The 72,089-nt window shown below is 33.6% G+C and overlaps 4 protein-coding genes, 1 long non-coding RNA gene and 1 pseudogene across 9 annotated transcripts; 3 read left to right on the top strand and 3 right to left on the bottom strand.

Annotated features, from left to right (window-relative positions):
* Nucleotides 1–19,295: 19,295 nt before the first annotated feature.
* LOC129308801 (uncharacterized) lies at nt 19,296–29,817 on the top strand. Of its 3 annotated transcripts, none has more exons than XM_054950183.1 (5): nt 19,296–19,485; nt 19,599–19,684; nt 24,066–24,804; nt 29,121–29,241; nt 29,360–29,817. In XM_054950183.1, the coding sequence occupies exons 3-4, from the start codon at nt 24,205–24,207 to the stop codon at nt 29,208–29,210; spliced, it is 690 nt and encodes a 229-aa protein (XP_054806158.1). In that variant the 5' UTR covers nt 19,296–19,485; nt 19,599–19,684; nt 24,066–24,204; the 3' UTR covers nt 29,211–29,241; nt 29,360–29,817. The 3 variants fall into 3 exon arrangements, with proteins under 3 accessions (XP_054806158.1, XP_054806157.1, XP_054806156.1); XM_054950181.1 differs by lacking the exon at nt 19,296–19,485 and adding an exon at nt 23,186–23,460 and having other exon boundaries at nt 19,584–19,684; XM_054950182.1 differs by lacking the exon at nt 19,296–19,485 and having other exon boundaries at nt 19,575–19,684.
* Nucleotides 29,818–31,129: 1,312 nt separating this feature from the next.
* Nucleotides 31,130–37,040, top strand: LOC129308799 (eukaryotic translation initiation factor 3 subunit C-like). Of its 2 annotated transcripts, XM_054950180.1 has the most exons (5): nt 31,130–31,311; nt 31,679–31,799; nt 32,975–33,042; nt 33,156–34,943; nt 35,807–37,040. In XM_054950180.1, exons 3-5 carry the CDS (start codon nt 33,019–33,021, stop codon nt 36,791–36,793), a joined length of 2,799 nt encoding a protein of 932 aa, XP_054806155.1. In that variant the 5' UTR covers nt 31,130–31,311; nt 31,679–31,799; nt 32,975–33,018; the 3' UTR covers nt 36,794–37,040. The 2 variants fall into 2 exon arrangements, with proteins under 2 accessions (XP_054806155.1, XP_054806154.1); XM_054950179.1 differs by lacking the exon at nt 31,679–31,799 and having other exon boundaries at nt 31,131–31,311.
* Nucleotides 37,041–46,086: 9,046 nt separating this feature from the next.
* On the top strand, nt 46,087–48,901 carry LOC129309574 (uncharacterized). The gene is made up of 3 exons (XR_008592931.1): nt 46,087–46,448; nt 47,548–47,616; nt 48,705–48,901. It is a non-coding gene; the product is annotated as an uncharacterized LOC129309574 (long non-coding RNA).
* A 3,330-nt stretch (nt 48,902–52,231) lies between these two features.
* On the bottom strand, nt 52,232–54,288 carry LOC129309132 (probable xyloglucan 6-xylosyltransferase 5). Its single transcript, XM_054950529.1, has one exon. The coding sequence runs from the start codon at nt 53,877–53,879 to the stop codon at nt 52,515–52,517; it is 1,365 nt and encodes a 454-aa protein (XP_054806504.1). The 5' UTR covers nt 53,880–54,288; the 3' UTR covers nt 52,232–52,514.
* Nucleotides 54,289–54,659: 371 nt separating this feature from the next.
* Nucleotides 54,660–57,701, bottom strand: LOC129309130 (pentatricopeptide repeat-containing protein At5g61370, mitochondrial). Of its 2 annotated transcripts, none has more exons than XM_054950527.1 (3): nt 57,535–57,701; nt 57,220–57,265; nt 54,660–56,292 (listed from the first exon to the last, which is right to left on the bottom strand). In XM_054950527.1, the coding sequence occupies exon 3, from the start codon at nt 56,256–56,258 to the stop codon at nt 54,759–54,761; it is 1,500 nt and encodes a 499-aa protein (XP_054806502.1). In that variant the 5' UTR covers nt 56,259–56,292; nt 57,220–57,265; nt 57,535–57,701; the 3' UTR covers nt 54,660–54,758. The 2 variants fall into 2 exon arrangements, with proteins under 2 accessions (XP_054806502.1, XP_054806503.1); XM_054950528.1 differs by having other exon boundaries at nt 54,660–56,144; nt 57,535–57,700.
* Nucleotides 57,702–65,866: 8,165 nt separating this feature from the next.
* Nucleotides 65,867–70,109, bottom strand: LOC129308071 (two-component response regulator-like APRR1; annotated as a pseudogene).
* Between the last annotated feature and the right edge of the window lie 1,980 nt (nt 70,110–72,089).

Raw genomic sequence — 72,089 nt, 5'->3', positions numbered from 1 at the left:
ATTGATGTTGAAGGTCTCAACAACAACACTAAACCTATTCCACTTGCAACAATCTCGACCTCAACCTTAATCTCAACCCATTTTTCCTATGATGGCAAAATAGTGGAGAAGATTGAAGAAGAACTCATGTCTTGTATAACATCCTAAAAAATTAAAATAACTTAATGAAATTAATTAAAAATTAAGATAATTAATTTAGGTTCTAATTTGATGACCATTAGGTCTATTGGCCTTATATGGGAGTTAATTTTGGACACTACGTGTAATTGGGCCACTTTAAGCCCCATTTAATGGGATTAAATTATGGTTTTCAAATTGCATTATTATTGCCATGGATAGTGCCATTAGTCATGGCGGATGTGACAAATTTTAAAACTAAGTTTTGTGTATCAAACAAGTAGAAGAAGAGAGGGATTGAGAGAGTTTGAAGGGAGGTGACCACTCCTTTGCTAGGGCTTAACTTACACGAGTGTTGGAGGCCTTATAAGGTTGCTAAACCCTTAGGTAAATCTTCCGTTTCCTCTTCCTACATTTTCATGGCAGTTCTTGGGTATGAGAGTTTCTATCTAAATTCTTAGATATGAATTTTTCAAGCACATTGGTATCGATGATTGAGAATTATATAGCTATGATTAGTTGAATTTTATGATTGAGTTATAACATGTGCTTGAGTAAATGCTTGGTATTATGATAAGCATGAGCATATAATTATGGCATGAGATTAAGTATTGGTTATGTATCGTTGACTTGATAGCATGCGATTGATTATAAGATAAGCAAGTTTATATTTATGACATGTTATTAGATAACATGAGTATATTGCATGATCATGGATAATTGAGAGTTCACCCTAATGCGTAAAAGTAATATGAAAATTCCACATGGTGTAGCCTCCACTGAAATTTACATACGGTGGTTGGTATATTTGATTAAAGTGCATTTATGTCGATTATTCCTTAGGAATGGCAAATGTGAGCATGATACCTTGGATCATCAATTTCCTATAGGGAACAGTAGGATCGGGCAACTATGATACCCTGGTAATTTAAGAATGGGGAATCCATATTTTGATAGTGGGGAGCAGGTACCTTTGGTCAAGTAATCCTTCACACTTGGAGAGCCGAATTAATCTAGTCATATGGGTTAGTCCTAAGTGATTTGGTAGTTCATGGATTCACTAATAAAATATAAGGAGACGAACAATGATATAATGCATGTGATCTTGCATAACTATCATCACTGAATCATATGCGATGTGAATAATGTTTAATAGTATTAATATTATATTATCTATTGAGCATAAATAAAATGTTAAATGTGAATCTTTGTCTTACGTGCTTGTATTTGACACATTTTTTATACTTGATTTTATGTGCTTTGACTATTGATTTTGTATAATCTTATTTCCTTTGTTTAATACTTTTTCAGGAGATGTTAAGATTAAGGCTAAGGGGAAACATCAAAGATTAGAGATGCATAGCCTCATAAATAAAGTTTTTAATTATTTAGTTTGTATATTTGAATATTTATTATTGTCAACATTAGAAGTTGTTGAGTTTAACTATTTATCATTTGCATGAGCTCATGGTAAACTTAGGCAATTTTTGGTTAAGGCCTCCATGTGGTTTATGTGAATGAGACACTTATGCAAATGTGTGAATTTGAGTGTTAATTAACTTTAAGATTATGTTGAGTGGATAAGTATAACATCCTAAATTTTAATCTTTAGGTAATAAATTAATTACATGTAATTTTGAAAATTCAAGGCATAAAAATAATTTCAAGGCATAGAAAATTATTTAACATTTATTTAGGATTAGAAATTTAGAAATTAAATAGAATAACATAAAAAGAAGAATTTATCAAAAGATAAGATAAATTTTTAGAATTTAATAAAAATGCACGATGACAATAATAACATTTAAAATAATGAAATGAGAATATATATATATATATATATATATATGTATGTATGTATGTATGTATGTATGTGTATGTATATACTTACAAATATATATATATATGTCATCAAAGTGAAGGAAATATTGAAAATAAGTACTTCCTCCAAATCACAACAGAAAACATCTTCTAAAAACTTTGTCCGATCTAAAATGTAGAACATTAAAGAATTTTTATATTTATTTTTTCAGTTATACCTCTATTTTATTATTCTCATGCTAAGTTTTTTCAATCTTTATACTAAGTAACTGAACTTGACAATACAGCTACAAGCTAGATTTGCGTACACAAGTAAAGAACTTGGTGACAACGTAGTGGGGTTGCATGGTTAAAAGGAAATGGGCCTCCAATCCAAGCACCCCTCTTTATGGGTAAAGAAAATCAACCATAATGCGGCTGTTGATATTTCTTTTTGTGGGATGCCTTGAGAATTAATAGTCTTGAGAAAATCAACTATAACACGGGTCGTTGGCAGCTAGTTCATGCCATCATCCACTTTATCGACCAGATCTTTAATACTCTTTTTAAAAAACATACATTGAAATTTTAATTGTTATTATCAAAGTTCTTATACATGTTATTTAATAAAAAAATGTTAAAAATTTAAGGTTACTATTAATATTGTTCATAAATCTTAAATTAGTTAATTATAACTTATATTATAATATAGGGGGAATATATATTTATTCACCCACACATATATTTCATTTGTGATATTACACATAGACACCCAAAAAAAAAAAAAATTAGACAGAGTGAGCAGCAAAGCTCACTCCCATTCCAAGTAAACCATCCTAGAAAATCCTCACACGCACACACTAACTTTATAATAGAGAGCGACGCAGAAGCATATTAAAGGTAAGGGAGCGCGTGACTGAGTGCGAGAGTTTTTAGAATTCATACTAGGAAAAATGATAGGGAGAACCCATTAATTTAAATTAGGTCTAAAGTGTTAAATTTTAAAAATTTATAGGTTTAATTTTTAATTTTATAACTTAGTTATGATGAATTAACAACCTGTATTTTAAATTTTAACAAAAAAAATAAATTTATTTATTCTTTAATCATACTAAAATTTAAAAAATAAATTACAAATTTATCATCACAAAGTTACAAAATTGAGAGAAAAACTTACAAATTTTTGAATTGTGGCACTTAAAACTTAATTTAAATTAATTGATACTCTCAAAACTTATATGTCTTTTTTCCTTTATAATAAGATATTACAAGGATGGTTGAGGCTTTTCTAAGAGTAACTTAGAAAAATTTAGTGATGGAGACAATATTTATACCAAATATAAATATTAGTGTCTTTTTTAAAACTATAATTTTAAATAATAATTAAAGTAATTTATAAATAGATTATATGAGAAATTTAAAAATATATCTTATTTCATTTACATTATAAATTTATTTTTATTATAAATAAAAGAGTAAATAATATTTTTAAATATGTATGCTCGGTAGTTTTAAAAAGAACGTGGGGCAATTGATTTTTTATGAGGGCAATTACAATTTTAAATAGGGGGTAAGCATAATTTTAACAAACAGGTAAATAAAATTTGCAATTTTGCAAATTATATGGGGCAAATTGCCCCCTCTTTCCCTAACGTGGGTATGTCCCTGCTTTTTAAGATCGACTCTTATTGAGAGTTTTTATTATTTAGATTTATTGTGTGATTACTTATAAGCTAAAGGATAATAGGTAACTTGAAATTTTTTTGTGCGTGTGCAAACTAACTATATTTAGTATTGTAATTCATGCATGTATGCTTGTGTATAATTTTGTCTAATTAAGCTTGATACAAGCATATAAATTTTGTGATAAACTCTCAAGAAACTATAAAAGGAAATGATTGTGGAATTCACTAAGTTATTTTATTCCTATCAATCATCCTTATAATTTAATGTCATAATTCACAAGCTACCTGGTGTCCTTTAAAGCCTGCATGTATTGTGATGCTTACATAAGCATGACATGCACTAGTGGTGGGTTGAGGAGTTGACAACGACGACAATATATATATATATATATATATATGATTGTAACCACATGGTTTATCTCTATTTTGCACATAATGGTTGGCCTATTTAAAGCCTGGTCCTTAAGACTTATTTGGCTATGTTTGTAAAAAGGGAATGTGAAACAATGACACCTTCTGATTAGATTTTTTAAGGAGGGGAGCTATAGTCCCGGGCTTAGGCTCTATATCTTTAGCTAGGTATATCTCAAATTTTGGAGATACTTTGGCCAATCCAGCGTGTAGGTTAGATTGTGGATAAGCTTATGGTTCTGTTTAGTGGTATAAGGTTAAATGGAATAATAAAGGGGTTACTTATCTTGTACATGATCATATATTGCATATAATTATTATAAATGATGGGCTGTAATTTGCTATGCTCATAATTAAATAATGATGATGAAATTATATGTATACATATATTATCGTTTATATGTAGTTGATAATTTGTACATATATGGTAAAACTCTAGAAGTGCTCACCCCTATCTTTAATATTTTTTAGGTAAACCTGACAGAAAAAAGGGAAGTATCTGGAAGCTTAAGGCTTCACTTGAGTAGGGCTTGAGTCCTATTTTAGTTTGTAAAATAATCAACTGATAGTTTGGGACTTATTTGTCATTTAGGATTGATGTGTTAAATTGTTTATTATTTATTAATGATTAATTTATTTGGAGTGAATATTTTGTTGAGAAGAAAATATTTGAATATTTGTTATCGGATGTGACACGTTAAGCCTATACATACTTTATGAAAAAATAAATATTAACTTAAAACTTTTATAATCTTGATAGCATTTTTTTAATTAGTTTAATTTTTTTTTATCAAGGTTGGTTTTTAAGTATCTATTTATTAGATGAATTTTTTTTAATAATCATGGTAGCTCTTTGAAATTTAGATTAACTCTTTTCTATTAGTTGCCTTTTAAAAATAAATTTGAGAATTGATTTTAAAATTTTATACTATGAAAATTATTTTTATTAGTTTAAATCTTCTTATCACTACAGTATTTAGTTAAGTTTTTAATTAGTAAATTTAGAACATTACATTTTGATATCAGAACTTAGTTATCCTTGGTTGTGATTAAGTTGCATCATGCATTAGAATACTAGCAACACATTATTCATAAATTAGTTTCCCTTGTGCTGTTTGGATGGTAACTTTTAGATAATTGCTCGTCAGACTAATTTTTATAAATAACTTATAACTTTTGGGGGTTGGAGATGGTGAATGCATGAAGTCCAAAATTATAGATTATAATTTGTAGGTGTAGCTCAAAAGCTAGCATTTCAAATATTATAATTTCGTTAGGATTAATAGTATATAGATGAAGTTGAGAATTTAACCAAAACTGTAGAAAGAAAATGAAGGTTATATAATAACCATAGGATTTATGCGAATAACTATGGTAGTATGATAAGAAGTTCTAACAAATTAGAAGCAAAATATGTCTTTTTAGGGTATGGGCAGGAATAGTCTGAGAGGTATATGTCATGATTGGATATTTCACATGAATTTTGATAATAACTTAGAAATTGATAGACCACCATCGAGTGACGTGACATTAGAAACTTTTGTTGCCCATAAAAAAAGAGCATTAATTGTGACATTGTGATGATAATAGCTATAACTAGTAGGGCATGAAAAAGCAAGAACGTATTAGTTATATTGGGAAGAATATAGTGATAGGAGTGAGAGATTGGAAGTGATTCACCGTAGGGAATTTGAAGAAAAAAAAAGAATTAAAAAATGATTATTTCGGGCTAATTAACTTTATAAATGTATACAAATTATACAAATGAATAATGTTTTATTTTTTCTCCCAGCCTTTTAGTAAGAAATTTCTGTTTTTTTTTAAATTAATTGTAACATGACATTTATAAGAAAATTATTTCAAAGGATATCTCTTTTGAGGCATATATGGATATATATATATATATACACTCCCTCTGTTTAAAAATGTAAATCATTTTTAATCAAATCTCATCCTTAATAAAGTAGTTATTTACTTTCAAACTAACCCTATCTTTCCATATTCACTCTTATTAAATACCTTATAATAAATATAAAGTCATTATTAATAGGGATACTTTTGAAAAAAAGACAATAATTATACATTAAAAAACTAAAAATGTCTTAAATTTTTGAACATTTAACTCTTTAAAAAATGTCTTATATTTTTAAACGGAGAGAGTATAATATTTTTATGGATCAATGGTCTTTTCTTAAAGATAGATGAAAGTGGCCGATTTAAAATTCATTGTATAAATGGTTGCGAATTTTTTTTTCCAATCTAAAATGTTATTATATACCAATTTATTTGGGATTTCTATTGAAAAAAAAAAAATTCAAACGTTTTCCTTTAGTTATTGAAAGAAAATTTTTTAAGTATTTCTATTATTTTTGAAAACTTTTAACGCTACAACGATATTATATATATATATATATATAATCATTACATATCTTATGAAATGTACAAGTTGTTGCAAGAACGATAACAAAGGGTATTAGATATCAAAGTCTAACAATAACATTTGGATCTAGGATAGAATATAAATGCTGTTGGAGTACTTGGGGTGCGAGTTGTGGTTATGCGCATAAGTTTGTATTGGTTATGCCCAGAATTTGAAACTAATTAGCTAGATTGAAATGAAATTTGATAGATATTGTTAAATGCGATAGCAAATGTATTATTTATCAATGGTGTTGTTATATGGAAACCTTTAGGTGGCTGACAAATTTGAAGACAATTAAAATAATGTATAGATTTATTGATTGATCTAGTAAATATGATAGTCTAGAGGAAGAAAAATTATAAAACTGATCGAATGACTATCTTTAGGATCAATAGAAATAAAACATGAAGACAAAACTTGTGTTTTCTTTTTTGCTAGAAAAAAAAAAACTTGTGTTAAGCAATGATCTTTGTCATGATTTTGAAATATGAACATAATTTTTTTTTGAGGTCTTTTTGTAATTTTTGAAATCTATTTTTTTTAGTGAATAGTTTTTTATCTTATAAATTATATTGTTACAAATAGAGTCTTACATAAATAAGTATTTTCGCATGCACATTCAGTGCCTGTTTAAATTAAATGAATAATCGGTTCTAAACCCACAAAGCCATGATTTTGTATAAAAAACCCAGACACCCACTTTTTCTATTAGTCAATTTTGGACTCTGAACTCGGTTCCTAAAGAAGCTGACTAAATCTACTTTTGTGTATCAATTATATCTATTAGTGCATTAATTATGTATCAGAAATTTGAACGTAATTCAAATATACCCCCGTTTGTGACTTCTCATTCTTGAAGTGAATAACCTCCATATTTTTATTCTCAGATGAATGCGTGCCAATATAGTCCTCTGTTGACAATTGCTATTTGTTTAATCTGACCAAGAAGTGATATTTTCCTATCTGTAAATGCTTGTATACATTTCCCCACTATGAGACCAACAAATATTTTTATTATATCATACCCAAAAAAAATATTTTTATTATATATTGGGAGATTCGTTTTTATATATTTCCCCTCTTAATATGTCAATCGATCACTGGTTTTAATTTCATGATTAAATTATCAATATTACAATATAATGCAATTTAAATATTAAATGAATAATTATTATATATTTGTTTTTTTAAATATATCACAAAAATTTAATAATATTATATGTAAATTTATTAATATTTACACTATAAAACTCATGCCCTTTATGGTAATTTACTCATCTGAAATTAAGTCTAATTTAAATCATCAAACATATTTGATTTCATCAAAATCAATTTCAGAATATAATGTCTGAACATATGATATAATCAATTATAATTAAAATAAATTATATTAATTATTTTTTCAAATCAGTTATATCCAATTAAAATCCAGATGAACACTTAATGTTTCACACGTTGTATGGACTTGAGTTATTATTGAAGAATTATTTGATGATTTGGTCAAGTTTTTTTTTACAAATAAAACAAAATAAAATATTTATCTAGGAAGTGAATTTTTTAAAAATAAATAGTTTGTGAAAATGATGTTTCTTGGTAGTTACAAAATAAGAAAAAGATTTTTGAACTGCAAGTTTCTAACTAGAAAGGATTTTGAACTTGATGTTTTTGTTCTTAGCGGAATTTAAAATTTTGAGTAATTTTTTATATTTTCTTTCCATGATACTTTCATGAATGTTTTCGCAACAAGAGTACCGGAAGGGGGAAAAATTTTGCCAAAGGATTTTGATGGAAAAAACATTTTGTGCATAAAGGAATTTTTGAAAGTCATGGGACTTACAAATTTTTGACTGGTTTAAAAAGAATGAGAAGATTAAGATAAGATGTTGTTTTGACAATTAATGTTGATAGTCATACAGGAAATTTTATGATACTGAGGTTTATTAACAACAAAAATATTGGTGTGTCATGAATTAATGTATAGATAATGTTTCTTTTTAAATTGAGGTTTATATTGGAACTTTATGGGTTATGAACAAGATATTTCAATTCTAACAATCTTTTGAAAATGTGTCTATTAATTTTTATCAAATGTCATCTAATCAGACAAGATAGTAGTTTAAAGGTGAATGGTCAGATCGGGATTGAACCGATTATGATTAATTTGATATTTTTTAAATAATACACAAATAAAAATAATAAAATAGTTTTTTTGGTAACCATAAAATTAATATATTAAATAAAATATATTTATCTAAAATAAAGAAAATTTATAAATTATTTGTAATTTATATTTTACTTTTGTTAAAAGCTTGATATTTATTGGATATCATTTTATTTTCTTCATTTTTCTTTATTTAAATAGCATGTATATTTTTACAGGCATATGTTAACATTCAATAACATTAATTTGAGCCTTTTTCCCTAGAAGGTTTTGCGTTGCTCAACAAAAATCTTATCTTCCTCCCTTTGCAAATCTCTTCCTGCCTAGTCATCTATTCCACTATTTCACGTTAACAATATAAGTTTAGTTAGAAAAGATATGGTGTTAAAAAAAGGATGATTAATCTTGATTATGGTATGTACATGTTGAGTTTTGGAATGCCAATGGCTAGAATGGAAGGACACTTGGTTGATGTGGTGGTTTGTGTGACAAGTAAGTTTATAGCCCTAAGTGCCTAGAATTCCCATATGATACAGGATTGAGGTGAGATCAAGGCCATTCACAAAATTACTTATTTATCTATGAGTAGATGTTTGAATCACTTCATTTGAGGGTTTGAATCACTACATTTGAGGGTTTGAGTTAAAAGTTACACATCTTGAAGTTGAAGCCCAAGTGTTATCATTGTTGAGTTGCTATGTCTTGCTGACCTACTGAGTATCAGTTGATATGGATTGTAAGATTGGCCACCACAGATGACTTGGGTATAGTAGGCCATGGCGGATTGAGGTTTTAGTCGCAACAAGTGGTCCTTGTATCATGAGATGCAGCGGTTGTAATGATTGGCTGCGTGAATTGTTCTGTAACAGTAAAAATGACTCTTTTACACTTGTTTAATCTATTTTAATACTCAATTACTTTTTCAAGCTTTCGTAGTCTTGTGTACTTTGATTTCAAATTTTTTAAGAGCCTTATCTTATTATTTTTAACTTGAAATTATCTTGGGATCCTATTTACCCAAGAGGTATTTATAAATGAACTTTAGAGATTTCAAATAGCAAATGTTCACCTTATCTTCCCCAAGTATTTTTGCTTTAATTAATTGAATGGTCTTAATGATTGTGATTAAGTTTTTAAATCTTGATTTTGATGATTATAAAAATAGAAAAAATTTTGTTTTATAGGGTTAAATTAATATCAACTGAGGTAATTAAGGGACATTTAGTGTCATATGCCTTAAAACTTTGCTAAACTTCTTCTAAGTTCCAAATACCCCTATTATTATGCTAATACCTATACTGTGCTTTCATTTTATTTGTTTTGAATGCTCTTGATTTCTTTTGTGGGAAAAGTATTTGACTTTACATAGTGCATTCTAACTTCTTTTTACTTGAAAACTTAATCTTTAAGAAGTTTATCTTATGTGTCGCTCCAAATTTTCTCTTGTTTTTGAACACAGAGTTACTTTATTTTTTGGAGCTTCATCAATACCAATATTATTATCCCTAATATCGGTACTATCTGCCATTTACCTAAAGAACTTGTCTATATTGGTACTGCTTAACTTGATCTCATTTTGTTTTCAATGCTAGTACTACGTTTGCCAATACTAGCACTAATCCTTATCTTATGGGTATTAACCTAGCCTATATCGATATTGAACCCTTTGTCTTCTCATTATCTATTTCGATGCTAATATTTCTAATACCAATACTATACCAAGTATTCATGCCTTAACTGTGCATATCAATGTCGATACTATAAGCATTAATATTGGCATTGACATGAAGAAAGTTGCTCTATTTCTTGTTTAAGTTTTTAAAAGTCTCGATTTTCATTTGTTCCTTGTCCCTTTTAGTTTCCAAGTGTTGTGGTTGTCCCCTTAGCTTTCTAAAACCTATCTAAACACAACCTTATACAAAGATATTTCTCTTATCAAATTCCATATTATTCTTTTACTTGTATTGTTCTTGGCTCTACCAATATTAACCTACTAAATTTTTGTCAGAACAATTAATACATACAATCATTATTTTCCTTACTTGTTGTGAGGGAGGAACTCCCTAAAAAGCATTGTGCAATTATCTCATTTTTAGAAAAGCTTTGAAGAAAAGAAGATGAAAAGTCTAACAGCTAAAGTAAATGTGTCTAACAGACTATTAATGGACCTCAACTATAAAAAGGCACATTTATGAAGATGGTGGTAGACCGGAGAAGAGTTATTACATGATCTTAAGCATTCAATTATATACCTACTCTTTGTGATCGCATTCATTGTTTTGAGCTTTATTGATTGTATATTTACACTTAAAGAGAGTTTTCATTGGAGTTGTTATTTCTTGAACACACTCTATTTATCTTTATTTTTAGACTTGAAACATAGGACTTAAGCTTGGGGAGCTTAAATGGGTTATCACATTTCTCTTACAGCTTAGGGTTAGAGTGATATAGACTTAGAATATGAAATTGTACCAAGACAACCAGGGATTCAAATTAATCTTGGTAGAGTAAGTAAGTAAAATCTCAAGTGTGACTTGAGGACTATATATAAGCTTAAGTGGTTGGATCTGGACCTGAACTGAGATAAATACTCGTGTAAGCTTCTCTTCCCTTTTCTCAATCATGTTTGGTAATATCATTTTAAACTTATCTATTTCTATTTTAATCTCACATTATTTGTTAAAAATTTTATTAAGCTCAGTCCATCCCCCTTAGGTGAACTTTTTTAAGTGTGATTAATGATAAAGGTTATTACATCTTGTAGCTACCTTGGATTTTTGACTTTTGGCAATGAAGAAGAGTTGACAATCCATTGATGCTAAATCTGCAAGCTAATTCTTCCAAATCAAAAACCAATGACTTTTAGGTAGTGTTTGGATTTGAAGATTTGGATTTTAAATTTAGATTTCAAATCCCACATTTCAAATCCATATATTTCAAATTCCTTGTTTGAGTGCTTAAATAATTTTAAATTCTAATATTAAAATTCTTTGTTTGGATTATATAAAATTTCAAATAATCATAATTAAATTCTATTTTTATTTTTTCCTACTTATAAAAAATTATATTTTTACTGTTTTGCATTTAAATTATCAACCAAGATTGACCATCCATCCATATTATCCTAATTATTTTTTTCTATAAAATTTGATCAATAGATAAAAACTAAACTTTAATTCAAAAACTTAATGATTCAACATTAGGAACTTTATTAAAACATTCAAGTGCCAAAATAAAATATTCTCAATACGAAGTAAAGCAGAATGTAGAAAAGCTTGTATAGGGAAAATAAAAAACCCTCTTTGACTAAAAATTAGTTCCAATATAAGAAAAATTTGTATACGATATTCATATCATTATAATAATGTGAATCTAAATTTTTAACTACTCCATCGAGTCTAAAATATACTCCCTGTGATTTTAAATATAGGAAAAAATATCAATTCACACAATTTAAAAAAGTTAATTAATTAAGTATACTAATTTTGTTTGAAATTTAAAAAATTAGACTAAATTATCCTATAATTAAGGAAACAATTTTATTTAGTAAAAATAATATTAATTTTATAGGGATAATTTAAAAAACTATAATAAATACTTCTTGAAATTTATAGTTTTGTTTATAAATAAAAAGATGCACATAGTAATTTCTTTTATATTAAAAAATGGGAGAACATGCTGTTATTTATCAACTAATATTGGCCTACAATTTGAGATGCTTTGTAAAAAGTGAAATGCATTGATTTTTTCCACAAATGTCATTATTAATTATATTGCAGAGAGATATTATATGGACAATAACAATAATTAAGGTAGATAATTTTAATTGAAGGGTTAATCTTGGAAAAATAGTGATAATTTTTTTACTTATTTAATGATAAAAATTAAAAATTATTTTTAACTACTTTTTCTATAATACCTATGAAGATAGTTAAAGTATCCCATATTTTAGACAAAAAGAAGTAATTATTCAAAAGAAGGAAAACAAAAATTGGCAAAAAAAAAAAAACTTCAACTATAATTCAATTCCAATATAAAAAAAAACTTATGTTGTCCTATCAACTCGATATTCATTACACATTTGCATAGCTAAAGTATCTCTATATGTTATCCATTCATGTGTTGCTCAAATATTTCTAATATTCTCCTCATCTCTAATTTCATTCTCAACCTCCAAAAAATTTTCAAAGTCTTCATCCACCTCTCTGAGCAAGTCATCTTCAGACATCTCTTCTCTTACAAAGTTGTGAAGAATAAAACATGCATTTATAATTTTAACTTGAGTTTGCTTATAAAAAAAGCTAGCAGTTCGTAAAATAGCCCATCTCTTCTTCAATAACCCAAAAGCCCTTTCAATGGTATTTCTTACTGACGAGTGTCGAAGATTAAATAACTCTTTATAATTTGTTGGTGTGTTTCTTCTCCATAAATTAAGATGATACCTTGTTCCTCAATATGGTGCTAAAAAGCTTGGACCATTTGCATACCCAGCATCTACTAGATAATACCTATCTACAAAAGTATTTGAAATAATTAGTTTGTATTTTGGACATAAATTTCTCAATCTTAAAGTGATTATTTAGATTAGTGAAATCTTACTAGCTGGAATCTTTAAACCATGATGCCTATGAAGAGCATCACCTAAAACTCGAGAATCAGATACGGATCCCTCCCAACCAGGTAACACATAAGAGAATATCATCTTAGGATCACAAACTGCAAGAACATTAGTGCTCAACTCACCTTTCCTATTTCGATATCTTGCCCAATCTTCAATTGGAACGGTCATTTGAATATGAGTACCATCAAGTGCACCAAGCACACCCTAAAAAAAAAAATCATTACCACACAATTAAAAATTATATGAACTGAATTATAAACTTTTGTTACCTCAAAGAATTTCCACTTGTCATTATCTTGATAATTTGCATCTGAGTTAATCTCTTTGATATAGTATTTGCCTATCTTCATAATAGCCTTGAGAATCACATGAAATTGTCTGCTAATCGTTTCTCCAGAACGTGCAAAAGCTGCCTTAATCCATCTATACTTAATTGCATGAGCAAGAATATGCACAAACAATGCAACAATCTCTTTAATTGTAACATTTCTCGAAGCCATCAACCCTCCTTTAGATTGCAAAATGCCACATAGTTTCTTAAATGTTGCTGGGTTAAGGTGTAATAAATCTATGCTTGTGGTTTCACATTCTAGAATTTGCATCCAAAGAAATCTACGATGAGCATGTTCATTTTCATCCTATGAAATTTCTCGTAATCTATAATTATAGTTATGCAATGTTCCAATAACCATGAGGCCTCAACATAAAACAGAGTTATTAGGCAGCAAAAACCAAGTGAAGAAGGCCTCAATGTAATGTTAAGAGCCGAAGCATGAGGAATTTAGAAAATAGCAGGGATATATCATAAGGCACACCATCTCATCTACTACTAGGCTACTAGCAATCTAAAATAAGAAATAAGTGAAGCTTCAAAAAGAGAATCATTATAAAAAAAATCATTCATTGTTGCTATACTACATTAAAATGGTTTAAAACATGCTGGGGTAAAATCATTTCAATCAAATTTAAATTAACTATGACATAATGCAATGACCCAAAAAACCATCTATTGATCTTATTGTTCCCAAAAGAGAATGCTCTAAGCCTCTAATAAAAATGAGCAAAAGGAAGCTTGTAAGATATGGAAGGATCAAAGTTAAAAGTAAAAACAAAAGCAATGGAAGGCACACAGCAACAATGAAACACATGTCATGGGTCTTCACTTAACTTGATTTATTTACAAGAACTAAACTAGAAGACACAGGTTAAAGATAAATTGTTTTCACAACATGACTAAGAATTAAAGATAAGCATCAAATTTAAAATTCACTGATAACAACACACCAGATTTCTGATGCTAATTTCTAGAGAAAACTTCAAACATGCCCCCCAAAATAGGAAAATCCAAGTTGTCAACCATGAGCAAAAGAGATAAAGTATCAAGCTTGAAATGGCCTCAGTCTATGAACTCAGGACAATGGAAGAAAAAGTCTTGTTGAAGGTTAAGTGCTTGATGTTACTGTCCAAAAAAGTAGGTACACAAGCAGTACAAGAGTACAAGAGAAACAAGAAAAAAAAAGCAGATACATCATCGGAAGCTATCACACTTGTGCACTTCTACATCAACTTTTCTTGACAAAAATAATAGAGAGAAGGAAAGAAACTCTATGTTTTTCTCATTATTCCCTGTAAGATTTTTAGCATCACACATCCTAACATTACATATTCACCTGAACTTACCATGACTGTGAGATCTGTTTCTTGCTTCTTAGAGGAATGTGAGAGAAAAATGTCAAAACTAAAAGAAAATCTAGAGATGATTAGGTAACTGATATCAATTTAGACATAACATTAAAACCTGGGAATTTGTATCTAACATCATCCATTATTTTATTTCTGTCACAACTATCTTCTTTATTCCTATGGTGGACTGCCTAGCCCCTATTTGCATTGCTTCCCTACTTACCTTCTTCCATTTTCCCTCTTTTCCACCTCTACTTATATATATAAATATATATATTGTGCTTGTTGCCTTTCAAGCAGCTTTTACTTTTCAAGTTCTGAACGAAGATCCATGCCTCTTTTATTTTTAATTAACTTCCTTTTGATCCATTTCCTATTGTGTCACACAGAATAATAATTAATAAACGAAAAAACTATATATAAAGCCGCATACAAAGGCCACTAATGAAAAGCATCACCGTGTTGCCAAAATTAATATTAAGAATATTAACACACCATACATGTAAAGCATTATTCGTTGAATATTAGAATAAAAAACACAAATTCATTTAACCCCAGATCAAATAGCGAAAATAACTAGGAGGAGAAATCTCAAATGAGGCAAAAATCTTAGAGCCAATTCACCCAATTGATATAGATATATTCAGCCCAAAAGCATATTTGGGGAATCGGAGACCAAAGAGGGTGGTGATGATGTAAGGATAGATGAAGCAAAGTGAGGCTACAGAGAAGCTTTAAAGATGAGGGAAGCAGAATTCACCTTAGCGAGAGACGAGAATGGAGATAGAAATCAGGAACAACAACATTAAAGACGAGAATGATGAAGCGATGAAATGCCCTTGAGAGTAAGGCAACGATCGTGACGCGAGACCCTGAAGATTTGAAATAACAGGGTTCCAGAGGGTATTTTAAATTATGAAAGAATTGGAATGGTATTTGAATTTGGATTTGGCCCAAATTTAAATCTATAAAATTTTAAGTATCCAAACAATGAATTTGATCCAAATCCAAATCTAAATCCATAGTATCCAAATATAACATTAGTGACCTCAAGTGATTTATCGACTTCACCTTTGATAGCAATTTCGTGATCTCTTATGCCTTCTTCTTCAATTGAAATTTGAATATCAATGGTAGATTTTATCTTCTTCTGCTTTTGTATATTGCATCTGATTTTTAGTTTGTAGATTGTTGATTTTATCTTTATTGCATCTAATTTTATTCTCTTCACAATTGTTTGCTTGGGTTGGATCTTATTTGATTTCATGATTATAATGGTCAGTTCATGGCCATCCATACTTTGAACTGTGTGTAGGAGCAATTTTTTTTAGATGAGCACATTTTAATTTTTTCATATTTTAAATATTAATATTGAATAAAAATTATTTTTTAATTTCATGAAGATACCAAACATATTTTTTAAATTATATATCCATTTTCATTTTCATATCACTTGAAACCATTTCCAACGCATCAAATGAGAAATAAAAGAAGATGTTTCTTAAATTTCTTTTGACAAACACAATTCATATTAGTTATTTATGTTGTTGGATGGATTTTTTATGATATGATTTATGGCCTGTAAATATAATTACTTGTTATATATATAGATATAATTTTTTGAAATTAATAAAAAATTCTATTACAAAATAAAAAAATTAAACAAGAAAGAAAAGGAAAAAAGACAATTAATTAAATTTTTTGCATAGAATCAGTATACCACAATGATCTATAGCCTGTTAAATAAAAATATACCATGTTAATATTAATTAAATCAAATAAAATTTTATATGTTATTATTTTTAATAATTTTATTTTTATTTTTTCTCCTCATCATTATTAATAGAAGAACAAATTTATATTTAATTTAAAGTAAGGTAAATGTGTGCACTGGTCCGTACAACAATTTTACCAAAACTAGTATGCAGAAAGATACTACAACTAGAATACAAAATAGAAGTCATGCGTGCAAGAGTTAGGTATCTATGGCAATATATTTGATTTGATTTAGTTTTGCATGGAGAGCTCATCTATGAAAATTTTATGGAAAGGGGAACCAAGTGAAGAATTTAAGCCATCAAGGTGTGTTCATCAAGGACACCCTATCTCTCCATATATCTTTACCCTGTGTATGGTGAAGCTTAGCCATATGATTGAAGACGAGATTGAGGAAGGAAATTGGAAGCCGATTAGACTAAGTACAAACGGGCCTCCAATATCACACATATTCTTTGCTGATGACCTTTTCCTCTTTGGTGAAGTGAACTCTGATCAGATGGAGGTCATAAATAAATGCTTGGAAACATTTTGTAAGTGGTCAAGATAATTGATGAATAATTGGAAATATGAGATGTGTGTTTCAAAATCTGTTCACTTTTCTAGAGCTATGTTACTAAGTAATCAGCTGGGGGTAAGTCTAATGGGTGATCTGGGAAAATACTTGGGTATACCTCTACTACATAGCAAGGCCAACTACTCACTCTTCAAATCAATTTTGGGAAAAGTCAAGACAAAGCTTTCAGGATGGAAAGGAAAACTCATAACTTTTGCTGGAAGGTCCACTCTCATAAAATCTATCCTTACAATAATTTCGAACTACCATATGCAAACAATGCTCCTTCTAAGGAAATTACTTCAGGAGATTGAAAAAGAGAGCAAATCCTTTTTGTGGGGAAGTCGTGATAGGGAGAAAAAGATTTATCTTGTCTCTTGGGATACGATTAAAAATAAAAAAGACTCAAGAAGTTTAGGAGTTAAGGATCTACAAAGGCAAAATCAAGCTTTTATTCTCAAGCTATGTTGGAACATGGTCACCAATATTGAGGCACTATAAGTGAAAGTCCTACATTCAAATTATAAATGTGGCCAGAATGATGTACCATCAGTAGTCAAAAGAAGAAATTGCTCTGACACTTGAAAAAGCATCGTCAAGGTGTGGGATAAGTTTATTAAGGGGCTTGATCAAAGGTGCCATTCGAGAAAATGTACTAAATTTTGGTATGAGAATTGGTTTGCTACCAATACCCCTCTAATTCAATCTGTGAGAAGTACCAACCCCCTTGTGAATATTGAAGATAATATTGATGATTTCATTATTGCTAGTGGCATGTGGGATATAAACAAAATGGTGACTTGGCTCAATTTCAACACCATTAGTAGAATTACTAGCTCTAGCCCACCAAATGAGTTGAGAGGAAGGAAAAAATTTGTGCGGAAACCATCCATTAATGGATCTTTTAACGTTAAATATGCTTATGACTTTCTTTTTGTAAGTAGAGGTCTTACTAGAGATAATCTCTAGATCAAACTATGGAGATGGTGGATTTCAAAAAAAAAATTAAAAATTTCCTTTGGCTTTTAGGAAAAAACAAATTACACACAACAAAGCTAAGAGAAAAAAGAGGAATAACAACTTTAAGTTCATGTGCATTTGGATGCAATGAATATGAGACCAACATGCATGTTGTTCGTGACTGTAAAATAGCTCGTGAAGCTTGGAGACAAATCATCAAGCCACAATTCTGGAGTAATTTCATGCAACTATAAGGTCTTGACTGGATTAGATGGAACATCAAAACTCTTCAAAAAGGTACCTTAGCATATTACCTTTGCATACTCATGTTGGGAGTTATGGATCATAAGATGCTTAAACCCATTTGGTGATGAGGAGCCTATCATGAAAATAGATGCAAACAAGTACATATGGAAAGCTCTATCTGACATTAGCATGCTGAACAAAATGAATGCACTAACACACCACATAATGACATTGACAAATGGCACCCTCTTAAAAAAGGCTTCATAAGACTTGACGTGGATGGATCTCTTCATGAAACCGGATTAGCTACTTGTAGGGGTCATATGACTGATGCGAATGGCACTTGGGTGAAGGACTTTTGTTGTAAGCTTGAAAATCTACCTTCAACAGTAGCTGAAATAATGGGAATCATTACAAGACTTTAATTATGCTAGGATAAAGGTTTCAGAAAGATAGAAATTTATTTAGACTGTTTGGAAGCAATAAACCTCCTAATTAGAGGCGTGAATGTTGATCATCCTTTTTAGAACTTTATTTCTCATGCTATTAGTTTAATTCATGAGAATTGGATTGTTACTATTAGCTTTGTTTATAGAGATGTGATTAACATTGCTCACCACCTGGTTAGAAAAGTTCATTTTATTGAGGGCTTTTTTTGTATCTTTAATCATTCACCACCTTAGCTGTAAGAGAGTTGATGATGATTGATTTGGCTCTCCCTGTACTTTGCTTGACTTGTTCTTGTTTTTTTCTCTAATTATGAATGAATTCAGTTTTCACAAAAAAAAAAAAAAAGAATACAACATAGAACTGAAATTACACCCAAGGCTAATAACGTCATTGAGCATAATGTCCTTGCAAAAACCTGCTGGTTGGATTTGGATCTTATCAGTACTGTTAAGCCTTCGAAGCTGACCGGGAAGCTTCCTGAAGCAGGAGATTTCCACCGATAAACCTTCCAGATCATGAGCAGATGCGAAGGATGAGAGCCAGAATAGAGCATGCCGAACCACTTCTAAAATCTGAGTTGAGAAACTCGTACTTTCGGTACGGAAGTTCTTTATCACCCTGAGTATTTCCTTATGGAAACAAAAAAAATCAAGACCCATGCATGATTCTTTTTCCTTTTAATCCAGATAGTCCAGCTTCGTTGCATGCAGATGCTTGTTCTTGTGATGATGAGATTGGGATGAGCAGATTCAGAATTTGCCAACATTTCAGATTCTTGGTTGAAGATGATCTTCAGGTTTGTGGACATACCCAGATACTCTTTGATTATTTGTTCCGGTTTAGCCTTGATTCCAGATGAATGATTTGATTCCTCATCTTCCATATTAGACTTAAGAGGAGCAGAATGCTATGAACCCAGTCCACTTTCTTTTCTCGAAACAAAGAAAAAACCTTAAACATTCAGTTTTGAACACCTATCTGTGAAATTTCCTCAGTAGATATTCCCGTACCACCAAACCAAACATTCCTCATGAAATTGCAAGAGCCTCATGAAATTGCAAGAGAAAAAAAGGGATGTTCAAGAGACTCTTCATTATCACATCCAAAGTGATAAAGGGATTCTGAATTCAAATGATGTCTTCTTAAGGTTTCCCCAATCGGCAGGCAATCCTTGATTATTTTCCATCCCACAAGAATGTACTTGAAAGGAAAGTTTAACTGCCCAAGATTCTTTCAGAAAATTCGAGCATTAGCACTGTTTGAATCGATTGAATTTGAGATTAAAGAAAAGCCCTTTTTGGCTGTACAAGTTCCATTAGGAGCCATCCCAAATAAGCTTATCATCTGAATTCAAGTAAGACAAAGGCATTTTCAGGATCTCAGTGCTTGCTTGAGGGACATAGAAAGTGTGAACTAGTTCTTCATTCCATCTAACTGCCAACCAAGGATTGTTAGATTTAATTATAAAGTCAGAGACCTTAGCTGGTTGGTTTTCTCTTGATCCCATACTTCTGTCCCTGGGCCATCAAAGGTGGTTGGAAACATCAATGGTATTTCCATTGCGTACTCTCCACTTTAACTCAGGAAATTATTAATTTGGAGCAATTCCAAATTCCTTTCCATTACCAGGAAGAGTTACAAGGCTTTCTCACAATCTCAGCCTTTGACAAATCAATGTATTCAATCTTCAAAGTCTAAGCAAGCAATGAATCAGGTTTGGCATCTATAAGTCTCCAAACTTGCTTAGCAAGAAGAGATTCATTAACCTGATGTATAGCCTAAGACCCAACCCCCCTTCAGATACTGGAGAGAAAAGCACATTTCTGTTAGCCAGATGCATCCTCTTTTTATCACCATTAAACCCCCAAAAGAAATCAATACAATGAGAGTCAATAATATTGCAATATTTGATAGGGAGTCTGGTGTAGGAAAGCTGATAAATACTAGCAGCAGAGGGGACAGATTTTAATAAAGTTAACCTGGGAGACTGTGAAATAATTCTTCCTTTCTAAGGGTTAATCCTCTTTAAGACAGAATCAGTCATATGTTGATATATGTGATTCTTGTTTCTTTGTGGATCAATCCAAGAACCTAAATATTTCCCCACTCTCTCAGTATAATTTACATTTAAGCTTCTTGCAATGTTAGATTTCTCTTGATCAGTAGTGCTTGGACTAAGAATTAAATTTAATTTTTCAAAATTAATTCGTTGCCCAGACCAAAGCTCATAAGTTTGTAAAACATTCTTTACACACTCTAAACCTTTCTCCGCATACTCAAAGAAGATGATAGAATCATCAGCAGAAAGAAGATGAGATATGGATTTAACATTCTTGCATACCTTAGCACCTTTCCAGAGGCCCTCACGTTCCTTCTTAAGAATCAGGGAAGAGAGCATATTTGCAGAGATGATATAAAGGTAAGGAGATAAGGGGTCTCCTTGCCTTAATCCACTTCTAGTATGAAAAACTTCAGATATTTGCCCATTAAACTGTGTCTAACTGCTGACAGTAAAGATATATTGAGTTATCATTTGAATCCATCTTCTGGGAAATCCCATACGCAATAAGATAGTAGAGATGAAATCCCAAGAAAGCCTATCAAAGGCTTTGGAGAAATCTATCTTGAGAGCAGCCAATTTCTTATTCGTATGTCTTTGGCCATGAATTTGATGAAGAACATCTGCTGCTAAAATTATATTATCTGTAATCAATCTCCCTTTAAGATATGCACTCTGAAATGGAGCAATATAATTCTCAAGAACCTTCTTCAATCTGTTACAAAGGACCTTTGAGACTATCTTATAGGTAACATTACATAAACTTATCAGTCTAAGGTCCTTTAGACTTTGAACTCTATCTCCTTTAGGGATTAAGGTAATTAAGGTCCTGCTCATAGATTTCAGTTAAAAAAACGGACTCCCAAAGGATAAAACCATATCAAACACATCCTTATTCACCAAATCCCAGTGTTTTTGATAAAAAAGAGTGTGAAATCCATTAGATCCAGGGGTGCTGTTCTTTGGAAGTTCAAAAACTGCATTCTTAATTTCATCAGGTGTCAGTGAAGCATCCAATAAAGATCTATCAAAATCAGAAAGTTCTGGAATATCAACGCTTTAAAACTCTGGGATTAAGGAATCAAAGGAAGCAATGTTATTCGCAGTAAGAATGTGCTTAAAATTATCTTAAACCATTTGCAGCAATTCAGATTGATCATCAACCCAAGAACCATCATCTTTTTGCAAAGCTGTGATATAATTCCCCTCATTTTCCTTTTACTTACCATAGTGTGGAAGTACTTTGTGTTTCTCTCACCCTCAATATTCCATTTAATTTTAGCTCGTTGAAGCCAGTAGCTATTCTCCCAATCAAGATAGAATTCCAGTTGATGCCTCTTATCTGCAATTTCTTTCTCAAGAATGGGATCAATTGATTGAGAGGAAGAAATTCTGTTTGTGAGCATCAGCAACTCACTTTCAAGTCTTTTAATCTGAGAAGTGAAATTTCCAATCTGATGTCTACTTCAATTGTATAAGAAGGGAGTGTTATTGAGTTTATTCTGTAAAATGAAGCCTGGGGACCCCTGAAACTCTTGATTCCACTTGTCAAGGATTATAGATTTGCAATCTGAAAACTTGTACCTGAAGTCTTTGAATCTTTTTAGCTTCACTCTCTTATGTTGAGAATGAGTGTAGAAAATTAATGGAGCATGATCTGAAGCAGCCATAGCTAGGGTACAAATATGAGAGGAAGGAAAGGATATCTGCCATTGAGAATTACAGAAGGCTCTATCAATTCGTTCTTTCACATTAGCTTGCCTTTTTTGAAAATTATCCCAAGTGAAAGAGGGGCCATATCAAATAACTTCATGCAATGCAGAATTTTCCACACAAGACACGAATCTGTCCATACCACTTGAACCAGAATTTAAGCTTATCTTATCTTTGGGATCAAATATCTGGTTGAAATCACCAATAATAAGCCAAGGACAATTAACAATACTTGCTTTATGTTCAATCCAGTCCCAAAGGAGATGTCGATTAGATAAGGCAGGGGGCCCATAGACAAAGGATCCATTCATATCATTACTAATTCCAGGAGCTGATACATTAACATGACACACATTGGAATTCATCTCCAAAATAACAAGATTAATAGCACTAGACCAGGTAATAATGGAACCTCCCCCCTTCTAACAGCATCAATACCTTCAAAAAAAGAAAAGCCTAATGCTTCTAGAATGATACTGGCATTTGTTACACTTATTTTAGTTTCTAATAGGTATATCACATCAGGTTTATGGTAGGGGACAATTTGTCTTTTGTCTGGTTCTTTGAACTGCCATGGCTTTTCTAAGGCCACGACAATTCCAGCATAGGAGCTTCATGGCGAACCAGGAAGGTTTGGAGAAGCAGTTTCCTTAGCATTTTCCTGTTCAAATTCTTCACACAAAAGCTAGACGTTCTTCTGGATATGTTCAAGAGAAAAAATTGACATTGCCTTTTGCGGTAGAGAGGATTCAGCAATTTATCATTAGCAAAGATGGTAGTGTTAGAAGCAGATGGAACTGGTGAGTTATTAGGGTTAAATTGTGTATATATATCACAATTCACAGCCATCCATTGATGTTTTTTTTTTTAATTGAAATAGCATTATAATAAATTGTATAATATACTATACCATGATTCCATGCAACAATAGTCACATTGCATATACTTCTTTCTTAGTGAAATACATAAATATTTTCTTTAATCCTATTTATAAGGTATTTAGAGGAGAAATTTTTTGTCATTTTTATAAGGCATCGAATAGACTATTTATTATCCGTTCATATTTTGCCCCTATTTAATATATTGGTTTTATGTTATTTGAATGTGATTCATTAGTGAGGTAAAAAATGTGATTCATTAGCTTTTCACTTTTGCAATTAATATGGGCAAACTTAAAATTTTGCTAATTTTTATGAAGAGTTAATACTTTTTAAGCCTTTTGGTTTCAATAAAAATATTGGAGATGCCTTGTAAATAATATCAAAAGGAATAACTCAGAGATTAAGAATTAAGAAAGTTAGTTTGAATATTGTATATCTATCACAGCCATCCATTTCATGCATTTAAGTTACTGTTTTGTCCTTGTTATAGAAATAAAATTACAATCTTGTCCCATTTGACTTAGAACAAAGAATGTGAACTCAGAGAAAAGACAAGAAGGGTGCAACATTTTTGGGGAAAGGGAAGGGAAAGTTGTAGTCTATAGGTGGAAAGCTCAAAAGCCCCCGAATTAGTTCTCAAGTAGTGGTTGTGGTGGTGTGACAATGGAGGATGACCATCAATGGGATGGTTCAAAGAATTTGGATCAAGCCTTAACCTCAAATCTCCCTTACCCACATCCATCGAAACTCCAGCAAACCCAGCTGCGAGAATGTTCAATGGTGGTTATCAGAGACATTCAGCATCACAATGAATGCTCTGTCTTCCCTCCAGTTAACCACGAAAACTTGCACATTTCTTCTCTATCTCATCAGTGTGACAACATATCGACATTACCTTTGCCGTCCTCAACTATTTCCTCTTCCTTTTCTGGTTTGGACTCTTCATTTTCACCCTCTGATACCGACACTTGGGGCATATCATTACCATTACCGTCTAATTCATTGGTAGAGAAAATTGATGGGTATACTGGGTGGGTGAGAATAAGCTTGAAGACCTTAGTTGGGAAGCTTTTTGCTATGGTTAGTTCGTATCGAAATAATGCTGCCAACAAAAGTGTGATTTGGTCAATTGGGCCAGCGGTTTCTGTTGTGATATTTTCGTGGTGGATGTGCATACGAGTTTGGTGTTGGCTGAAGGAAAGGAAGAGGAGGCGAGAGCAATATGGAAATCACCTAAGGACCATCATTAAAGAGAAAGATGAGGTTTGTTAAGTTTTGATATATCTCTTCTTGCATTTCAAGTATCTGTGGTAATGCTCAAGTTGCATTTATTTGATTTTGAATTTGGATGTTTGTTGTAACACTCTAACCTTACTAACCAAAAACTTAATTATTCATTTCAGCCTAGACTTACTAAAGCCAGCTAGCACGTGAGTCACATTCCGTTACAAATACTCAAATATTTATTTCAATAAAAGTCTCGACACTAAAATTTTATATCAAAATATTTACTTAAAATAAAACAGTTGTGTAATTTCTATGGCCTTATGCCTCAACTATCAGTACTTAATAGTCATCAATACATAATAAACAATCTCAAAAATCAACTCAAATGACAAATGAGTCCTATACCGGCAAATAATTATTCTACAAATTGAAATGGGACTTAAAGCTTACTCAAGCCAAGCCCCGAGCTTCCAGATGCTTCCTTTTTGCTCTGTTAATTATAAGTTTATATAAAATGTTCAAGAGAGGAGTAAGCACTAACCTCTCAGTATCCTAGAGTTCTACCATATATGTACAAACTAACAACTATACACAATTAGCACTATATGCATCTTATTATTTCATCATCATTATTAAATTATGAGCATAGTCATTTATTGGCCATCATTCATAAAAGTTATATACAACAAATCATCATATGCAAGATAGATAGCCCTCTTTATTGCTCCATCAACCTTATGCCACTGATTGGAACCATAAGCTTATCCATGGTTTGGCCCACATGCTGGGCTGATCAAAGCATCTTTGAAGCTTGAGATATATCTAGCAAAATGTACAGAGCTTGAAATCTAAACTATGACTCCCCTTCTTAAAGAACCCAACAAGGAGGTGTCACTGTCCTACATTCCCCCTTTACAAACCTGGTTGAGTAGGTATTGAGGAACGAGGCGCTACATAAGGCTAACCACCGTGTGCAAAGTGGAAGCAAATCACATGGTCACTAATTCATATATACATTAACATCATTATCTTGTCATCAGCCATTCCCAACATTTATATTGGATACAAGCGTCCTTGAAAAGAAATAGAAATGTCTCATTTGATCAACTTAATTTACAAGCATGTTTGAAAGAAATAAACTACTCTTCAATAGTATACAATTTTCATAAAATAAACATTAGTAATCTGTATTTACAAGCATGCTTGAAAAGAAATGCTGACAATAATATATAGCGAAGCTACAAGCATGCTTGACAGGATTCAAGTAACATATAAATTTTTTACAATTAAACTTATGATTATTTGCATTTGTTATCAAACACAAAGCTTGCACACATATGGAAAAATCTCGAGTTACCTGTTCTTCGTGAGCTAACAAGTGGTCCTACAGCAAAAATCTAAACAAATAAAAGTTCTTAGTGAGAGTCTACAGAAATTACATGCAAACAAAAATGTTAAGATACAATTTAAAGTTACTAAATATTACCTTAAAACTAATCTAAAGTGACTCTAAAATTACCCTAGGACCTTAAAGCTATCTTAAAGGACTTTGAAAACTCTCTCCCTCTCTCCCTCTCTTTTCTTTTTAGACCTATGCCCCTTTATAATTTAATTAATTTGTTAGATTAGTCTGAGTTTATGCTAAACTTTAATTATACAAGTTCTTCAAATTAAATCTTTAAGTGTTAATCTAGAACTTTTATTATCTAAAATAGGCATAATGCTGTATGATGCCTTCGGAATAGTATTCTTTGATGAGGGAAGTGTGCAATTATTAAAATGCTATAAAGGAAGCTAACATTATTATAATATATATGTATATAAGGTCAAAGTTACTGTAAAGAAAAGGACGAACAAGGAAGAATGACTATCACATGTGTATATAACGTAGAGGCTAGAGTAGAGAAAAGGACAAACAAGGAGGAATGACTTGATGAACAGTTCCGCGTATTGTATGTATGTGAGCATAGATTTACTATCTACATGTATGAGACACAGGAGGAGGAAAACGAAAGAGAGATGGGAGGAAAGACAAATAGGGATACCTGTGAGAGCTTTTGTGGAACAATAGGTGGCTGTGTCAGAGAAGAGTGAATGAAACTAAATGAATATAGAGGTAGGGTTTTCACTAGGTATATAGGTTTAAACTTGTAATATTTTTTTTTAATTTCTTTTATTATTGTTATTATTTAAATACATATATCTTTGAAGATAATTTTAAGATGATTTGATATATTGCAAAATTTAACAAAATTATCTGACTATTATTATTTTAATTATTTTTTTTAAGTTAGTTTCAAACATTTTTAAATTCAATTACTTTAGTTATTATCTCATATATATATATATATATATATATTTACTGTCTTACTATTTTAAGCTCAATACTTAATCCTATGCCCTTTTTAAAGTGTCTATTGATACTCTAAGACCCAATCATAATTTTAAGACGTTACATTTGTGGAATTTCTTGTTGCAGACAATTATGTGTGATCAACTTCCTAATTCTGTTTGAAATTTTGGGTTTCTGTTGTTGTAGTAGTATTAATGGCGGAATTTGCATGTGGAGAATCCGAAATATCTGTTAGTTACTTAGGTATTGAGCAGTTACTGGGCTAGCATAACTGAATCAGGTAGGGAAAGGGCTATAAATAGTGGTTATCCGTCATGTACTTTGTTTTGACTTTTGGTGGACTCTCTCTAGATTTTTTCCCCTATTCTAGCTCTTATCAGTGGTGATAGTGCTGGCCTTCCTTGGCCATGTTAGAAGCCTCTTAATTGTGGTCAACTCTCAGAGATGGACGATTAGTTGTATGTCTATACAAATGAACAAGTGCTGGTTTAGAAAACTTACTCCGTTGGCTTTTCCTTCAGCAAACTGAACCATCAAGGCCATCAGATTCCTAGGACATGCTGCAAGAAACCATACAACTTTGCCAAATAATGAGAACCATCAAATGTCACTAAGTTGGATGAGTTGATGCGATTGAAGCAGAAGGAAAGTGTGATGGAATATCAAGATGCTTCTGAAAGTTCGATTGTATTTCACTGTTACTCGCTGGACTGAAGGAAGAAATTGCCACTGGGGAACATTTATTGAGCCTTCCACCTTTCTCTATGCCTTGCAATTGGAGTTTCTCAATATAAGAGTTAATGATGGAAAAGGGTGATGGGAATCCTTTTACAAGTGGGAGCTTGGATTCAAAAATCCCCCCCCCCAAAAGAAAAAAAATATTTGCAACTCTGTATGTTGAGGGAGATGATGATACAGTGGGCAAGAACATAACGGGGATTCAACTTGCTGCTCCTCCAGAATTATGTCGTGTCGTGTATAAAATTGTGCAAAAATGAGGATCCAATTCTCACTTCTTAGGCATTGACTCTGTGGTAGATCAGGTCAAGGGTTGTGTTCTTTTCAACTGTGTGCAGGCCAAATGAATGACACCTTTTTTCTTGTGAAAATTTTCCCCCTATCTTCAAACGATTGGGATGATGGACGCTAACTTTTGGTGATTGTGCATCTTCTTATCCACTTTGACATTTCCCTTTTATTATTGTGGATTTAACATTAAAGAAATTGGAAAGAATGAGTTTAGGAGCGGACTGGATTATATAGGCTTGTTGATTTGAATTTGGATTTGCAAAAACCAGTGGCAATGATGAACAAAATTTTGCTCTGATTGCAGAAAATTGGTGCCATCTATTGCTAGACGTGGCTGATTCAGATCAGAATTTTGTTCTCACTTTGACGCTTGTGGTCATGGTTCTGTTTTGAGGGTAGTTCTGATGTGATCCTGAATATGTGGTAGCTAGTTAATGAGGTGGTTAAGTAGCCAGTGGGCTGGCCTAATTGGATCAGGTGGGAAGAGGGTTATACAGTGTTGATATGCTGAGTACCTTTACTTGAGTCCTAATGGAATTTGTCTATGAACCTTCTTTTCCTTTATTTCTTCTCTATTTCATTTCTAGTTCTTATCATTTTCTTGTGTCAGCTTAGCATGTGGATTGAATGGGAATGAGGCTTATGCTTGCTGGCTTAAATAACCCCCATTGCTGCTGTTTGTTTGTTTACCTAATTAATGTATGTTGATTTGGGTAATTTTGTTGGGAACTCTGACCATTTTTCTGAGGCTATACTTTTGAAGTAATAGATACTTTTTTGAGATTCCCAATCTAATTTTTTTTAAATTAGCGAAATCGAAATCTTGAAGCAGATCTAATGGTGAGAAACTCAACCTCTTTAGGTGGAAAAGCACTTAATGGAAGTACCGGTTGTTTTATGGTTGAAAAACATTCTTTTCAGAGGTTTCCTTCTTTGGTATCCCATTAACTTCAAATTCTGATATTTCCAGAGAATCGCTCAACTCTTGGACCGAATTGTGCAAATGAATGAAATACTTGTAGCTCGTCACAAAGCTTTGGGAGCCAAATTGGCAGAATGATTTGCTAATGGTGCGGAATGCGGTACCTATTGTAAGTCACAACCTCATACTCATACACCAGGACTTCAATTCTGACTGACTGCTATACTTGGTCGTTATTCATCTTTAAATCCCATGACTAATACACAGTCTGTGTGTGTCTTTCACAGGTGCCAGTCAGGTTTTAATGTAACATAATTTCATTTTGATCACTCGCAGAGTCTTGCCATAGCAGGGCGATTGACCAGCAGAACAAGCACTAGAATGCAGCATCTCAAGAAGAAAACAAGAAACGCCTGATGTATTAACCGTCATCTCTGGATATACCATTATGCCGTTACAATGGTCAATGGCTGTTTGTCCATTATCCAACTCTTATGGCACAAAATAAGTTACTAGTGCTTTCATTTCTTCCCCTTTTTGGGTGATGGATTTGTACTTTCCTGTTTGTTTTTAGCCTTTTGCGCGTAGGGATGGAAAAATCACGTGCAGACGTTCAGGGCTAAAAATTTCTTGTTTGGTTGTGCAGTTGGTTAACTTGTGAGTTTAACATGGAGGGCTTTCAAAAGGCTCCTTATGGTAGGTCTATATTGGACCTGCATCTCTGAAAAAATTACCTCTTCCTGCATCTGCTGCATATGTCATTCTTTTCACCTTCATGTGAGCGAAATTTGGTCTAAGCGATTTACCGTCATCAATTGGGACTTGGGAGATAGAATCATCTATCATATTTGTGTACAAGAAACAGGAAATTGGTGTCACTGTCAATAGGATTGGTCGTAAGTGGGAAGACTTAAAGGGATTGAGCAGAGGCGATGGCATATATAATTTGTAGGAAACTGCATTGTTTAAAAATCATGATGGCTGAACATGTAGCCCAATTGCCTGAAAGAGGGAAAAGCCAGCATGGATAACTTTGGGCATGGTCGAGCTGGTCCCAAGTTCAGATTAGGCAGGGTTTAGGTAAGAACCTTCACAACCGTGTTGCCCAGCCCTTATAGGTTAGGATTCATTGAAGAGGTGTTTAATTTGCAATTACTTGCTCCCTACGTTAAAAAATATTAGTTATTTTTTAAAGAGTTGGATGTTTAATAATGTAAGAGATTTTTTAATTTTTTAAGGTATGGTCATTGTTTTTTTTTTTAAATACTCTTATTGAGTAAATTATTTTATATTTATTTTAAAGTAAAACATCTTATCAAATATGAGTAAATATAAAAAGATATTAATTTTAAAATAAATAATTACTTTATTGAAAGGTGAGATTTGATTAAAAATATTTTTTATTTTTAAACAAAGAGAGTATAGTTTTGCTCAATTTTAAATTAGGTCTTTATAATTTATTTTATTTTAATTAAATTCTTATAGGTTGACATATTATGGATGTGAAAATTAATAATGAACTAGTAAAGCACTCGTGCAATGCATGAGTCTTATATTATAATTTTTATAAATTAATAATGAATTATTAAATTTTATAAAACAATAATGCTGTTGAAATTTACAAAAAAAATTAATTTAATGCTTTTAGTCAAAATAAAAAAATAATTTAATAAACTGTTTATGTTTTTATTAATTTTTTAATGAAAATTCTGCATATATAATAAATATTTAGAATCCAATCTAATTGTATAAATTTTAAATTATAAAAATTATATAATTAATTTTAATTTTAAAGTTATACAATCATTTAATAAAAATAAAAATTCTCAATTTTTTTAAAAGAAAAAATTTAAAGATTGAAACTTTTAGGGTTTAAAAAATTTAATCATTAAAATTCTAAGAATTTAATTACAATAAAATAAATTATAAAGATTTAATTTAAAATTTAATAAGTACCTGCAGAAGTATTATTTTATTTCATCACCTAAACAACGTCGTTTTGGAAGGCAAGCGATGGATCGGTGACATTGATCTCTAACCTAGCCGCACAGTCACTTCTTCAATTCAATCTTCAATATCTTCAATTCACTTCCTCACCCTCTCTGCGCCTTAATTCGCGTTCGCTCCGTCTTTGTCTTCGAATTGAGTTTACGTGGCTATTGTGTGGTCGTTCGCTGCTGTTCGTCCTCTGGCCTTTATTGTTGCTGTTCGTATCTGCTTCTTTAGAATTGCTCTCGAGGTTTGATTTACACTTCTTCTGTTCGTGTTCGCGTTTGCTTGAACCTTGAATGCCTTTTGCTGTTCTGATTGTGATTGATTTGTGAACACCTTCTCCTGACTCGGTGAATCCTAGTATGTGATTGCAGCTTTATTCATGGTGGAGAAAGAAATTCTTTGAAGTAATGAAAAAGCAAGCTTACTGAATATGATAATTTTGGCACGGCATTGTATTTTCTATTATTACCACCCCTCGACTATATGCAATTATGCATTGTGCAGTAGGGTCTCTCTGATGTGAATTTGTTATTTTGTAGAAAATATCTCTTTATTGTTTTTTTATTATTTACAATCTTGTAATTCCTGTGTTTGTTATATTTATTCTCTAGGAGTTTGAAAGGGAGGATCATAATTCTGCAATAACGCCATCACTTGTTCCGGGAATTATGTTTGTGAAATTGTGACGTTGTGTTCTTCGTGTTTTTTAATGCTGGACAATAGGATTTCCAGGTTTATTTTCTTGTTACTTTTTTAAGGTTCCACTGTTGTTGATAATTTCGGTAAAAATCCCTTCAAAAATAAATTTCAGGGGCTAAACTAGGCATGTCAGCCTGAGTATGCCCGCGCATGCCTGACCCTGCCCTCCCGCCCTGTCCAACCATGGGCATTTTCTGGGCATGGTCGGGCATTGGGATGAATTTTATACCTGAAAGGAGGTTCAGGGTTGGGCAACCAGCAACTTCTCTACATGGCCTGACCTTGTCCATGTACAGCCCTACAGTACCAATAAATGATTTAATCTATTTCAATTTTTTTTGTTACCTCTTGAGAATGATCATGGAACTACTCAACAAGATTATATAATAACAAATAGAGCATATGTTGCTTTGTCAAGAGCAAAGCACATTGAAAGATTGAAAATACTTGCCCATGGGCTTGATTTTTAGTTGTTGTCACATACAAGTAACATTGTTTATAAAGAGGTTTTTGATAATATTCACAATGATTATTAAGATAGGAGATTGTGTTCCTCACAGTGATATTTATGTTGGGCGTGTCCTTATTTTGGACTATTGACTCCATGTTCCAGATGTATAAATTTTTGCAAATTATTTGTGCTTGACTATTGGAATTTATTGTTACTGATAATATTTATTCTAATTTACCTTAACAAAGTAACTTTTAGTGGCCTCCTTCTAAAAAGAACAAAAAATTTAGCGTTTGAGTCTGCTTTGTTAAATTCCTTCCACACGTGTTCCAGTTATTATCCAAAGGAAAGAAATAACAAACATGTAATGGGATACATGTACCATTCACAATTATATATTTTAGAATAAAAGTAATCGATCCTGCGTGGCACTTTAATCCCCGTGCATCGCACGGTGCAGTGCACTAATCATGAAAATTTTATGTTTCCTGGGCTTGATTCTTACATATTCTAATTGTGCATTATCTGACTCCCATCTATTGAGCCAACTTTTTGGGTAACTGAACTTTCATGCCTGTAATAGGGTATCTTGTCTCCAGATACTGGGCGTTATATTTTGAATGGATTGATTTTTAGTTATAGTTATACTTATAAATATGCCAATGTTTCTTTTTTCTGGTGAGCTCTTATTATTATTATTATTATTAATTTATCTGTTTTCTGTATTTAACGGGTAGTGTTTTTATCATCATTGCAGACTCTTGGTTATATTTACTTGCCGTTTGTTGCTCTCAACCAAGGATGGCTTCTAGATTCTGGACACAGGTCATTAAAATTATGTTTCACTGCCCCATTTTTGTTCATTCCTTATCTCCTTTGGAATTGAGCATTTCCACTTTTATTGATACAAGTGCTTTTTTTTTTTTTTACAATGGCAGGGCGGTAGTGACTCTGAGGAGGAGGAGAGTGACTATGATGAAGACGTCGAGAATGTAGCGGGTGAATCTACCAACCAAGCTGTTAAAAGCAGATACTTGCAGGGTAATGCCAGTGATAGTGATGATTCCGATGATCAGAAGCGTGTTGTTAGGTCAGCCAAAGACAAGAGATTTGAAGAAATGTCATCTACAATTGATCAGATGAAGAATGCTATGAAGATTAATGACTGGGTGAGCTTGCAAGAGAGCTTTGATAAAATAAACAAGCAGCTTGAGAAAGTCATGCGCATCGCTGAATCTGAGAAGGTGCCTACTCTTTACATAAAGGCACTTTTGATGTTGGAAGACTTCCTAGCACAGGCTTTGGCAAACAAGGATGCCAAAAAGAAGATGAGTAGTAGTAATGCTAAAGCATTGAACTCAATGAAGCAGAAATTGAAGAAGAATAATAAGCAATATGAGGATTTGATTACTAAATATAGAGAAAATCCTGAGAGTGAGGAGGACAAAGATGAAGAGGAGACTGAGGATGAGGATGAAAGTGAGGAGGAGGTAATTGAGGAGATTGATAACATACAGAAGTCAGATTCTGAAGATGGTAATCAAGATGATGAGAAGGCAGATGCAACTGATGCCCCTTGGGACCAAAAACTTAGCAAGAAAGACAGGCTTATTGATAGGCAGTTTATGAAAGACCCTAGTGAGATCTCATGGGACATGGTCAACAAGAAGTTCAAAGAGGTTGTGGCAGCTAGGGGCAGGAGGGGAACTGGAAGGTTTGAGCAGGTTGAGCAGCTTACCTTCTTAACAAAAGTTGCCAAAACACCGGCACAGAAGCTGGAAATATTTTTCAGTGTTGTTTCCGCTCAATTTGATGTTAATCCTGGTTTAAATGGGCATATGCCTATTAATGTGTGGAAGAAATGCGTGCAGAATATGCTGGTCATTCTTGATATTCTAGTGCAGTATCCAAACATAATTGTTGATGATACAGTGGAGCCTGATGAGAATGAAACTCAGAAGGGCACTGACTACAGTGGACCAATTCGGGTATGGGGCAACTTAGTTTCATTCCTAGAAAGAATTGATGCTGAGTTTTTCAAGAGCTTGCAATGTATTGATCCTCATACTCGTGAGTATGTTGAGAGGCTTAGGGATGAGCCCATGTTTCTGGCTCTTGCTCAGGATGTCCAGGATTATCTTGAAAGGGTTGGAGATTTCAAAGCTTCGTCAAAGGTAGCCCTTAGACGTGCTGAACTCATCTATTACAAACCACAAGAGGTTTATGATGCCATGAGGAAATTGGCTGAATTGGCAGATGACAATAATGGGGAGGTGGATGATGAGTCTAAAGGGTTTGAGGATACAAGGACTCCTACTGCATTTGTTGTTACTCCTGAGCTTGTTCCTCGAAAACCCACCTTCCCAGAGAATAGTAGGATGCTAATGGACTTATTGGTGTCCCTGATATACAAGTATGGGGATGAGCGGACAAAGGCACGTGCTATGCTTTGTGATATATATCACCATGCACTTCTGGATGAGTTCTCAACTGCCCGTGATCTGCTGCTTATGAGCCATTTGCAGGATAGTGTTCAGCATATGGACATATCGACACAGATACTTTTTAACAGGGCCATGTCACAGTTAGGTCTCTGTGCTTTTCGGGTTGGACTGATTTCTGAGGCTCATGGCTGTCTCTCTGAATTATATTCTGGTGGAAGGGTGAAGGAGCTGCTTGCACAAGGTGTCTCACAAAGTCGCTATCATGAGAAGACTCCGGAGCAGGTGTTGAACATACCCATTTTTTAATTTGATTATTTTGTTGCTGTGACTATTGTACATATTTTGACCATGGCGACTAATTATATCTATGCTGATATCTTTTCCTGTTATAGTTTTATAGCTGATAGTATTTGCATATTCTCCCTAGGTTTTTCCTTTTTGTAACTGGTTATTGATTATTCATTTTCTTGTAGTAGTTCTCGTGTCTCTACAGTGTGATGTCTCAGTTGCAATGTTAGTCTGGGTTCAATGCATTAATCGAGAATTTGAGGCTAATAAAGATGCTGACAGATATTTGTGTTTGTGGTTGTTATCGGTTCTATATAAATCTACGTGCCTTCGATTCCAGTCACTTTAGTATTGTAACATTTTTTGGGTTCTGTGGATCTATTTCTTGGGATATAAGTCAATTTTATTGGATTATGTAATGTATATTCCTTATAGACATTTTAAAGGAAGTTGAGCTAGAGGATACTTGAGAACTGTATGGGAACCTGGTTTGTTTTGGGGTCATAGGGTAGATGTCTGTGTGTGGTCATGTTCTGTGCTCATGGTGGAGATGTTTAATGATTGTATACTTCCTTCATTGCTGTATACCATTTTCTACCTGAAAATATGTCATCAGTTCATCCAGGGCGTTCTGTACTTATTAGTTATTACTTTACTAAGACTTTCATTAACATTCATAATATTAAGCTTTTACTATAATAGTGCTGTCATCTGTTACTTATGCTACTGAATGTTCTCTTTACTACTGGCAAAACTATTTTCCTACAACTTCATTTTTTCTGGACTAGCTTTTATTGTTGCATTATGAGAATTGCCATTGAAGAGGCATAGCAGTTAACGTTTTTCCCCTCCTTCAGGAAAGGGTGGAAAGGAGACGCCAGATGCCATATCATATGCACATTAACCTGGATCTCCTGGAGTCAGTGCATCTTATTTGTGCTATGCTTCTGGAAGTTCCTAACATGGCAGCTAATGACCATGATGCAAAGCACAAAGTTATTAGCAAGACTTTCCGTCGCTTGCTTGAGGTTAGCGAGAAGCAAACATTTGCAGGTCCACCTGAAAATGTTAGAGATCATGTTATGGCTGCTACAAGGGCCCTTAGTAAGGGAGACTTTCATAAGAGTTATGATATCATCAAGTCGCTGGATGTCTGGAAATTTGTTAGAAATCATGAAAAGGTTCTAGAAATGCTCAAGGAAAAAATCAAGGCGGAGGCACTAAGGACTTACCTCTTTACGTTCTCTTCATCCTATGATTCTTTGAGTCTTGAGCAGCTCATGAAGATGTTTGACCTCTCTGTTCCTCACACCCATTGCATTGTTAGTAGGATGATGATAAATGAGGAGCTCCATGCAAGCTGGGATCAACCAACTGGCTGCATTATTTTCCAGGATGTGAAGCACTCCAGATTGCAGGCTTTGGCATTCCAGTTTACAGAGAAGTTATCTATTCTTGCGGAGAGTAATGAAAGAGCAATAGAGTCGAGGATAGGTGGTGGTGGATTGGATCTTTCCCTAAGGCGGCGAGATAGTCAGGACTATGCTGCCGCCACAACATCTACTGTTAGTGGTAGGTGGCAAGACTTGTCACTTACTCAGACAAGGCTAGGCAGTAGTGGACGTGTAGGATATAGTATTGGTGGGAGAAGGCCGTTAACATTGAGCCAAAATGGCTATTCAAGGGACCGAATGGGAAGAGGGGCAGGTGGAGGCTATCAGAGCACGAGATATCAAGACTCTGCCTATGGTGGTTCTGGGAGGACAACTCAGGGTTCAGCACTCAGGGGAGTCCAGGTGGATGCATCCACTCGCATGGTCAGCCTTAAAGGAGTTCGTGCCTAAAGTATTAAAGAAGCGCCTTGTACCAGAGTATATGTTTTATGCTGCAGCGTTCGAATTAGCCGGATCCGGATCTTAGAGTTTTGATAATTCTGTTGGCTTTACTGCAATGGAATTTTGATAGCTGAGATTTTTTTTTTTTTACCTTTAATGCTTAATTTGTATTCCTCGGTGAGAAATTCATGTATTAATTTTTATTTGGTTCTTTTCTGCTTGTAATATCTTGTTTTTAATTATAATTTTATGCAAATAGGAATTAATGCCTTCTTTGTCCTTGGATGTCATCCTCAGACTCTCAGACAGCAAGGAAGATGGCAGTTAAAATACAGAAAGAGGAGCCACTCTATTAGTTGGGTGGGGTTCACAATCGATATAACTACAAAACATAATACCTTCATTGGCAGAATCTTTGCTCTTCTAGGCAATCCACGCTAATAGATTCACAATTAAGCATCACTGATAGCGTGGAGCTGCCAATGGCACTTTATGTATGTGTGGGACCAAACGGTGGAGAGGGTTAGGCTGTTGTGTTTACGATGTAGGTATGGGCAGGGGTTGATAGTTTTTGGGTACGCGTGATGTTTCTTTTCTGGTTTTCTGTGTAGTCTTCGTTGTGCTACTTATTTTGTAATCTCAGCCAACATGTTTGAACAGCATATTTTCTTGAGAATATGTTACGCGTCTCTCTTACAACCCAAGTACCCAACACTCTTGGTAGATACTTTTAACATTTATGCAGAAGTACTGAAGTATATTATAATTCATCAACAACAGGAAAGGAACCACGCTGTAAGCAAAGCAGCCAAGTAGTTGCAACAACAATATGGGTGCATTTTATCTGATAAATTCCCCATTTTTGAGGTCTGTATTATCAACTTACATAGTTTTGTTCGTTACTCATTCCATACGGCTTTGCGCTACCCTTTTCCAATTTTGAAGCCTGCATGCTATCTTCGTTGTCTTTAACCTTAAAATGATCACTTTCAACACAGTTGTCTTTAACGTTAATCTCAGCACTCCACTTATCCAATCAACTTTAGCCAATAAATTTGCCTCATTGGAAGTCTGTGAGCTCTGTTCATTGCCCTTTGTTGTGATATTAATATCTTCATTATCTTCTTTCCGGGCAATATTGACTGCACTCTTTTTCATCTTGGCACTGACTTCTAAGGCTCCGAGTTTTGATTCAAAATCTTGAGCCTCAGCTAACTGGCTGTTTGATGATGCCTATAAAAAGAAATTACAAGCCTAATATTGATTATAAGGTGATGGAAATATCTCTTCCATGACCTTGAGTATGTGACAAGCCCAACAAATTTTATGACAACTGAACAGTAAATAATGCTGAAAGCTACGATTGCATGTTTAATTGATGTATAGGCACAAATGTAGCATATCAGCTGCAGGGGAAAAATAAAATCACTTTCTAGAATTCTATTTACGTAGCATCTCCCACAATTGCCTTCACTGAGGATTAACGTATGAAATGCAATTGAGTAGAGCTTAATTGAGGCATAAGTAAAACTTTATCTTTGTTCAGATCGAAATCACAATTCTTACAAGGATATTTTCAAATAACCAAACAAAATGTAGGTTTTCTCGCAGGAACAGTAAAAGGTATGTGTAAGCATAGGCATGTATCAAAATTATTTACATGCTGATAAAGGATTTTGTTTTGCGATAGACTTTCTCAGTGGTGTTTAATACAAGAAAAGAAAGAATTCAAGCAGAATGCTTTCAATTTAACGATAGAGTGGGTCATGAAAATCTTTCAACAAAGACAATTCCTCCAACATACTAATTCAGCTCTTAAAATCTTCTAAAAACACTAAAGATTTTTTTTTAATTAGCCATTCTGAAATTGAAATTTTAATAATGTGCTTGGGTACCAAGTTTTAAGTTGTATCAAGTACAACTACGTCCTGATCATTAATATACCCAAAAACTAACCTGGCGAATTTCCTCCACTCGTTGTTTAAGATCTTTCTCAGATACTTCTTTGTAGACGCTTTGAAGACTGTACAAGAAGTGACTATGAAGATTGTCAGAACAATGTTTATTAGTCATGCTTTGGGCAATTTGCATAGAAAGGACAATTTACAAGCTTCATTAGGCAAACAGTCATGCAGTGTCTATCCATTTCACAATTCTGTTCACATGGAATTATCTTGAAAGGACAAGTTGAATCATGCTTCTCCAGATGACTCGCACAAAATCTGGCATCACATCCCTGATTTTGGCAGATCATAGATCTGAAGAATTGAGAATGCTCTTTAAGAATTTGAGAGGACACATACAAACTATTTGGGAGATTTTTGAGGCCTTTAATTTAGAGAAGCTTGCATTGTTCATCACAGGCATTTTAAGCTTCTTCATATTGTTGAATGCGTCTCCACTCCATGGAATTTCTTTATTTTTGGCCGAGTCTAGAATTATGACTTCGATTGTATCTGTTCCCTTTCCAAATGAAAACAAGGCACACAATAAATGCCTCATTTCAAATATACAAAAATCATTTAAGGCAGGTATTTAACTCCGCCTATATTTATAGCCGATCCCAAGCCCGGATAAAGGAGGAGGGTTGTATTAGGCTATCAACAGCCAATGTAAAACTTTGTTGAATCTATCATGAACATGAACAATAGACGTTATAATGTTAATGCTAGGTCGTTGCCCGTAAGTAACGCGCCGCATGGCTCGAGTACAGTGATAAGTGAGTTAGAGCCGTTGTATCGGCGCCCGGATGTAGTGTTAAATGAGCAAGGGCTACCGCGTCATTCTGGACGCACGCGGCTAAAGAAGTTAGTCCATGAGAGAAAAATTAGATTTGGTACTTGGAATGTTGGGACATTGAATTGTAAATTTGTAGAGGTTGTAGGGGTTATGATTTAAAGAAAAATCAATATCCTTTGCCTGCAAGAAACAAAATGGCGTGGAGAAGAAGTTAAGGATATTCAAGGTTTCAAACTTTGGTATACAGGAAAAGTAAGTGCACGCAATGGAGTAGGCATCATTATAGATAAGGAGTGGAAGAAAAATGTTGTAGAAGTTAGCAGAATTGGAGACAGAATTATTTCCTTAAAAATGATAATTGGACGTGAGACTATTAATATTGTTAGCGCTTATGCGCCGCAAGTCGAGATTTTGGGAGGATCTGGAATGGTTGATTCGACGCATACCACAGAGTGAAAAGATTTTTATTGGAGGAGACTTTAATGGGCATGTCGGGAGGGAAGCTGGTCAGTATGCGAGGGTGCATGGTGGTTTTAGTTTTGGAGAGCTAAACAATGAAGGACAAACTCTTCTTGATTTTTCATTGGCGTATGATTTTAAGATTGCCAACACTTATTTCAAAAAGAGAAATGAGCATCTCATCACTTACAAAAGTGGAGCCTCAAGGTCACAGATTGATTTTCTTTTGGTTAGGAACACAGATAGAAGACTTTGTAAAAATTGCAAGGTGATCCCCGGAGATGCTGTAACGACACAACATAGGGTCCTAGTCCTTGATGTGTGTATTTTGAGTAAAATCCAAAAATGTCGACAAGTAGTAGCACCAAGGATTAGGAGGTGGCAATTAAAAGGTGAGAAGCAAGATATTTTCAAATGAAATCTTTTGGATAAAGGAATTTGGGAATCTCAGGGAAGTGCTAACATCATGTGAGAGGATATGGCTAAAAAGATACGGGAGGTTGCAAAAGTAGTTTTGGAAGAATCAAAAGGTTCTGGTCCGAGAGATAAGGAGTCTTGGTGGTAGAATAATAGTGTACAGGACAAAATCAAGTATAAGAAGAACTATTTTAAAGCCATACATTTGTGTAATAATGAGGAAAATTGGGAGAGATACCGTATGGCTAAGAAGGAAACTAAGAGAGTTGTGGATGAAGCTCGTTCTAAAGCTTTTGAAGAATTTTATAAGAGCCTTGAGACGAAGGAAGGAGAGCGAAATATTTATAACATTGCCAAGAGTAGGGAAAGAAAATCAAGAGATCTAGAATAGGTAAGATGTATTAAGGATGAAGAGGGAAGAACTTTAGTTTCAGATGATGAAATTAAAAATAGATGGGAGACTTACTTTTCTAAACTTTTCAATGATGGAGAGGGTTCATCTAGTAACTTGGAGGATTTAGTAACTGGTGAAGGAGAATAAAATTTGTCATTCTATCGAATAATACGTGATAAGGAGGTAAAGGAAGCTTTTAAGAAAATGGCAAATGGTAGAGCCAACGGACCTGATTGTATATCTATCGAAGCGTGGAAATGTTTAGGTGAAGAAGGGGTGAGATGGTTAACTAAGTTATTTAATGTGATTTTACGGTCCAAGAAAATGCCTGATGAGTGGAGGAGAAGTACATTAATTCCTATTTATAAAAATAAATGAGATATTTAAAATTATACTAACTATAGAGGGATTAAACTCATGAGCCACACAATGAAATTGTGGGAGAAAGTAATTGAGCACAGGTTGAGATTGGAGAAAGTATTTCTGAGAATCAGTTTGGTTTTATGCCAAGTAGATCAACTACAGAGACGATTTATCTACTAAGAGGATTAATAGAAAAGTATCGTTGTAAAGATAAAGATCTAGACATGGTTTTTATTGATTTGAAAAAAACTTATGACCATATACCAAGAGAAGTGCTTTGGAAAGCGTTAGAAAAAAAGGGAGTACGGATTGCTTATATTAAAGCCATACAAGATATGTATGAGGTGGTAAAAACTAGTATAAGAACGCCTAGTGGTCAAACAAAGGATTTTTCTATAAAGATTGGACTACATCAGGGATAATCTCTGAGTCCTTATTTGTTTCACTTGATCTTAAATGTTTTGACGGAACATATTCGAAAAAAAATTCTGAAATGTATGCTCTTCGCGGATGATATAGTTCTTATAGCAGAGACAAGAGAAAAGGTTAATTGCAAACTTGAGTTATGGAGGAGGACATTGGAGTCGAAAGGTTTTCGTCTGAATAGAAGTAAGATGAAATATTCATATTGTAAATTTGGTAAAGGACTATTCGACAATAATTTGGAAGTAAAATTAGAAGACCAAATTATACCTCAAGTGGAAAAGTTTAGATATTTGGGAGCCATTATTCAAAATGATGGCGAAATCAGTGGAGATATTTCACATAAAATTCAAGTTGGGTGGTTTAATTGGAGAAAAGCTAAAGGAGTTATTTGCGATCGTAAGGTGCCTAATAAACTTAAAGGAAAGTTTTATCGCACTGCTATTAGATCGGCAATGTTATATAGTAGTGAATGCTGGGCTCTAATGGGACAGTAAGAGTATAAAGTTGGAGTAGCAGAGATGAGAATGTTACGATGGATGTGCGAACATACACGTAAAGATAAAATTCAAAATGAGCACGTATGTGAAAAAGTGAGGGTGGCACCTATTGAGGAAAAAATGGTAGAAAATCGGTTGAGATGGTTTGGGCATGTACAAAGAAGACCAAGGGAGGCACCAGTGAGAAGAGTGAAACATATAACTTTGAGTCCGATTAAGAGAGGTAGAGGAAGGCCTAAGAGAACACTCTTAGAAGTTATTGAACGCGATCTCTTAATTAATAATATTCCTAAAAGCTTGATAAATGATAGAGCACAATGGCGTCTTGCAATTCATGTAGCCGACCCCACCTAGTGGGATAAAGGCTTGTTATTGTTGTTGTTGTTGTTGTATTTAAGGCAGGTATTTATATATTAAAAAAAAGATCAACAAATAAATAAGAGTCATTTGTATAGTGGTCTTACCTTTACCAGGCTCTTTTGGCGATTTTGTTGTCTAACAATAATTTCTTTTCACATATTTTCTATCAAATCATGCGTTGCTACCCAATCTTCTTTAATCTTTATGAGATATCTATCAATCAATGCTCCATATTATGGTTGGACTCCACGAAAGTTCAGCAACATATTTATGACATTTAATTTCTCACCATAAGAAATATAAGCCTAGTCAAGAAAAAGTTCCTTGCCATCATCATTATATAAAGCATCATAGCTTAATTTGAGGACTTTGAAAATTCTACTTCGTATTCTCTCATATCTTTCTTATATAGAATGCCACTCATCTACTCTTTTACCACATAAGTTGGAACCAATCACTTTCAAAGCTAATGGAAGGTCACATGAATAATGAATCACACGACTGGAAACCTCCATGTAATTGAAATCAATGCTGTACTCCTTATGAAAGGCATTCCAACTAAGCAAATGAAGAGCTACTTCTTTGTTTAATTCCATGACATTATAAATTCTTTCAACCACATGACTTTTTAACAACTGTTTATTCCTTATTGTAATAACAATTCTACTTCCAGAAACCAAACCAATCACATCTTCTAGCCGGTGCTTGCAATTGCTCCAAGTTGTCAATATCATCAAGAATTAAAAGAATCTTCTTTCGTTGGATCCTCTCTTTTAAAAATAATAATAAATTTATCAAAATGATAAGAATTTCATTTATTGTGAAATCAAATTATAATTTAACAAATATGATCTGTTATTACCATATTATACCTCAACAAATGTTTGGGGTTTTGCATATCTGAATGATTATCCTTTCAATTTTTTTAGTTGGTTTTAGTCATGTGGTTGAAAGAATTTCTGATGTCAAGGAATTAAACAAAGAAGAAGCTCTTCATTTGCTTAGTTGGAATGCCTTTCACAGATACACACACAACTTCCTGTCTCTTATTTGTGGTCAAGATATAAAGTTATTCAATGTTTGCATTCTCAATAATGAGTATGACTTCAAAATATTCTATGCATACCTGAATGATTATTCTTTGCTCTTCGATGGAACATTTCCGTGGAGCAAGAAAGATACAATGCTTGGTTTGTGCATTATAGATCAATGAAATGGTTTGGTTCCAACATAAATATGACTAAATGGTAGAGCCTTGTGGTTAAAATAAATCACCAAGCCTGGAGCTGTTATATGAGAATCACTTTTTCAATGTTGGTATGTTTATGAAAGAAGTTGGGGAATGAGAGCGGTTTTGCCTTTTGAGTATGAAATCTTACCCTGAAACATTTTCCTTGGGCATCCATACTTGATAATTTGACCAGTGCGCCTCTCTTTGAAACTTGGCAAACTGAGAATGAAACATTGGTTAAACGTAACATCCTCGTGCCATGTGTTCATTTGTAATTACTCTTTTTATATATTTTGTTAAGTGGATTTAAAAAAAAAAAATGGAAACTGTGGAAATCATAAGCAGATGGTAAACATATACCAATGAATGCTTCTTGCTGTGTCTCAGTTCTTAGTTAAATTAGTTGGTGACTTTGAGAAGGGAGCTAGATAATTTTAATTTGAACTCTACCTACCTAGCACACTTCTCAAAGTCACGAACAAATTCTGCAGTAAGGATTATTATTGGAAGTTAAGCTATATTACAGACAATCCTTTGCAATAATATACTAAAGTCGCATTGTAGAAGTTATATGTCTTTATGAAAGATGGTACCACATTTCTATTAAAATAGGACATGAGAACCTAAAAACCACTGTATCAGGGTTTCGTCTGAAAACCCCTTTCTGCTTTCTCTAACTATAGGGGAGCTTCTTGTCTTAGTGATAGATATAAAGCATACCTGCTTGTATATTGCACCTCATTCACTTAAGACACTCAACTATGATTTCTATGCTTTGGAATCTAACTTCCCCTTTTTTGGGGCTTATAGTTCTTAAATCGCCACTAATTATAGGCTTCGAAGTGCATCTTGATTTTATCTCTAATGATGTTAGTGTTGTATTCAGGACTTATGTGAGGAGTTCCCCCCCCCCCCCCCTTTTGATAGTATTATACCATGTTGAAATTATAATGGCAGTGCATTAACCATTCATTCATCATAATCTCCAACATCGGGAGGAACCCAGAGTAAGAGCTGCTATTCCCACAATGAATGACAACCTATGGTGTCAATTTGTTTTCTGTATGTCCGTTTGCGATAAAATTTGTGCAAATTGTGATTTAATGCATACATTGACAATTAGATCTGGTTTGAATTTGGAAGAAAAAGTCTTACAACAATGTCAAGTGGAATATTCACCCAGATTAAGAAAATTATGACTGGGACGCACCAAAATATTGATGAACCGCAATATGCTGCGTGATTTCTCGTAGATCAAGATTAAGTTCGGCTACTTTCTGTTGAGGGTTGTGTAGCTCTTGGGAAATCGTTGGAGCCTCAAGATTGTGTAGCACATATTCTTCCAGCTATAGTAAAATTCTCACAGATATAGAATAACATTGATTAGAAGATATGCATTGTGGCAAGCCCTTCACATACCTGTCCACGCCAATTTGCACTCCTTTGTGTCACTTTTTCATGCCTCGTTGATTTTATCTACCTTAGTTGCTTTAATGGTCTCCTGCTTGAAAGAGCTTTTTGGAAAGTTCCTTGAGCTGATATTCAAGTTTGTAGAACAGATGGAGTGAAGACATCGGAAGAAACAGAAATGGTGAGAATCGACAAGTTAAGACCCTTATAGGAAGACACAAGCTTCATTGCGTCCCCCCTCCTCTTTTTCTACTTTTGCCATTGCAACTGCTGGGGTCATCCTTTATCTTAAAGTTTGACAGAAAAATAAGACTGCTGAGATTTTATTTATAATTTGTTATGGACATTTGATTCAGTCTTATAGTTTTTTTTTATCATTTATGCTATAATTTTTTTAGAATATTCAATGATCATTTTTACTTTTGAGAAAATTATTCTTTTAATTTTTCAACTTTTAATTCACTTATAACTCAGTCCTTTAACTATGACTCGCTGTAACTCAATTCTTTAACTATAACTCGCTGCGACTCAGTCTCTTAACTTTTGATTCACCTATAATTCGATCCTTATTTTTAATTTTTTTTAAAATTTCTTATCAAATAAGAGGGATAAAAAATGCTCATATATTATTCTAAAATGCCCTCCTCTTGCTCATTGATGTGAGATATAAGCTAACATGAAAAAAAATTTATAATGATCCAAAATTTAAAATTAAATAAATTTGTTCCTAATTGATATTTAATTTATTTATCTTAATTTTAGGACAAGTGAGGAATAATAGTTTAGCGAAATTGATACTGGCTACTTATATAGAGATTTAAAGTTTGAATCTTATTTAAATTAAATGTTAATTTATTTTCTTTTATTGGGAGAAAGAGTTAAAATGCCTTTGCCTTTTATTATAGAATATAATATTAATAAAAAAAATCTGAGGGGTCTTCATTGTAATTTTCCCACCAACTTTTACATGTTATATTTGTTTCTTCCTTCTTTGTCGATGAGGGGACAGACGCGAGAGAGAGACGAGAGAGAGAGAGAGAGAGAGCTTCAGCCCTCTGCATCTGGAAATTTCGACCATTTGAACTCTTCTCTCCACCGTCCAGCTCGTCACCGGTGGTGCGGGTCGCCGGAAAATATTCTTTTTCCCTTCTGTTCTTCGCTCCTCCCCTTGTGTTCATTTCTCTGCTATGGGTGTTATTTGAGCTGATCTTCCGTCTAAGAGCAAGAGAAAATTTGTTGCTCAGAGCTTTAAATCCTCGATCCAGCCACTTCTATCCTTTGCTATTCAACATGCTGTTAACGAGAATAGAAGTTCCGCTCACCGTTGCTGTGATGTCCGCCCGAAACCACAACGTTGTGGTGCGAATCGTGAGTTTTTCCCTCCCTTGTTCTGTGTTGAATTTCATCTTTTTCTTTCCTTGATCTATGCTTGCCGTGAATCTCTACTTTTGAGCATGGTTGTCGAAATTTTTCTCCTTCCCTGTATTATCGCTGTTCTCACTGGTTCGGTGTGCTGTGGGCACTATTGTTGGTTCATGATTTTCCACCTCCGTTGTTTCTACTAATTTCTTCTTTTTTTTTAATACCTTTTCTGTCGAGGTTGAATCCTGGTAGCAGCTTAGAATTTTTCCCTTCATTGAATCCCCTGTGTGCGTGTGTTTTAATGGGCGATGTTGTAATTTGTTCCTCCTGGCTGATTCTATGTGTGTGTGAGAGAATGATTAGTGCGAATTTATATTTATTTTCTGTTCAATGTGCTGTGTGTATTTAATTGAAGGCAATCACAGTGCGGTTAAGCAAGCTAGAATTTTGTTCATGGAAGAAGAGAAAGTAGCGTGGGCTTGAATTGTATTTAAATCATAGTACTCTTGTGGAAGGAATGAACTTGGGATGCTTGAATAAGTTATGTATTGATGCTGTATAAATGTTGAAGGAATTGTGGGATTGGATATAAAGGAAGAGCTTAGTGTTAAAATTTGAATATTGGTGTCTATGAGGTATTGGATAAAAGTTTGTTACGGGAAGTGTTGATTGTTCATGATCTTTTCCTTAAATGTTAATAATCCTCATGAAGCATAGTTGGCTCGGACGCTAATTACTTGTGAGTTTAATTTGAGTGTCACAAGAGATTTTGTCAATTATAAAGATAATATGTTATTAATTGAATTCTTGAGAGCTGTATGACTGGACAGAGAAATGAGCATGTAAAGTATTTAATGAATTGAAAAAAAAATATAATAATAATAAGGATGTAGATTTTAAATGACCGGTGGCTTAAGGATAAGTCAAACTTTATCATGCATTAGGCAAGACATCAGGTTGTTGAATAATTGATGTAGTTTTACTTATTTGAGTTATTGTTAAAGAAATTTATTGTTATTCTTGTCTAGGTAATAAAGTAGTTAAAGGACATGTGTTGGTATTATTTGAGTTATTGTTAAAGAAATTTATTGTTATTCTTGTCTAGGTAATAAAGTAGTTAAAGGACAATTGAGAGGTTTATGAGGCATAAACTATTATTCTGGGCGTTTATCAGGTAAGTGGATAGCGTCCCAACTGATATTTCAATAATATTTCTTTTGCTGAAATATTACATTTTTTTTATAAATTCTTTTTACAGCAACAATATAATTATTGGATATTTTGTTAATTAAAGTACTTTATTTTTGTGAAGTTATCTCTACCAGATTTGATAATTTTAGGTTATCAGTAAATACAAGTTCGGATTTTAATTATGGGACTTTCATTTTGAAAATTATCGAATTGCTATGAAAAACGATTCATGCGAGTTTGACTTTGAAATTTTTTTTATATTATTCAATAAATGCAAGCATGAGCATTGGATATGAAATTTTATTCTGGCAAGTTTTAATGCTTAAAAGTATTCATGCGAGTTTGATTTTGAGAATGAGAACTGTATCTTGAAAGTGATGATTTTCTCACATGTTTGAAAATGGTTTTAAAAAGAGACTTTATATAGAACACTGGTTGCTAACGGCAGTTCCGTTAGCCCTTGGCGCGCCATGGTACACCTAGCTAGCAGGGTGTGTATAGGAGGTGCTAGCCCCGTGCGATGGCCAACGCACGTGGAACGGAGGGATGGTTATTCGTGAGCATCGTACTCACGTTTGTTTTCGTGGCAAGAGCCGCGTTTGGTTATTTACCCTCGTGGATTGTGTGTCCACGTTTGATTCGTGGCTTCGGCTGCGTTTGGTTATATACCCTCATAGACTATGTGTCCACGTTTGTTTTCGTGGCAAGAGCCGCGTTTGGTTATTTGCCCTCATGGATTGTGTGTCCACGTTTGTTCATTGTTCTGATAAGTCCCTATTACATGAATTTGATTATTTGGTAACTTTACATCCCATTAGTTTTAAATAGTAAATTATTTATAATTATTGATTTTGTTATTTGTTTCCTTGCAATCAAATGATAATATTATTTATTATGAGATTTTAATGGTTTAAGATTTTATTTAAAATTTTATAGAATCGTTTTATTTCGAAGTTTATTAAATTTTTATAAAGATCATTGTCTCTTTATCTTACATAATCATTTAAATTTTTTATGTTCAATTATTTATTGTTGGGACGTTATTCACTGGAAAATTATTTTTGGTCTCAGATATCCTAATTGATGCCGATCCCCTGTTGATCCATGAGAATTCATAGATGTGCTGGGTAAAGAACTGATCAAAAATTTCCCTTTTTATGTAACTATCAATGCTTATGTATTTTATTTTGGAGGGGTCTGGTTAGGTGCTCCACATATGCTACATCCAGGGCTTCTATTTTGGTATATATATTGTTTGTTCATTGGAAGAGCTAAGTGACATGGTATCTTGTGAATATTTTTGTATTGTAGAGTTTTGGATGATCTTATTTACAAGCAAGGTTTTGTCGATATTTTTACAAATTTTTTTTTAAATTTATTTTGATGACCAATATAAAAAAATGTTAAAATTTCAATATAAATTTGATTACATTTTTAGAAATGAAATGAGTTTAAAGTTAGAGGCTTGCGGAGATGTGTTATATGATTCACATCCCGTGCCGGTTACCCTCTGTTTTTGGGGCGTGACAAAATTAACAAAAGTTTAGGGACTAATTTTTAAGTGATTTAAAAGTTGAGGAACTAAGTCATAGACGAGTCATAGTTGAGGGATTGAGTTACAAGTGAATTAAAATTTGAAGGATTAAAAGATCAATTTTTCCTTTACTTTTTGTTGAACTAATTGGTTTCACGCACTCGCATCCTAAAATTTGTAATAACACCATAGTTTGTAGTTTCTACTAATATCATCTACTTAGATTATAGGATATTTGGCTGACTACAATTGTATTCTCTATGTAATAAGTAATTAGGGTTTTGGCGGGTCTCATTATGTTTGGTTTCTGAAGTTAAATGAATAGGTTAAGAAATCATGTAAGAGTCTATAGTTTTATGCCCTAATTATCTAAATTCACTAACCTGCATTGTAGTCATTCGTGCAAGCATGTAGGGGTGAAAACATGTAAGGCCAAGCTAGATTGTGGTTAAATAAACCTGAGCCTGTATAGTAAGTCAAAAGTTTAAGCTTTGTCTGAAGCTTGTATTAGACTTTTCTTATAATTCAAACTTGAGCATACCTAAAGCTTGGATTGGCTTGAAAACCTATTTAAAAGCTTACTTAAAAGCAAGCCTTTTAAATAAGTTTACATTTTAGTTTTAAATATTTCAAATATATTTTAGGACATTAGTATAAATATATAACCTGATTTATCAGTTGAAATATATAATAATTAAAAAAACTTACCAATTATAATACAATATAATAATAAAATAATATCATTAAAATCAATATATAAGTTCAATTTGATTGAAAACATAACTAAAAATAAAAAAATATTGATTAAAAATCAAATTATGAAACTAATATGTATGTGATATATTACATAATATATGTGTGTGTAAATAGACTGACTTGTTAAGCTCATAGGGTGGGCTTTGAAAAACTAAACCTAACCTATTTAATTAAATAAATTTAATTAAAGGTATGAACTGACTTTAATCTATTTAAGGCCTAAAATAAGTCAGGATGTAGGCTCCTTCGACCCCTAATGCAGAGGAAGGTAGTCAATATTTATCCTACCACTCATGGCAGTCCCTTGTGGAAACTAATCCACCAAACAAAAGCTTCTATATATTCCTTCCCTTTCCTCCTCTCTCAACGTCAGTTCAAACACTTGACAATATGCATGGTAACAAAATGATTATATAATACTCCTTTTACTTAAAAATATAAAGTATGTTTAAAAAGATTGAATATTTAAAAATATAAGATATTTTTAATTTTTTAAGGTGTAATCATTATTTTTTAAAAAAATATTCCCATTGAATAAATCCCTTATATTTATTTTAGGATAAAACATTTTATTAAATAAAGATAAATATGAAAAGATAAAATTAGTTTAAAGATAAGTAATTACTTTATTGAGAGGATAAAATTCAATTAAAAATACTTTATATTTTTTAACAGAAGGAGTAGTAAATATAATGTACAATTTTAGTGCTACCGTATGCATGTTCTCAGAAAAAGCAAAGTCCATGTTAGTTCATAAGGTAGGGAGAGTTGCTTTGATGGAATTTATTTTTCTTCGACTTCTGCTGGTAGCTCTTGATCAATATGCATTCACTTACACTGTTTCAGATCTGAGGTTGCTCATTTGTCTGCAAGAAAAAACGAAAAGAAAAGAAAAGGGCCAAAGTCAAAAAAATTTCTTTTATTTATTGTTATTAAATCTAGTCCGCTGTTCTGGTTTATGTCAACAAAATTCTCGGACACGTCACCAATGTTAGGGGTAAGCAAAACTGAATCGAAACCGAAAATTGAACTGAATTGAATCGAATTTTGTCTATTTAATTCGGTCTATTTGATTTTTCGGTTCGATTCGGTTTTTTTATTTTAAATATTTCGGTTGATCGGTTCGACTCGGTTAGTAAAATTTAAAATCGAATAGACCGAACCGACCGAATTACATATAATTTATTAATTTATAAATTATATTTAATTTATAAATTATTTTATTTTTATTTTTATTTTTTATTTTAATAAAGAATAAAAAATAATAACATCACTTGAAACCCCATTTCAATCAGTCACTCTCATCAGTAGGTATTGTGACTGGATTATGAGGCTATTATTTGATCATCGGTGTTTATTTATGGTTGTTTATTTGATTATTCATGCCTTTATAATATTTGGGCTTTATATCATATGGGTATAATTAGAATGGGCTCATGTTGAAAAAAATGAATAGAAAAAAATGCCCAATTTTGTAGTGTTGTTTGTTTTAATATTTAAAAAATAGGTCCAAATCGAAAAATCGAATTAACCGACCGAACCGAATTATCAAATTTTGGTTCGGTCCTTATTCGGTTCGATTGGTTTGTTCGGTTCAATTCGGTTTTCATTTTTAGTGTTATTCGATCGATCGATTCTGCATATTTTGAGACCGAACCGAACCGATCGATGCTCACCCCTAACCAATACTGCCCTTTTCTTTTCTTTTCTTTTTGGACCAAGTGTGATCGTGAGAAGTTGCGCGAAAAGAACCACAACAGCAATGACACCACCGTATTTAGCGAGACATGATAATTCAGAAGGTCACCAATAAAAAATTACATATATTATGAAGCATCAGGACGTGTGTCCACATTTTTTAAATTTCATCAAGTAGGATGGTTGAAATTATGAAATTATGCGAAATAGAACTGTTGTTAGACTGGTGAAGGAAGAGCTTGAAAGTGGTACAATTCAATCATACAGATTAGAGGCTAAATCAGTGTAGATCTTGATCAATTCCTCGTTTTTAAATTGAATTTTCAAATTGTATTCATAAAATAAAAGGCTAGTTCCACAATCACAATTCGGGAACTCATGACACAAATTTGAATTGATCAAGATATTTCAAGAACTAGCTGCTTCTTTCTAGTCCTATGCAGGTAATTCAAATATCAAAAGGACTTGTAAATATTAATTTGAGGTTATTACTTCATACTGACTTCATGGCAAATTGTTCATTTCCTTTTCTATGGAAAATTACAATGAAGGCATGCTTGTCAAACAAAAAAGAAGAAAGAACTAATATTATACCATGTTACAACAAAACTCAAGAAATATAAGTTACAAGTTCATGAATTCATGCCTCCCGGAAGAGAACATACAGAAGAAGGTTAGTATACAGCAAAAAAAAATAACTTGGCGACTAATTACTCAAACATGACAAAAAGAAGACGTCTCAACGTATGAAAGAATTCTATCAGAAAGTTTTTAGAAAAGAACCAAGAAAACATAACAAACAAAACTTACACGTGAAGATATCATCAAATCAGATAAAATTCCACCTATAATGATTGCCTAAAGTATCACTCGAGAACATGTTTGGCACCTCACTAGCTTTTTGTCTCAGTGCTAACTGACGGCCGTCTCCTTATATCAAACTGGTCAACAAACTCCAAAGGAGTAGCGGTCTCACTTCTGATTCTTTTGATCTTAGGGCTCAAAAGACCGCGATGCCTAAATCCATAAAGCTTGAGCACCTGATTATCTGCAAAATTGTAAGCCCTCTCCATGCTACGGAGGCACCTCTCAACGGGATAATCTCCATAGCTACCACATGGCTTGCAGCCCACAAAATGGGTCACAAATGGCCATCTCTCATCACCTAATCCTGGATGATACTTCTCGACCATCTCTTCATAGCGATCCACCAATCCAGCCCAGTAGCCATGCAAATAATATGAATTCTCAAGAAAAACCTTATCCATCCATTCCTCCTTCCTTGACAACAAGAGATATATCAATGCTGATTGATCATCTGCCTCAAATGCTGGCCTCCCTTTCAGATTTGCAGTCAAAATCTTCCCTGCCTCTTCTCTAATGGGACCCTTTGGACCCATTGGAGCCCACGCATCAAGCAAATCCAAAGACCACTGGCAATTCCTAAAAAGAAAGCTTCCAGTATTCACAGCAATCCATGACTTCTGGTCGAATAACAGATCAGGGTACCCATGAAGAACCAAGTTATACTTATCATACTTCGATAAGGGAAGCTCAAAGACCATATCAGTAAAGAACGCATCACTATCCATCCACCAAATCCACTCTACCTCAGGATGTGACAACATCAACCGACGAATCATTGGCAGTTTTGCCCAATACCCAGCAAGTTCCTTATCCAGATGAGCCAAATTGTACACAATCTCAATCCCATGTAATCTACAGTAATCAATCTTATTCTTTATCGACTTCAATAAGTAATGGTCCCCAAATGGGTTATCGCAAGGTTTCGGAGGTGAGCCAGTTAGGAGCAGGATTCGAGCTTTACCTTTGACGTAATTTGGGAACTCAGGATTCTGATCCAGCCAAGCCCTCCGTTCCTGGTCCCAATCGGCGATCTTCGGCCCGAGAGTGAAGGTGATATTCGGATTCAATTCGGTCTCGACAGGCTCATCCGGATCGGAGGGGTCACTGTCGGATCTGATCTCTGCAAGAATCCGATTGGTCTCTTCAATGAGGTTCTGGTTGACGGCATCGACGTCGGAGCTTCCAAAATTAACCCCAATGGTACCGCGAAGGACCAGAATGGTGACGAAGCCACAAAGGATAGTGATCTTGATGTTGTTGAAGGTCTTGTGGATCTGACGGCCACGAGGCAAGCCGGCGAGAGCACGGCCTCTGCCATTAGGAACAGCAGTAGTAGTGGGCAACCCAGCTGAGTGAGTTCTCTTCTGAGCGGAAAGACCCTCTTGCCCCATCGTAATCTTCTGTTCTCTCCGAATCCCTCAATGTCCGGGCGGGAAAACTAAGGACAGACAGGAGAGAAGATCCTGGGGTTCGTGAAATTTCAAGGATTGAGTAAAAGGATGATTTGGAAAAGCATAATATTTGGAAAATCGAAGAGGAGGATAGGGATAGAAGGAGTCTGTCTGGGCAGGAAGAAAATGAATGAAAGAACACAAAAATGTAAACCCTAGGTGTGGAGGGAATGAGGGAAGTGGATGAGTTCAGACATGGTGGCGGAGGGGGACAAGCTGTAGAAGGAAACAAAGTCCGGTTTTTTGAGAGGAAAATCGTTAGGAGAAGCGTCACAGGAAGCAGGGAAAGACGTGGACATCACTTTTCACTGTTGGGCTCTTTTTTGTGATTTTTATAGGAAGGATCTCATTTAATTATCCTGATCAGATCAGCGATCAATTATTAATTAGCTCTGTCTCCTGATCACTTCATCACTCGTCTGGGTTCTTCCTTACGTTTGGTTCATCAGTTTATGCGCTGCATGTAACGTAATGGGAGAAAATCCATTTATAGATGAAGTAGTTATTTATTTGACATCAAGCACGGGTTTGAATTGTGTTATTCTGCTAGTGTTATTATTATTTAACTAAATTATGCTATTTTTTATTTTGATTTTAAACTAATTATGTTTGTTCTAGCACTTCAAAGGTAAGAAAATAGACCAAAAAATGGAACGGAGTTATCATATTAATGAAACATAATTTTTGGGATAAGGTAAGGCAAGGATGACTCTAGACAAATGAAAAAATATTACTGATTATTTTGTCGCATTAAAAATTGCCTTGGCTGGATTACAATTCATTTTATCTATATGGTTGCGTGATGAAACATACATAATACTAAGTGTAACTAGGACTTCGTACCAAGTAGAAATAAGATTTCCCAGTCTTCCCCTTTATATTTCTTAGTTTTTCGAAACGTTTTGTAGCCGTAGATTTCTTTGGACGCTTGGTTTTCGAGTTGTCCAAGCGGCTGGTTTTTTCTGGCCTTGTGGGTTTGAAAACTTGTGTTACCGAAGGATCCAAAACATCCTCTGAGCACTGTAGAGACATGCCTGTGCGTACAGCCTCGTCCCAAAGCTCTCTTCCTTTCTCAAATCGTCCTCCTCTACAAAGCTTTGGAATGAGCGCATCATAAACAGGTCCATAACCACCCAGTGAGCTTCTCTTCATTGTTTCAAACAATTCAAGAGCATAATTAACCCTCTCAACTCCGCACAGAATGCCAATCAAACTGTAATAGAACTTGCAGTTTGGTACTAAACCTTCGCTGATCATCTGGTCCACTATTGCTCTTCCCTTGCCAAATCTCCGACTCAGAAACAACACCTTAGCCACAAGATAATAGCTTACCCAATCTGGAGCACAACCAGAAGTTTTCATTGTTTCAAGAATTCGACAGGATTCCTTTACTCTTCTTGCCCTCCCCAAACAAGAAAGCAATATGTTGTAACTAATTGAGGTCAAGGCAATCTTATAAGATCTCATCTCCATCATCACATTTAAAGCTTCAGGTACAAGTCCTGAAGGATTATGCCTCAGGTTGCGCTCACAAAGGCACCTGAGAAATGTGTTGTAACAGAACAAATCCGGGATAGCCCCATCTAACTTCATCTGTTGGATAACTTTACGAGCTTCCTTCACATTCCTCTGCACAGACCAGCCATGAAGAAGACTTCTATAAATGCAAGGCATTACGCCTGCAATCTCGTCTTTGTGATGCAAAACTACACCTTCAGCCTTCTTAGCATGCCCTTTGGAGCAAAGAGCATTAATGATAGCAGTAACTGTGAATTCATCCTGAGGACACTTGTGCTTGTCCAGGTTCTTGAAAATACCCAATGCCTCGTCTTCTTTTCCCAGTTTAACCAAGGTCTCAGCCACAAGACCAAAAGTATGAGCATCCATGACTCGGCCCTCCTTCTTAAGATCCCCAATCAAGATACCCATCGCTACGTGGTCTTTCTTTTCAGCAAAAACTCTGAGAGCATAGTTATAATCCTTGTCCTCTAAATTGCAATTCAAATTCTTGCTTGACCATAAGAAAAACCTGAGCAGTCTTCTACTTTGTGCCTCATGCTTACAATCCTCTATTGTTTGAGCCACAAGAGATGAAGTTAAAGAATCCTTAAACTTATTTAGACTCAATTCCAGATCATCCAGTCCACCAAAATTTGACATTATATTGCTGCAGAGCTCTCCCAGCTGAGGCGGTGGAGATATAGGCTGCAATGTAGAGCAGAGAGAGGTTGAAAGTAGTTTGGAATGCTGGGTATTCAGTCTTTGAAGCGTTAAGCGTTTCAAGGCAGAGTTCAGCAACACATTCATCTTTAATTTCATTGGAGAATATTAGCAAATAGTTTGTGCGCATCACCTGGTTGCAAGGACCAGTAAAAGAAAAAAGAAGCCATTACCGTAATTCAATGGATATGAGTTTTCTTGTATATATTTTTGTGACTAATTTGATATTCTTTATAAAAAAAAAAATCAAACTTAAAATTACAATTTTTTAAAAAAGTAGATTACTTATATAAAATACATTGATAAATCAAAAATCTTGATTTTTAAAAAGATAAAATTAAACGATAAAGTTCAAAATATTTAATTATAAAAAGCTAAAATAAATACCTCATCTGAGGCACCTTTGAACTTTCAAAAGCCAAACCAAAATATAAATTCAGAAACGTTCAAGTAACCAAAACAATAAAACCACGAACTAGAACTATGCTTGAACAGAACTAGACAAACATATAAAGTTCCAGACATAGGGAAGCAATATAAAAGGAGGAGCTTATAGGTATAAGAGGATTTACAGAAAGAAAAGAACGATAATCATTCACAGAAACACTGCTTATTTTTTCTCCTCTGCAAATAAAATACATTGATAAACAGAAAATCTTAACTTTTAAACAGGTAAAATTAAATCATCTTGTATGAATTTGAACCAATAGCACATAAGAAGAGTTCCACAAATGAAAGAATCAGATGTGGAACTACAGAAAATGTCAAAAAAGCATAGGAAAAAGAGGGTGTGATGCACTGTCATTCTCACTAAAATCAACAAGGCATAAGAAATTAAGATTACTAGCATTTTACGTGCTTTTAGAAACAGAATTCTGGCAGCTAAATCGCTTTGGTTATCCATAATTTTCAGATAGTGCGATGTAGCTCAGCATCAAGATTCAAGACGAATAAATTATTCGGGGAATTAAATTCTAAAATCATGTTCTTCCAACACTGTTGAGAAACAGGTGAAGAACGAAAATACAACTGACACATGCGCTGAAATGAAATTAAATACCTTTCTGGAAAGAAGTTCAGAAGGACCGAACGCATAGCAAGAACACCTAGCAAGAACAGAAAAAAATAAGTCTTAGAAGACCAGGAAGAGCAACATTTCTCTCAACACGGGGGACATATTTTTTTCATAATAAGAAGACAGAGAGACATCCAAAGAGTAAGAGAACGGGGATGAAGCGACCAGACACAGAGCATTTGAATCACAGATCAGAACATATAACCACGAATCAGAGATCAGAGCAAGTGAATCCGGTCTCTATTGTTGAGATCTCTTGGGAACAAAGGTCAGAGAGCGAGGAACAGGGCCACGATTTACCTGCCGAGCAGACGAATCCAACAGAGCAGATCCGTCAACAGAGACGGCGGCGACCTACGAGGCGGTCGGCGACGGCGGCGAGAAGAAGGAAGTGAGGAGCTTCGACCGAAGGCAGAGCAAGAGACGAGCCGGAGCACATTCGGTGCTCATCACCCTAGAACCAATCTGGACCGTTTAATCTGGACGGTCCAGATTTAACTATCTTTTTTAATTTTTTAAAATAAAAATTTATAAAATTTTAAATAAATATATTTATTATTAATATATACTATTCATATTTAATGAGATGACTCTAAATTTAATATTAATTTTTTTTATAAATTGGCCATACAGATTTAGTTTGATAAGCACACATTGCTCATCACCCCTGATGAGTACTGAATGTGCTCCCTCGAGACAAGGGGCGAATGGGGAGAACAGTTTCTGTACTCATCTCTTGAATGATTATTGCATGTTGATCTAAGAAATGAGATCTGGACCATTTAAATTAAAAATATTATTTTTTATTAATTTATTAAAATAAAAAAATTATAAAAATTATTTTAATAAATTTTTTATTTTTAATTAGATCTAAATTTAATTTAGAACGTCTAATTTAATATTAATATTTTTATAATTAAATATTTTAAATTTTTCAAATGTATTCTATACAGTTTAGATATTATCTGAACTGCTGGACTATGAAAAATTTATATGAATAATTAATATGTATCAATTATAAAAATTTTAATAAATCTTTTAAATTAAATATAAATCAAATAAAAATTTATTAAAATTATTTTATAATTTTTTATTTTAATAAGTTAATATAAAGTAATATTTTAAATTTAAATTGTCTAAATTTTAAATTTTATCTCTTGGATGAGCACGTGATACTCATCCAACCACTCTCGTTGATCGGGAGGCGAAGACCGAAGGCGTGACCCGTGAAGCACGGAGCAACATCTCTCAACATTTCTCGCAAAACGTCGTTTCAGCAACAAGCCGCCGTTCAAATAATTTGAAAACCAACAAAGCTGAAGACAGGGAGACGATGAGAAACAAATGTGTTCGACATATTAGATATGCTGGTATCAAAAAACAAGACATATTCTCTCTTTTTAAAAATATAAAATATTTTTAATTAATTTTTATTTTTTAATAAAATAATTATTTATTTTTTAAATTAATTTTGTCTTTATTTAATAAAATATTTCACTATAAAAAAATATAAAGTGATATATTTAATAGGAACACTTTTAAAAAATATATATAATAATTACACTTAAAAAATTAAAAATATCTTACATTTTTAAATATCTAACTCTTTAAAAAATATCTTCTATTTTTAAATAAAAAAAGTATTAAATAATAATAATTTTTAAAAAGTACATATGAATTTCTGCATCCGATTCAAAATCCGTTTGTTATATTTGTTCACAAACGCAGATTGGAGTTGAAACACTCACTAATTTTAAGCTTTTTATTGCCAAATGTCAAAGCTCTGATTCAGATAAAAGTTAAAATGTGTTAAAATATGATAATTTTTTATTGTAGAATGTCAATAATAGTTTGACTTGAAGAAAAATCATTTTTGATTGCTTTAGAACTAAATCTAATTGGAGTTTATTTTATTTTATAAATTCAACTGATTTTTCTTAAGCCAACTAAGTGCATGTCATCCAAATCTTGTTTAGTCTAAGAAATTCTGAAAATAGTTTTTGCCCCTTAAAGCTCGGTAGACAAAAAGTTGGAGGATCTAGCTTACAATGTTAGCGTTAGGTCTTGTATCATTTCTTTTCTTCTTCTTTCATAGGTTTTTTTTTTTTTTTTTTTGCTGGTTATAGTTTTGTTCTTCACTTTGTTTTTTTTTTTTTGCTCTTTATTCTTTGCTCCTTATAACATGTAATTGTCTTTATTCTCTACTTTCATCTAAAAAAATTTATTAAATACATTTAATTATAAATTATCATTTTCAATAAATTTTTATTTTTTTATTTTTTAAATATTTTATTTTATTTATTAATTTGTTTAATATTTTTATTAAATAATACTTAATTATATATAGATTTTTTTAAAAAAATGTAATTTAAATTTTATTATTTTTGCTAAACATTCAAATGAGTCACAAAAATAGATATTATCAAATTCATGTCATTTTTTGTCATCACACATCTAGATTGGGTTTTGAGTCAATCATATAAATAAATTTTAGTTTATTTAACTATAAAAAAATATATTTAAATATAAATCACGTTACAATTACTTGTAACGAATCTTTTTCTTCACTTTAGTTTCCTAACTGCAATTAATTTCTAACTTTAACTGTAAATTTTTTAATTCAAACACATCCTAAATGGTTGAATGACTTACTGTTATGACTAACTTATTTCATTGATAGCACTCAATGTATCTCTATCTCTTTCTATTTCTTGAGGCATGTAATTATTTTTTTTAATACAATGAAAAATTTAAGTTGAGTCTTGAAACCACGCTAAAATCAGCATATGCATTTGAGTTTAAAAATATTTATAAAGATGTTTATAAATAGTTCGCTAACAAAATTTTTCAGATCAGCAACAACATTTGAATCCATAAACCTTGTAAGTTTGAGATTAAATCTTTAGAACCAACCTTTGCTGCTCATGTAAATGCTGGCAAAAATCTTGATACGGCGATACATCTTATTAAAGGAAGTGAATGGAAGACTTAGCTTGGACAATGCTTTGTAATGTGTCGTGTGAATTTTCTTTTAATGAAAGAAAAATTTATTTTCATCATTAACTACGCTTTATGTTTGAAGGAAAACAAAAAAATTAGTTCCTTGATTCTCTTGTGAAGTTATAGTAGGCTGATTTTCGATTATATATAATTATATGTATATGTTAGTTTGCTTCCCAACCAATGTTTATTTTCTTATTTTTAATGTCAAGTCTTGCTTGAAAAAATAGAAATTTAACTAGGTTTATGATGTGTAATCATAATTAAAATAAATAGATGTAATAAAAGTCATTAGGAGGCTATTAGTTAGAAGGCTAGGGGGTCTAAAGGTATAAATAGGTCTAAGATGAGATGTACCTAATTATAAAAATGGCATAATAGTATCTCGTGAAATATTCCAGAATCTCTCTCTAGTTCTCAATCTTCCCTCTACTCTCTCTTCCTCTATCCTATCTTCCTTGTTCTTCTATTCCCTACTCATCAGCGATATCAGAGCAATTGATGCTCAACCTATATGCCAGAAACTCGATCAAAGAAACAACAAAGAATCATGAAAAATCAGAATGATGATCGTATTCGTGTCTTAGAAGATGCTTTTTCTAAATTGGCAAGTCTTCTAGTAGAGGTACAAGCACTTACCAACTAAGTAGCTTAGATAATTCGAGACCGCCGACAAGACCGTTGCCAAGAATCTCCAGATAGAAGCTATGCAAGCAATGGCCGTCACCATCATCATCGTGCACGGATAGAGATGTCCAATTATCAGCCTCACACGCTTCACATAGATGGAATTTTCCCAATTTTAAAGAGACTGACATCTTAGGGTGGATTTTGAATGTAAGTACTACTTTCAAATTGATAACATGCTAAAAGATTGGAAGATTACTATAGCCGGCATCTATTTGGATGAAAAAGCCTTTCATTGGCATCAAGCGATGGTCTTGGGGGATGAGCACACATGGTGGACCTGGATCGACAATGTAGAAGCTTTGAAAACTTGTTTTGGATCTCGATATGAAGCACCAATGGAGAACTTAATGAATCTGCGACAGACAGATTCTTTAAATGAGTTCGATGATGAATTTGACACTATAGCCTGTAAAGTCAAGCTTTCCGAGGATTGCTTGGTTCATGCATATACGGCAAGACTGGACTTATAATTCGCGGTGCACGTTCGTATGTTTAAATCGAGAACCTTGAGCGACGCAAGAGCTATTGCAAGAGCCCATGAGATTAATCATCAGAAAATAAGACTCTAGACGCGTGGCGGTGACTCACAAAGTCGCTCAATCCAGTGGGCAAGAAACAACGAAAAGATAGCTTCTTTCAGAAGGAATTGAACAAGTGGGGTAATACAAAAACTCCATTTGGAAATTATGGGTCCTAAACATTTAAGGGCAAAAATGTCCAATCTTCAAATTTTAATTCTTTTACACCTAAAACCAGTTCTGTCGGCCCTGTTTCTTCAGGGAGTGGGTCTTCACGCAACAACACCAAGAGCTTTAGAAACTTAAGCCTAGACGAAGTAAAAGAATTGCAAGCCTAGAATCTTTGCTTTAATTGTCGACAACCCTTCTCCAGAGACCATGTATGTGCTCGACATATAAAATGCAAAAACAGCTTATTGAATTAGAAGGTGAGGAAGAGGTAAAGATGATACAGGGCAAGATTTGGAAGTCCTAAAAAAATTGGAAGGCATATCAGAACAGTTAGAGTGTCTTCAAATCTCTCTCCATGCTATTTAGGGAAGTGTTGGACCTTCAGCTATGAGAATCCAAAGTTATATGGGAAGGAGGCAGATTCAGATTCTCATTGATAATGGGGCCTCACATGCTTATATTGACTATGCGTTAGCTAAGAAATTGGGTTGGAAGAAGAGTTCTTATCCAATGGCAGAAGTTGAAGTTGTTGGAGGTAGGAAGTTGAAGGTTTTTGGGGTTCTTAAAGGCATTAAGTGGAGAATACAGGGAGAAGAGTTTGACTCAAACTTTCAAATTTTGGAAGTCAAAACATATGATATGGTTCTGGGTTTATCTTAGCTCAAGACTATTTATCAAGCTTATTGGGATTATGACAATCTATCCATGACTTTTTGGTGTAATGGAAAAAAGTGCTGCTTGCAACCTTAAGAACTAACAGGATGTAATATTGCTGATTTTAAGAAGATTGAAGAAGATCTAGAGGCTAGAGGGCAGTGTTTATGTTGTACTTATTAGAGGAGGGTGATAGAGATCGTCATTATTTGAAGGTACAGGGGAATAATAGTTTTGTAAAGGTTATGACAGAATTTTTAGATGTTTTTAAAGATCCTAAGTCTCTTTCCCCTTTGAGAGGTCACAATCACCCTATTATTCTACAAAAAGGGGTTGACCCAGTTAATCTAAGGCCCTATAGGTATCCAACAAAAGAATGCTATTGAAGATATGATAAATGATCTACTGCAATCACAAGTTATTCAAGAAAGTAGTTCACCATTTGCTTTACCAATTGTGTTGGTGATCAAGAAAGATGGGTCATGGTGCATGTGCATTGATTATAGAGAACTTAATAATAGGACAGTCAAGAATAAATATCCTATTCCTCTAGTGGAAGGGCCTCTAGATGAATTAAGGGATGCGAGATGGTTTACTAAGTTGGATTTAAGGGCTGGTTACCATCAGATCATAATGGAGCCAAATGACATCTATGAGACAGCTTTTTGCACTCATTCGTGCCACTATGAGTGGTTAGTGATGCCTTTTGGGCTCGCTAATGCACTTGCAACTTTTCAGGGTGTTATGAATAATATATTCAGGGAGTGTTTGAGAAAATTTGTCTTAATTTTCTTTGATGATATTTTAATTTATAGTCCCTGTTTATATTCTCACACACAACACTTGCGTTTAGTTCTAGAAATTCTGAGAAAACATTGTTTTTTTGAGAAGGAAAGCAAGTGTACCTTTGCTGCCAACCAAGTGGAATATTTGGGTCACATCATACAAGGAGAGGTAGTTTCAACGGACCCAAAGAAGATCAAGGCAGTCATGGAATGGCTAGAACCAACTACAATGAAGCAACTAAGGTCATTTTTTAGGCTTACAGGCTACTATAGGAGGTTAATTAGGGGGTATGGATCCCTAAATAGACCTCTCACTGATTTGTTAGAGAAAAATAATTTTCAGCGGTCAGAAACAGCTGTTGTCACCTTCAAAAAATTGAAGGAAACTTTAGTTACAGCACCTATCCTTACTCTTCAAGATTTTTCTAAGGAATTTGTGGTTGAAAATAATGCTTGCAACTCAGGCATTGGGGCTGTTCTGATGCAACAAGGTCGACTTATAGCTTTTTTCAGCAAGGCCTTAGCTCCTCATTACTTGAATCTTTCTATTTATGAGAAAGAGTTATTTGGTGTAGTACAAATCGTGGAGCATTAGCATTAGCATCTTGAAGGGAGGTGCTTCATTATTAAAACTGATCAACCAAGTCTCAAGTATTTGCTAGATCAAAAATTAAAGACAACATTTCAGATGTATTGGGTAACTAAACTCATGGGGTATGATTATGAGATTCATTACAAAAGGGCAATGATAATAGTGTTGTTGATGCTATTTCTAGGATGCCTAAAAATGAGGTTCTTCAAGTTTCTCTTCACACTTGTTCAGATTTTTTTTTCTTGGAAATTCAACGAAGTTGGGATGATGATGTAGATTTTAGAGCTTTAATAGCTCATTTGCAACAGTGTGGTGGTTCAGAAGGCAAATATACTTGGGATGGTCAGTTTTTAAGGAAAAATGGCAAGTTGGTTGGTGAAAATATTCCAAGTGTGATGAGACTTATAATCCTGGAATGGCTTTATGCTAGTCCACAAGGGGGACATTCTGGTCTGCAAGCTTCCTATCAAAGTCAAGAAGTTGTTTTGGTGGCCAAAATTATTTGAGGATATTAAAGATTTTATGAGGCATTGTGATACATGTGCTCAGTATAAATCTGAATCCGTGGCTTATCTTGGGTTACTACATCCTCTTCCTATTCCAAACAAGGTTTGAAAAAGTGTTACCATGGATTTTATTAAGGGCTTACCCAAATCCAATGGCAAGGACACAATTTGGGTGATTATTGATCGTTTTAGCAAGTATGTACATTTTTTGTCTTTATCTCATCCTTTTATAGCTTCTAATTTAGTGCAACAGTTCTTTGATCATATTTATAAGTGACATGGAGCTCCTGTAGAGATTATAAGTGATAAAGACCCCCTTTTTATCAGTCATTTCTTGAAGTTTTGAAAGTTTTGGGGGTTGACCAGAAGCTCACTTCCTCTTACCATCCGCAAATAGATGGGCAGTCATAAGTCTTTAGTCGCTGTCTGGAAAGTTATTTGAGATGTATGTGTTGCGAAAAGCCTAAGGAGTGGCAAAAATGGCTTTCTCTGGCTGAATGGTTTTATGACACATCTTACCATAGCTCTACAAAAACTACTCCCTATGAATCATTATATGGGCAAGCTCCTCCATTGCATATTCCTCATTTGCCTCGAGATGTGACTGTGGAAGTTGTCAATAGAACATTTACAGCATGAGAAGAAGCTTTAGGGATGGCAAAACATCAACTTAGTAGGGTTGTCAGGGTTGTCAAAAGAATGAAGCAAAAGGCAGATTTGTATTGAAGTGATAGAGAATTTGAGGAAGGACAATGGGTGTTCGTCAAGCTTCAACCTTATAGACAAATTTCTGCTGCATCAAGGAGCTCTCAAAAACTGGCTCCAAGGTACTTTGGACCCTATAAATCTATCAACGAATAGGTTTAGTAGCATACAGAGTGGAGTTACCTCCAGAATCTAGAGTGAATCCTACTTTTCATGTGTCTTTGCTTAAGCTCTATCCTGATCCATCTGTGAAGCCTCAACATCCAACTGTAGATTGGCCTGAGCGTCATCCAACTCTTATTCCAGACACGATTTTGAATAAAAGAATGGGAAGAAAGAAAGGGTGAATTATTTCTGAAGTTTTGATATAATGGAAGGGTCTTTTGGATGAAGAAGCAAGCTGGGTTCCTTTATTCCAGTTGCAACAGCAACATCCTTCTTCTGTCATTTTTGACCCTTGAGGACAAGGGTTCTTAAAGGGGTATTAATGTGTAATCATAATTAAAACAAATAGATTAAGTGGAAGTCCTTAGGAGGCTATTAGTTAGAAGGCTAGGGGGTCTAAAGGTAGGCCTAAGAAGAGATGTACCTGATATAGAATGGCATAATAAAATCTCTTGAAGTATTCCAAAATCTCTCTCTAGTTCTCAATCTCCTCTCTACTCTCTCCCTCTCTATCCTATCTTCCATGTTCTTCTCCTCGCTACTCCTTAGTTTATCATTTCTAAATCATATGTTCATGTTCGATCATTCCCAATCATCATATTCCCCAAGAGGATTCACTTAGTTAGTATCCTGAATAAGGTTATTTTACACCACACCCTTTACAAAAATATGGGGAGAGGAAAAGCTTTCTAACTTTTTATATAAAGTTGTGATATTTGTTATTTGATAGTTATTCCTAGGCCATTCATGGCTCCATAAATATAAGTAGTCACACTTCGCTCAAACATTTTGAATCATATACAAATATGAAACTTTGAACCACATCATATGCAACTCACAGGAGGATAAAATTTGCACAATGTATCAGCAACACTGATACATCCATACACATGCTCATAAATCAAAGAAAAGGCAACACTTGCCCAACGATCAGTTGAGGTCTTTGTGCATGGCAGATTAAGGGGTCTCTGCATTCTCAAGCATCTTCAGGAGATGAATCTCTCACGTTGTTCTCTTCATCCTCTTCCTCCTCCTCTTCATCATAGTCAACAGAAGCAGGTTGCCTATTAAGATCAACATTAACTCCATTCAACTTTTTCACAAATTGTCCGCTCACACAAGGTCGCCTTTCAATAAGCTGCTTCCAATTAACATACCTAATTTTGTTATCAAAGCATCGTTCTTTCCTTTTCTTTCTAAACTTTATCAATGCTTCTGCTCTTTTATCAACTTTATTCGCTTCTGTTTTGAATGAACTTGAACTTCTAAATGATGGCCATGGATGACCTGAGGGCATCTGACCAGGTTGTAAGCATACAGTCATTGGGTAATATGGGAAGGAAGTTATCCCATTTGCATCAGGAAGACAGTGGGAGATGTCATTGTATTGTGCAATCATAGTAGCATTAGCTTGGTTTTGGTAGTCCTGGTGATTCTTCGGATACATTTGTGCTGAGGATGGCATCAGAACATGATTAAAGAACCCTGAAATAAAATATGGATAAGCATGTTGGGAAGGAGAATCAGGTACTTCAATCTCAGAAATATGACTTCCATTTCTAGGATGGATCGCATCCTGTGGTAAATGTTCATTGAAGTTCTTTTGACTTAGCATTCCCATGGATGAGGGAGGAGCAGAAGAATTGTCAATGGAGAAACATTCAGGATTACTAATGCTGCCAGGTAAATCTTCTTTATAAGGGCTCACACATGGCTCTCCATTTTCATATGTTTTAAGGTCATGAATCTCTTGTTGTGGACAAGTTTGATGCGTGTCTTCCATCCTCAGTTGTGTGGCAGCATTATTCTGAACTTGAGGAGTCCCTTGTATGTTGCTCTTTTGTATGGCTATTTTAACATAACTAAAGAAGGCCGATGACTCCCCAATCCTGAGTTCACTGTTCTTTAGCCCTGAGGAACAGTGTCCTACAAAATTATAACAAAATCAGAGAGAAGATAATGCAACTGAAAGAGAAGTACAAACCATATTCATCCTTCAGAACTCAAAAGGCCATTTTTTATTGACTTGAAATTTACAGAAGAGCTTGGGAAAGCCAACTTTTGCTTCTGAAAACAGAGCATGAGGTGCATGATGATACTAAAGATGCTGCAGTGATGCCTTCTAGCCTGAAAAACTGTATTTGGCTAGAAGAAGGTAGGAAACCCATATTTATCATCCATTTTCTTTCTTAGTTATGTACTCAAACATGTATTCCTATATAATTGTACAAAATAACTAGTAGGATACTGCACCAAATGCTTCTTCTTCTTCGGTTACATAAATGCTTTAAAGTTATAATGTCAGAAAATTGTATAATATCAGATCTCGGGAAAGTAATAGTTGACATAAGATAAGGAACAAACTTGTCTGGCGATCACTAATTCCAGGCACATCAGGCCAACAATCTGTTGCATAAGCACCCGGAGGCTCCTCAGAAGCATGACCAGCAACAGCTGTAAACTGAAAAGGGAAACCATATATGACTAAAACATCATCATCTACAGTTATTTATAGCCATCTAATAATCTCTTAGCTCAATGCTAAAAGATTAGTATCTGGCCTACAAAAGTTTAACTTTGTAACTTCCTGATAATTTTGATTATGTTTTCCATTGCCATGCTCCATAGGCCATTGCATTTACTCAGAATTTTATTAAACCTCTGACCTTGGAGCTTCAGGATGCAATCTCTTCAGTAGCATCCAAATTCTGATCTAGCTTGTCTTCTTTTCATTTGATGGCAGTATGAAAATTATGACATGTTAATGCCAAAGTTCACGAAAGTATAATATTCGCAACATAACTGAGCATTGGTTTAAAACACACACAGACAATTATTTTGTATAATCCAGTAAATTTCAAGTAAAAACAACAGCGCCCATTGGTTACTTTCATTCTTTCATCACTTTAGTATTGTTTCGTTGACAATCACCTCATGTAGCTGCTGGATTGACATTCCTGTCTTTGGATTAGTGCTTCTGTTGGACTTGTCTTTTGTATCATCTGAGAATAAAGTAGTACTGGCTGTGGTAGCATCGCCAGGGTCTGATGATGCTACCAGATCAAAATCATAGTTCATTATGGTTGATGCTACCAGATCAAAATTATAGTTCATTATGTTCTTCTCTGTCAGACCAAGCTGCCAGAATTGATACAAAACACAATTTAACATCAGCTTGGGGGCAAAAAAAAAACTAAGCTGTACTTAAATATCCACAGGAAACTAATACAAACAGCAGAATCAAGCTAGAATCAAGAGAAGATACCACCCTAACACATCCCTACATTTCATGTATAACTATTACATGTAAAGTTGTGTTTTCCATTTAACAAATGCTTACAACAACGTTCACATGAAACAAGGCTACAAATTAATGTCTATTTGATGGTCATAGATATAGACTTAGTTCTATAATGTACATGTAATTTTCTTCATTTAATTTAATGGCTGTGATGGTTTTCAAAACAGTAAGAACTATAAAATTTAAGTTGAGAGCATAGAGTCCACAAGCAAGTTAGTCTCAGCATCCATAACTTATTTGCCTGTTTTGCTACAGTAGGTGGAGATAGACATACCAACAAATTGATAAAAGACGAATATGGGGAGAAGTTGTGCAATACAAACCATGCACCTCCTTCTCCACATGTGCGTCCACAAATTCAATAGTTCATTAGAGCGTAAAGGCTTTATTAGGTAGTCTACTGCTCCAAGTCTCAAACACTTCATAACAATGGATACCTCTTCATGTGCTAACATCACTTATAAAAGCCAAAAAAAAATCCAACATATCAATGAGGAACAGAATATGATTTGGTTTTGAACTATAATAGAAGCAAAGCTTACTTATAATAGGAATTCAATGCAAATCTTTGTTTCGTGCAATGTACTTCAACATCTTTATGCCCTTCTTCATTGGAAGGTCAACTTCAGCTGGTATGATATCAATATCTTGTGCTTCTGCATTCAATACATCAATTACCTGCCTTGGCAACCTTGCTGATGTTACTGTAAAGCATAAAGATCCAGAGTTTATAGATAATCTCACCAAGCAAGAGTCATAATTCTACAAAGTTCACAGTACACAAGACAGATCATATACTGTGGTAGGAATCAGAATGTCTTAAATTATATCACCACATGTAAGGCATTTTCAGTTTTCACTGATAAAAGGTTAAAAGGGAGGAGGAGGAAGGGAGCATGAGGGTGGCTCCTCACATGTTCACACTTTTAATTTGTTTTAACATAAAAGTTGGGCCTTAAAACGAAAGGACCTGAGCCAATTTCACACTTTTTAGGTTTCCAAAAGTTGTAGAAGGGGATTCCCCTCGCCTACACATGCCTGTATAATTCTATTTGATGGCAGCTAAAATTTACCCACAGTGTTATCTCTCATTTAATCCTCATATATAATGTGTTTTCATATCACCCTATGAACAAACATGATTGAACCCCATTGAGCCTCAAGCCAATTCAATGTAACAAGTAAAACGTGGGGAAGCAATAACAAATATTAGGGTAGAGAACAGAAATCAGTTACAAATTTGAAAGTCTAGCATCAGTAATGACACTTTCTGATTTTCCTTCCAAATTATTGGCTGTTTAAAATCCCAGAAAATTAGAGTTACAGAACGTCTGGAGCTATTAGTAGGTTTCAGAGCATGAAATATAAATTCAGTAGAATTTAGATAGACATGGTCTCCTTCTACTTGTCTATTAATGATTTATTATTAAAACTTAGTTTAAATGCACATAAATCAAGGTAATGGACAACGGCAAGTTCAAATGCTATATTGACTCATCAGCTATAAAATATCAGCTCAACATCAAAAGAAGAAGTGACATAGAAATACATATTGGAAGTTATACCTTGATAAGAACATCCCGAAAGAAGGGTTAAAACCTCTTCCAAACTCTTGGTATTGTTATCACATACCAATATTTTCACCTTGCTTCTATCAACGAAATCGTCACCCCTCTTGCTATGATTTCCAGCATTAGCATATGCTTTGTTCAAATCAAATCCTTCAATCTCCATGGTTCGGACTCCTCACAAGAACCCTCTCGAATCCTCAAAGTCAAGGCAGAGCCTCAGAACCAATCAACCAGGCAAACCCACAGCAACACCATAAGCTCGAAATGCCGTTGTAGATGCAGTATTTCATCTTCCATAACGTCAAAAAGCCAATATTAGAGAACGTCCATTGGCTTTATTGGCCCCACGAGCCCAATAACAACTGATATTAGGATGAGCCGGCGGAAACCAATTGATGGATCAAAACTCATTCGTGCATGGGTCCCATACTCGCACTCAAACATACCCCATGACGAAGCTGTTCGACAGTTATTCAATTGCGCACGGTGGCGCACGTAAATCCTTATCCATAAACGGAAAAGAATCAATAGGGGGAGAGAGCGAGAGAGCGCACGATGCCACAGACAGGGGGGAGGAAAAAAAGGACCTCTTTAGTCCCAGAAGTCGGCGAATAACATGAAAATGCAGTCTGAAGCTTTCAGTTTATACTTGAAGCCACAGTATTTTTGCGACTGCTAAAAGGCCAAAAAAAACAGTGAGATTTTTAGAATTGCAATCAACAAAATCAAAACGGGGTTAGAGTGAAGTACGGTGTGGCAAGGAAGAGAAGGCGAGAATAGGGTGCAAGGGAGCGTAGGATAGTAAGTGGGAGTGACGTGGAAAGTGCGCGCAGAGGGAGAGAGAGTCTTCTCGTATGGATTGTTTGGTAGAGATAGAGAGAAGGCCACATCATATGCAGATCTTTAAGGAAAGGAAACGTGGACTAAAATATCTTCTTATCTTCTTTGATTCATGCTCCTGCCGAACCATTTCTCAGTTGAATACCTTTTTTTTTTTTTGAGAAAATTTCATTTAAAACTCATTGACCGCACTTAATGAAAAAAAAAAGGTCTTTTAAATTTTGAAAATTTATTTCAAATCAGGAGTACGAAAATAAAATTAAAATACAGTATAAAATTATCTCATTATTCTTTATCCTCTTCAATTCTCTATTGAATTTTCTCATTATCTTATATAGAGTTGTTTATTAAAGAGTTGTTTGTGTTATAATTTATTTTGATTTTATTTCATATGTTTTAATCATTCTAAAACAAGTTGTTTGTTTTTCTATATGAAGTTATTCCTTAATCTACATAAAATTATTTATTGTCTTACAAGAGTTATTTATGCAATTATTGAATTTTAATTTTATTCTAAATATTTTAATTATGATAAAAGGAGTTATTTATTTTCCTACATCAAATTGTTTATTAATCTACAAGAATTGTCTATGACATTACTGAATAACTTTACATAGAGAAATGACCAACTTTTTTGTAGATCAATGAACAATTTCATATAAAAAATAAATGATTTTAGTAGAGAATTAGAAAGAATGAGTAACAATAAGGTAATTTTACTCTGTATTTTAATTTTACTTTAATATCCTTAGTTTAAAGTAAACGTTCAAAGTTTCAGGGTCTTTTTTTTAAAAAAATTAAGTGTGATCAAAGGGTTTTAAATGAATTTTTTTTAGCTAATAACTTGATACTTCCATTCTATGTCACACTTGCAGGGTCATAATATCATGATTTACTCTCCTTTGTCTAATTTACAAGACATTTTTTCACCTAAATTTGATCTAAAATATAAGATATAAGATACTTAATATGTTTGTTAAAAAATATTTCCCCAAATTTACTAATTCTACCTATGTTTATAAGGTTCTGACCTTGGATAAAAGAAGAGTGTTGCGTTAGATTTTTAACAGCTAATATAAAAACTCTATTAAATTTTACATGAATATGGACAATAAATAGTTTAATCATGTACATAAAAGATTGTGAGAAGCATTAGTAAAGAAAGTGAAACAAATAATCTTAAGCTTCTGATGAGGAGTAAAGAAAAATAAAAAATAATATTTAAAAATTTATTGAATGAGATATTTTAATTAACAATACACCAAAAAGCTTAATTGTTAATACAACAACAACATCATGCAATTCATATAACTGATCTCACGTGATGGCATAAGGCATGTTGTTTTTAAAATTTATC

Source organism: Prosopis cineraria, unplaced genomic scaffold (genome assembly GCF_029017545.1).
Source record: "Prosopis cineraria cultivar Desert tree isolate PC_DT_omini unplaced genomic scaffold, ASM2901754v1 PC4, whole genome shotgun sequence".
Classification (NCBI taxonomy): domain Eukaryota; kingdom Viridiplantae; phylum Streptophyta; class Magnoliopsida; order Fabales; family Fabaceae; genus Prosopis; species Prosopis cineraria.
This window is presented reverse-complemented; position numbering and strand designations above follow the sequence as displayed.

Coding starts and splice junctions, on each gene's coding strand:
- LOC129309130 (XM_054950527.1), bottom strand. CDS start 56,258: ATGAAATTAAAGATGAATGTGTTGCTGAACTCTGCCTTGAAACGCTTA.
- LOC129308801 (XM_054950183.1), top strand. CDS start 24,205: ATGGAGGATGACCATCAATGGGATGGTTCAAAGAATTTGGATCAAGCC. Junction 24,805..29,120: donor TCATTAAAGAGAAAGATGAG/GTTTGTTAAGTT, acceptor TGATATTTCCAG/AGAATCGCTCAACTCTTGGA.
- LOC129309132 (XM_054950529.1), bottom strand. CDS start 53,879: ATGGGGCAAGAGGGTCTTTCCGCTCAGAAGAGAACTCACTCAGCTGGG.
- LOC129308799 (XM_054950180.1), top strand. CDS start 33,019: ATGGCTTCTAGATTCTGGACACAG. Junction 33,043..33,155: donor CTTCTAGATTCTGGACACAG/GTCATTAAAATT, acceptor TTACAATGGCAG/GGCGGTAGTGACTCTGAGGA. Junction 34,944..35,806: donor ATGAGAAGACTCCGGAGCAG/GTGTTGAACATA, acceptor CCCCTCCTTCAG/GAAAGGGTGGAAAGGAGACG.